Genomic DNA, 72,089 nt, shown 5'->3' on the forward strand with positions numbered 1-72,089 from the left:
TATATATATATATATATATATATATATATATATATATATATATATATGAAGTATTTTATATAAATTACGTGCTATGTGTGCATATTATCTTAATACTTGCTATCTATGTTGGATGAACATTTTTATACATGTTTTCAATGATTTAAAATGCATATGTATTTTATATCTGCGAAAATGTTGAGGTAAAACATGGGTAGATGTAATAGGTGATGTGTGATAAAATGATGAGAGACCTCAATGTTGATGTTGTTGATTCTGTCATCTAGTGGAGTATGGATGACGACCACGGACTCTTCTAGACAGTCCAGTGGAACACTAGCAGGCTCGCAACCTATATGTGCTGTGAACGATGTGTTGACCGGTGTACTCCATCCCCCACATGGTTGCCTTTAGGACATTTATTGCCGAGAAATCCCCTTAGCAGTAGTGTCCATCCCGATGATGATCCTTAGGCTAGGTCCCTTATGATAGGTGTTTAGGGACATAAAGTGAGGATAACGGGAACGGGTAATCAGGTTATTGTTGATTGATGAAATTAATAACCTTATTTATTGTGGGTTGAAAACCCTATGTGCTCACCAGGCTCCCCAACCTGACCCACTCAGTTTCTTGTATTACAAGTAGTGGCGCAGGAGCATAGATGTGATGTTTTGGATGAGGGATTACGGATATAGGCCTGTAGATATGAAATAATGTAGTAAGGCTTATATTGTACTGTTTATGCTTTTGATCTGTATCAAGTCTTTTAATGAAATACATTTCCTTCGAAATACCTTGTCGAATTAATATTCCCTTTCAGGTATTAACAGATAAAATTAAATCTGTAAATCGAAATCCATTGTCCAAATCATAGAATCCTAATTCAGTAACAGATGGTAACGGTTCAGGTTGAACATAAAGGTTTGATGTAGGCAAAACCAAGAGATAATTTGTAGAGAAGTTTCACAAATAGATCCAGAAATCGAAGGTAAACGGAATGCTTGGAATAAAAGAGGAGAATTAGTGTTAGAGAGTACCTGACACTGAAAGATGTAGCCCCCGCAAAACGATGATGATGGTTGTGGAGGAAAAATAGAGAATAGAAGAGAGGCCAAGATGTACACCTCAATGGGTTGACATTAATAGCGTGAAAAAAGGCGGAGGTGGAGGCGGAGGCGTGATTGGTGCATCTTTTGGAAACCGGAGGCATAGGTCGTCGGCATCAAAGATGACCAAAATTGATTGGATTTTTTCGGAGGCTTCGGCCTCGCGAAAGCACCATTTGCAAAATTTAGGGATTAAAATTATGGCCAAAAATCGTCTATAGCGAAACAAACCTTTTGCAAACATAAATCTATGAAGGTCCGCAAAATGAGGATGGCGGAGAAGAAACTTGGTTGATTTGAGGTTGCAACCAACATCGATAGTGGGTAGTAAGAAACTGAAAATTACTTGTGTTGTATCTATTGATTTTTATTTGAGCAATTGCATTGAATTCCAGAACCATCGTAAGAAGAAAAGAGAGTGGAGAAAAGAGAGAACCTTAATCTCACACAAATTCTATTAAATATGAATCCCACAGGGAGACGCGACGTTGAATGTATCTGGAATCGAAGCAAGACTCGTCGGCAGTGGATGTGGCCGGAGTTTAAGTAGACTTACATGAAATTAGGGCTCAACATCTTCGCGGTGGAGAAGGAGAAGCCGATGAGGTGAAATGGGTATGAGAAACACACGATTGAGCTAATGCGTATGCCGGTGCCTGCATCTTCATTCGTAAAGTCTCTAAAATCAAGGCCATCGCCGACGATAGGTAACCGGTGGAGGTGGAATCAAAATTTCTATGTTAAGGCAGTGAGAGGAGCGAAAGAAAATCGAGAACATAGTAGAAGATATCGGATGAGAGAGACATATGGGGAAGATAAAGATTTTATGTCGATGCTTTTAGAGAGAGACGGTGGGTTTTGGAGCCGATGGAAGCTTCTTGATGTGTAGAAAGATGGAGCGGTGGACATGTGCTAACCTGTGTATGTTTTTTATTGGAAGTAGAAACGGTGGGCGGAGACGTGTACACAAACTTTGTAGAGAATAGCATTTACTACCCAGAAGAGAAAGTAAACCAAAATATGAGATAGCAGCATAAATAAACCAAGGACGAATTATGCCAAAAAAAACTCATAGTTCAATATTCCTAATTTGAGACAATATATATATATATATATATATATATATATATATATATATATATATATATATATATATATCAATCTTTGACTCTTCTTTATAACATAAGCAGATATTCATATATTCTATTAATAATCATGTTCCTTATGAATTGTAACAACAGTTTTTATGATGGTTTCGATAGTTTCTTCAGATGGTTTTTGTTTTGCGTTGTCTAACAGGGTTGGAGCCGATCTTACCCTATCTCTTATTCACCGTTTCCCTTCTCCTCCAATAGGACCCTCCACTGCCATTGACTGTCGCCCTTCTCCTCCAATAGTACTCTCTACCGCCATTGACTATGTCTCTAAATATATTCCTCATGCTTATCGAATTTCATCACTTGATAACTCCTCCACTCTATTCCCGTTGTTGCATTCCAATCAAACGATGAGGTCGAATTCTACTACTCCTTCTCAATATTTATGTTTCTTCCAATTTCATTCTATTTTGAGTTTTAATTATTTGGTTTCAAGAAATAGGTAATAGTCGATCTGAACCCTAGAAATTGGTTTGCTCACCATATGGTTGAATCAGTCGAATCACCATCGCTTCTTCCACTTTATTTCTTCACGCCTATAAGTATACACACCATGTGTATGTCATGATCATGGGCGTTGTTCCTTTGGGTTTGCGACTTCCAGTTTCCTTCTGTTGTCGTCGTTCATTACTGATTTGGGTATGTGTTTGCGACTATTGATTTTGGTCATTATTGTTTTGGTTTACAATTTTGCACCCCAAGTGTTCACTATTTTGGCTCCTTATCTTGGATACTTTCTAGGTTCTGTGCTCTGGTTTGATCATAGTTAGGGGAAAATTATGAAAGAAGTTCTACTGCCATAATGACCGTCCCTAAGTCTAGCACGTGAAAGTTAAATACAAAGGTAGTGGTCTTATAATTTCAGTATTGTTGTTTCTATTTTGATTGATATCTTGGCACATTAGTTTTTTATTTTCTTTCGGTGGTTGACATGAATAGAAGTTCACGCCTAATGATTCACTCACCTATTACTGTTATGAAAATGATTTTAGTCACTTTGAAGACCAAGGACTCAACACTTTTCCATCTGCAGTCTTCTACAATTAACAACTTTTTACAACTTTGCAAGATTCAGATGGTGTATATATAGTTTTTATTCTCTATACTATACTAAAAAATCAGTTGTATGTTACCATATACTTGATTGGATATGGCATGTTTTTTTCTATATTTCTTTGATTGTAATACATGACATGGAAGAATGGACTGGTGACAAACGGTTAAGAATAAGATATCATCAAAAAAATTCATAGACACATATGACAATGGTATATTTGAACATGTATGTGTTTCTTAAAATCTGTTTTTGTAACAATTTTAACTTATTTTATCATTTATTAATTTTTATTTTTTAAGATAGAAGGAAATTGTGGTGGCAAGAGGAGAAGCTTCACGCATGTAGTTTTATAGAATCATCCAAAAATATGATCCCAAAAATTTTCTATTTAATATTAGATAAAATAGTTACTTTCCATATCCTCCAAACATTTGAAATAAACTAGTGTATCAATTGTCATAAATCAGAGTAAAACATCATAACAAAATCCCAATGGTGTGTGCGATGTAGTCATCCCGAGCTCTTCCTTCTGGAACCAAAATTACCTGAAACATAAACTGAAAACTGTAAGCACGAAACCCAGTGAGTTTTCCCAAAATACCACATACCAATCATATAATAACAAATAGTGGGCCCTGCCCGTCATCGGGCCCCGTCAGGCTTCGGACCCTGCCAGGCATCGAGATGAGCTCGGTAAAACGGGCCCGCCCAACATACAATATCATATATCAAATAAACACATACACATGCAATAATCACAGAGATACATAACATACAGATATCCATGGGGCCCAACCCGGTATCGGGCTTTGACCCAGAAAAACATATAAACACAACACATGCAAGAGTCACGAAGACAGTGAGCATACTAACAAGATAATGTAAACATGGGCCGGCCTTGGTGCCTTCGACCCACTAAACCCGATATGAAAACTCACCTTGCAAAGCTGAATGACACGGATGATCCCCAACTGTTGGTCCTACGATTCCCCGATCTATCAATTGATAATTAAAGCAAATTAAGTATGGGATCCGAATCACTTAACCACAAGCTCTCACTAGGGTAAACGACCCTTTTACCCCTAACATACCCTTGCCCAAAAGAAATTCTAGATCATAAACAATGGCCCAAAAGAGATAATTAATCTCACAGGGCCCAACATATGCCCCAATTTCCAGTTGGGCCCAATCCCTTCACATGGCCCTAGCCCAAGGCCCAAAAACGTTTTCATAACCCAAAGAGTCGATTCCAAATCACCCTCTAAGGCCCAAAGCACAAGCCTAAGGAAAACAGCCCAAACTGAGGGTCAAAAGACGCCAGCCCAAACCACTGAGTACGCGGGGCGTACTTAGCTATATGCTTAACGTACAAGCAATCCAATTAGGCCGAAATCAAGAGGGAAGCCCACATTGAACCTAGGGGACTGGAATTGGAACTATAAGATAATTGAATTTTAGGTTGTGGATCCCTTAGAAAGGGATGGCCGAAATCAAGGGGGAAGCCCACATTGAATTCGTCTAAGCCTTGCTTCTAGAAGGATCCTGGAGATTGCTTAAGGTCTAAGCAATCCAATTAGGGTTTTGACTGAAATCGTAGCAGCTCACCTATATAAAGGACCCTAGGCTTTACAATTTCGGCTACCACTTGAACCCTAGAGATTATAGAGCCAATTTTGAGCCTCCTTCCCCTCTCTCTCCAAGATCATCCAACTTGCTTCGGTGTTTGTGATTCATTAGAATCATCGCATTTGAGGTGCTAGGTTCTCAAAGCTCAAGATCTTCAAGCTACAATTGAAAGGTAATTTCCTAACCTTGGTATAGTTATGATTTTTTAGATTTTTGTATGCTAGAATTAGGGTTTACAAGCTTTGGGTGATTTGTATGTACAATTAGATAAACCCAGATCCAAAGCTTTAGGGTTTGCATGTGCACCCTAGGATTGATGTAATTCTCAAAACCCATCAGAAAGGTACTGTGAATCTGACTGAGCTCTGCTGGAAGATCCAAACGATAAGAAACCTAGCCCACCCGAGCCAAAACCCTGAACGGAACGATGTACCGGAGGCCCAGCTTGCCCCGCTTCCTGAAGCGGATGACACCTTTCCAAGGTGACACCTTCAGGAGAACCAAATCCCCCACCTGAAACTCCAAGTTTGACCGATGCTTGTTGGCATAACTTTTCAATCAACTCTGAGCTATCTGGAGCCTGCTCCGTACCTGCTGGATCATCTTAGTAGTCTTGAGTACCACTTCGGTACTCCCTATGACTCGCTGACTGACCTCGCCCCAACAAATCGAGGTCCTACGTTTCCTCCCGTAGAGCATCTTAAAGGGAGGTCGGTCTATGAAAGCATGATAGCTATTGATATACGAAAATTCCGCTAACAGAAGATACGTATCTTAACTCCCACCAAAATCCAATACACAAGCACGTAGCATATCCTCCAGACTCTGGATCGCCCGATCACTCTGTCCATCAGTCTGAGGATGAAAAGCTATATAGAAGTGAAGACGAGTGCTCATATCGTCGTGAAACTGCTTCCAAAATCTTGAAGTAAAGTGAACATCTCGATCTGACACAACCGAAAATGGCACCCCAAGACGTGCTACACCCTCGCGGATGTAAATCTCGGCTAGCTTCTCAGCTGATATACTCTCCTGAATCGGGATGAAATGCGCATTCTTGATCAAACGATCCACCATGACCCAAATAGAATCCAATCCACATGCGGTCCTGGGAAGCTTTGTGATGAAATCCATGGTGATGTCTTCCTATTTCCACACGGGAATCTCCAGCGGCTGCATTTTGCCATGAGGCCGCTGATGTTCGGCCTTGACTTTCCTGCAGGTCAAGCACCACTCCACGAACTGTGCTATATCCCGCTTCAGGTAGGGCCACCAATAATTAGGGCAAGGATCCCGATACATCTTCGTCGCCCCGGGATGAATGGAGAATCTCGACGTGTGAGCCTCCTCCATCAGGAATTGGTGCACACCTCCTCAATAAGGAATCCATACCCTATGATGCAGGGTCAACAATCCATGAGAATCATAATCAAAGGAAGCAACCTGACCTACAATCCGCTCACACTTCTGGCGCTCTTCCTTCATACCCTCGATATGAGCCTCCTAAATCCGTTCCAGCAACGTAGTAATCATTGCCAACCTCAAACATATATCCCTAACCGGAGTCGGGACCACATTACGGCTTAGGGAATCGACCACCACACTGTCCTTCCCGTGGTGGTAGACGATATCACGATCATAATCCTTCACCACTTCCAACCACTGACATTGTCTCATATTCAGATTCGGCTAGTCCATCAAATACCTCAGGCTCTTGTGGTCTGTGTATATGGTACAACGAACCCCACAGAAGTAGTGCTGCTAAATCTTAAGGGAGAAAACAATGGCCCCCAACTCCAAATCGTGCGTCAGGTAGTTCACCTCATGAGGCTTCAGTTGCCTAGAAGCTTACGCGATCACGCGACCCCGCTGCATCAGAACTGCACCCATACCCAAGATCAAAGCATCACAGTAGACTACAAAATCATCAACAACATTCGGTAAGGTCAGGATTGGTGCCTCAGACAATCATTATCTAAGAGTCTCGAAAGTTGCCTGCTGCTCAGTCCCCCGTCGAAAGTTCACCAACTTCTTGGTCAGTCGAGTCAGAGGAACAACAATCTTGGAGAAATCCTGAATGAATCTGCGATAACAACCTGCCAAACCAATAAAACTCCGAATCTCAAATGGAGACCTTGGAACCTCGCACTGCATCACAGCCTCTATCTTGGCCGGATCGACCAAAATACCCTTCTGGTTGACAAGGTGTCCCAGAAACTACACCTCGCGCAACCAGAGCTCACACTTGGAGAACTTTGCGAAAAGTATCTCCTTCCTCAATGTCTCGAGCACCTCTCTCACATGTTGCTCGTGTTGCTCCTGAGTCTTGGAATACACCAAGATATCATCGATAAAGTCTATCACTAACTGGTCCATCATCGGTCTGCACACGCAGTTCATGAGATCCATGAACGCGGCAGGAGCATTAGTAAGCCCAAATGGAATCACTATGAACTCGTAATGACCATAGTGAGTCTGAAAGGTTGTCTTATGTACATCGTCATCCCTGAATCGCATCTGTTGGTAACCCGATCGCAGATCAATCTTGGAGAACCAAGATGCAACCTGTAGGAGATCAAATAAATCGTCGATCCTCGGGAGGGGATAACGGTTCTTCACCGTTACCTTAGTCAGCTCTCGGTAATCTATACACATCCGATGTGACCCATCCTTCTTTACAAACAGAATTGGGGCTCCTCTCTGCGAATTGCTTGGCCTGATAAATCCTTTATCTTACAGCTCTTGCAGCTGTGTAGAAAACTCTTGCATCTCAGGAAGAGCCAACCGGTATGGTGCCTTCGCAATTGGAGCCACACCGGGGACTAGGTCAATCCTCAACTCCACTTGCCTCTCTGGAGGTACCCATGAAAATCCTTACAAAACATATCCGGATACTCTCGCATGATCAGAACATAATGCACGTTCGACTACCCATATCCCGGGTATTCATAACATAGGCGACATACCATGCACAACCCTGCTGAAGGTAGCACCTCACCCTCGCTGCTTAACACAATGTCGACCTGCATTGCGGCCTCTCGCCCTGAATCACCAATCTTCCCCCCACTTGGGGTCCGAATCGGAACTAGCTGATGCTCACAACCGATCACCGCCCCATTGGGGCTCAACCAGTCCATCCCCATGATGACCTTATTCGCTCGTAGGGGAATAAGGACTAAATCCACAAAATACTGCTCATCGAACAACTGGAGTGTACACCTCCGATGAACCCTCGCAACCCAAATGGTCCTATCAATCGTAATCTGTACATCAAGAGGACAATCCAGCTTCCACGAATCCCCAACAAATCGCTTGCCAAGCGCGAGTGATACAAAAGATCAGGTAGCCCCTTAATCGAATAATAACAAAGCATATATACCGTTCACAAGGAACGATCCTATAATAAAACACATAAACATAAGCGACAAAACAATATAAATAAAGAGATAAGGAAAAGATACATAACCGTCATAACTTCGGGAGCAGCACGCGCCTCCTCTGCACTGCTCTTCGCCGCTGGCACATCTACCCGGCCCTGTCGGACGTCAGTAGTCCTCAACATCGTTGGAGTGGGTGCTGACACCGGTCCTGCTGCAACTAAACTCGTACAATGAGCCTTCTTGTGGTCTCTTTGAATGCACTGAAAGCAAACCAGATCATATATCGGAGTGTCGGGGGTGGTAGCAGTACAATCTCCGCTGATATGACTAGTTTGGTTGCACATGAAGCAGCCAGAACCCACCCCTTTGTACGTCCCCTCGTGCGTCTTTCCGCACTTGCGACAGCGGCTACGGCCCTGCTAGCCTCTATGTCTAAAATCAGATACCTTGGGCCTCTTGCCTAACCCCTCAAAACTCACAGCAGAATTTGGTTTCCTCTTCCTCTCTGACTCCAAATCAGTCTTGCTTTCTCTAGCCCTCGCTATCATGTCTTCCAGCGTCTTGAAGCTGGATCGTCTTACAAACTGCCGAATATCGCTGCTCAACATCTCATGGTACCAGGCCTTTTTCATCTCCTTGCCTGCCACATACTGCGAAACCAGAATTGCCTTCTCCCTAAACATAGTGGTGATCTCAGTCACCTCGAATCAATAGCATCGCCTACCACATGATGCCCTACCTACTCCCACCAATCACGAGCCCTATCCTTCAGGAGGCAGGATGCTAGTCTGACTTTGTCCCCCTTGGGACAACGACTGGTACGGAAAGTGTTGGCAACATCCACCAACCACATGTTGCTCGCAATGGGGTCGCTAGCCCCATGATAGTCTGGATCTCCACAAGCCTAAAACCCCCTGAAGGTCAGAGAGCGTGTCCCAATCAAAACCACAATCTCAGAGCGAATAGCGCTCAATCTCTCATCAAGAAGCTCCATAATACCCTCCTTGACCGTGCCAAAAATCACTGGAGTCTGATCAAGGATATTGCGTGTAATCTCAGTCGAGATAAACTCCCTCGTCTGGTCGTCAAGCTGCCCGACTCTAGAACCCGAGCCTGGTCCTTCCCCGACACCAGAACTGCCCACTGGCCTACCTTGCAATACCACCATACTAAAAATAGACCATAAACCTATCAGAATAAGCATCAATGCATATCGGGGAAATCATAACTACACAAGCTCCCTGGTTCATTACAACCCTCCTTGAATTGAGTATAGATCCTCTGCTTCGAGTAGTACGGGCCCATACTACCTTCCACATCTATCCGTACTTTCCTCAAGAATTGCCTTCACTCAACCAACTTACTCAATAACCAACAGATCCCTCGCAACTAGGGCTCTCAGCACTAAATCGCATCCTAGGTTCTCCAAGGGTGGACTCCACACCACTCTCCGCCATTAGCTGCAGAAGGAACTCATGCTAGCCACCTCTAACTAGCTCACAAATACAATTACATATTATAAAAACTAGATAATTCTTAGAATGAGAGGTCTCTCCCTACAACGGTTGGACTCAGACAAGAGATATGCAATAGAGCTAAACCTAATTGTTATGTATAAAACTTGAATGATCGAATAGATTCAAACAGGTAAAGAACCAAAAACACAGAAAGAATATCAAGTTATATTGAATGATTAATAAGCACAACCATATAAGACCTCAATGAAGAACTGCTACTATAAAGGTTGTGTAGGGTTTACAAGATTGACGATTACAAGATATGGCGAATGCATGCACTTTACATAGTAAAACCCTAATATTAAATAACGGGTGGACAGGCCCAACCCGCTATACAAGATCGTACTAATTACTTCATAAATAATGATACAACATATATGACCTAAAAATCTCCCTATTTGCATCAATTGAGGCATGAGACCTTCACCGTCGAGTTCGCTTCTGAACTTCAAAAAGCTTAGAATGATGCTCAGCAAATCCTTGTGAACCTCGATATACCAAAGGATCCTATCGAAGAAACACTTCTTATCCCCTTTACGATTCCCTTTTCTTTTATCCATAAACTTCAAAATGTACTGAAGGCAAGAAATAATGTAAAGATGCTTATCAGCAAGATAGAAACAAACTTTTTGAAAACCAGCATTTGTTTACTCTTTCATTTGAAAACCCATGCACCAGCCTTCCTTTCGTATCTTCCCCAACTTCATTTTGTCAAAATCTTTTAGAGCTTCCTTGGGAAACACAGTCGGCCTCTTTCCCATAACAGTTGCAATCTCAACATCCATTTTTCCAACCTCTTGAATTTACGAAACTAACATTGTTTGAGATGTGAAACAATGGGTTCATACTTTTGTACATCCTTGAGTAACATATTGATCAGCAAAATCCAATTGTATGGGTTCAGGCAAGGTAGATCAGCAAGTGTAAATTCGCATACCCGACTCATAGAACCTCTAGTAACCGTTAATCGAGCATTTGGGAAGCTATCGGTTTCAATCGGACCTGAAACCTTCACAACTGTTATCTTTCTTGCACTCTAGGTTTCATACTGAGGCTTCATATGCTTTAAGTAGAAGGAGAAGAGCATATGGTCAACACCATTGTCAGTCATAGGAACATTCACAACTTCGATGAAGCTACGAAACTTGAAGACACTCTGTGTTATTGGAAGATCAAGTTGTGAATCTTGTGTGTTCTGCAAGCCGAAAGATACAAGAGGCTCTAACCAATATTGGCTTGGATTGTCGGCAACCTCATTCACAATTCGCTCCAAAGTCCACAATGGAAATAAAAGTTTCTTGCTTTCCAAAGTGACTTTAGCTTCTCGTTCAACTTTCTCTTTCTCTTCTGCTTCTCTTACAATGCGATTATGTTCATCGATCTTAGCTTCACGAGCCTTCCTTCATTTCAGCTCATGCTCATCAGGCTAATCTTCTTCACTATCATCGATACGCTTCTCTTTACCTTTCGAACCTGAAGCTTCATTATCCTTCGATTCGTTTTCTTACTTTCCCTTTACAATTGTCTTTATAGTTGTATCGGCTGGTTTTGGGGTATCTTTCATAGATTGCCTCACAGTGTCTCCCCATTGTCTCAGAAGTGTGTCAGACTCCGAAATACCCTCAATCTTGTAGAGCATCGAGAACACAGGCCTAAGCTTTTCAGCCAAATGCTTCCTGAAAGTAATTGTGATTAGAGAATCACGAGTCTCAATGATGTCTGAGAGTAAGGTGTTCACGTCTACAACACAACTCATCACCACCGCCTTTTCGGATAAGGGTGTAGTAATCTGATGTTCAGCATGTGCGAGCTTGACAGACAGAACCTTCACTTTTTCTATTTTGACTATGTGCGTATCCATGATTGAGTTTTCAATGGCCAAGTCTTCATGAAGCTTGTATATCTTGGAAGAGATGGAGGTGTGAAGCTCTAAATTGTCTGATTGGATGCTAGTGCGAACCTTTTCTAGAGCATCCTTCTCTGTCTGAAGAGTATAACCAAGACGGGTTATTACTGCATTCGCTTTCGCAGTATTTGTTTCAAAAGAAGTCTGGAATTTACTCATAAAGGATTGAGCATCATTGATTAGTTTATCATCTTTTTTGGTCGTTTCCTTGCATACAGAAGCTGAAGCCTCAACAACTTGATTCGTTTTGTCAAGGTTCGCGGAGTGTTCCTTCGTCATCATTTCAAAGAAGGCCTTGACAGTTTCTTGAGAGTAGTCACCATGAGACGATGTTTTTGTGGACTCAATTAAGGAATCCAACTTTTCAATCAGTGCCTTTAACTGCCCTTTGTTAACCGGGGCTTCATCATCACTCTCTGTCCGAAAGATGAATGGGCTGTAGGTAAACCCTCCAAAATCGTCTTCATCATCACCATAAATAGTATCTGTTTCATCTTGGCGTAGAGGTGAGATGGGTGATGAAGAATGACCAAAACTGAAATCTGAAGCACCAGCCCCCGCATCAGATGCGTTGAGAGAAACTAGAGGTTCACTAGTGGTTGTGGTTATAGTTGTTGTCGAATTTGTAGAGAGTGGATTAGATTGTGCAAAAGTAACTTGGGGTTGTGAAACGCCCATAGGAGGACATGGTGTGATGGTAATAGGAGTGGTAGTGGTAATAGGAGATTAAGGAGGAGAAAAACTTTGGAAAAAGTCATCAAAAATTGACACAAATGTTGTCATTTGAAAAGTTACCTCCGGGTTCGTTGTTGCAAGCTCCGAAACTTGAGGGGTGAGATGTAGCAGTACTATCAACATGTTCGTGGTGAACATTGTCATGAACCTGAATATCCGAAAATGTGTTGGACTATGAATCTGATGGGTTTTGAGAAAAAGAACAATCATATGTGCATGTACAAAAACCTAAAGCTTTGGATCTAGTTTTCTCTATTGTACATGAAAATTTATCCAAAGCTTGTAAACCCTAATGTAGCACACTATAAAAATCAAAATCTACAACTAAAACAAGTTTAGATGATTACCTTTGATAGTAGCAAGAATCTTCATCTTCAAGAGCTTACTATCACAATTGTAATACCTCTAATGGATTACAAACACCAAGGCAAGAAGATGATCAAGAAGAGAGGGAATGGAGGCTTGATTTCAGTTCTTATAACTCTATGGTTTCTTCTGGTAGCCAAAATATGAAGCCCTAGGGGTCCAAAATAGTTAAGCAGCTAGGGTTTCAGTCAATACCCTAATTTGATAGCTTAGGCCCTAAGCAACTCCAAGAGCCTTCTGGAATAGGGCCCTTGGACGATTTCAAGGTGGGCTTCCACCCTAATTTCGTCCACTCCCTTAGTCCACAAGATCCACAGCCCAAAATCAATCATCTTATAATTGACAATTCCAGTCCCCTTTATTTAATTAATCTCTTTCAACCACAAAATTAATTCTTGACCAATATTAATTAAACAATATGATTTCTCTTTTAATATATTATTCATATAATATATTAATAAACCATAATATCCTCTCTCTTTTAATATATTAAGGACTTAGACACTAATCCAACAGTCTCCCACTTGGATATGTCTAACAACTATAAATGCAAGTATGACTTCAGGATCCTATTAGCAATCATAGCTCTCAAAATCCACTGTCGAACACTGATCTTATCAGTAACCTTTCCTTTATATAAGGGATCATATAGTCCTCCGTTGAAGATATCGTACGGACAATTACATGGAACATAGTCATACTAATTATCCCACAGTTTGTTTCTCAATCTCTGATTAATCTGACATAGAACTTAATTGAACACATCAACTCAGTCCTGACCGGGACCGACACATAAGTCAAACCAAATCATCGAGGGGCCCTTATATCGCTTTTACCCTCTTAGGATAAAAGGAACAGATAAACTTCGACTTATATGCATTTACTATTCACGCATCAAATCATGCACAACGATATGTTTTATAACATCAAGTTCCTGATGCATTTACACAATATCAATGCACAACCAACTCGCAAACAACAAACCATATATCTAGGTTTAAAGACTATATGATATTATCGTCTTGCGATCACTCGTGATAAATTCCATGAAGTGATGCCATCAAGCATGGGTTTAATCCAATGCTCAAATCTTATTTCATAAGCACTCATGAACGTTGCTTCAAACTTTTGCTATATCTAATACACTTTAGACAGTCTACAAACCAATTCACGACAGTCTTCTTTCATACCTACTTCCAAAGTATGAGCGACTGTGGACCACTCGAATAATCTTATTATTCAGGAAGTTAAAACGTGGCAAAGTGAAACAATATGTAAATAATTAACACAACACAATAACTTTTCTTATAAATAATACTCCCTTATTTGATCGTCAAATGTTAATTACAATTTATCTATTACACGTTTCGAAGCTATCTAATCTAAACTAATATCGTCCTTCAGCCCAATGCTCCTAGCATGCTGCAAGTGTTTAACCTTATTCAGTCCCTTCGTAAGGGGATCTACTAGGTTATCCCCTGACGATACACTCTTTACCACGAGGATTCCCTCTTCTACCCGATGTCTAATAAATTGATATTTCTTGTCGATATGTTGGGATCTGCCATGATCCCTCAGTTCCTTGGTCAAGGAAACCGCTCCTTTATTACTGCAAAAAATATCTATAGGGTCCTTTATGGCTGACACAACTCCAAGGTCTCCGGTGAAGTTCTTCAACCATACCACCTCCTTTGATGCTTCGCTCGCTACTATGTACTTTGATTCGCACGTTGAATCAGTTACGATCTCTTTCTTGGAACTTTTCCAAGTCACTGCTCCTCCATTTAGGGTAAAGACCTAGCCCGACTGAGAGCGGTAATTGTCCTGTTCGGTCTGAAAACTGGCGTCACTATACCCTCGCACCGTCAAGTCATTACTCCCACCGAGGACAAGAAACCATTCTTTGGTCCTCTGAATAAACTTAGAAATATTCTTGATTGCGGTCCAATGTGCTCTGCCAGGGTTCCCTTTATATCTGCTAACCACGCTCAAAGTGAAGGCCACATTAGGGCGAGTACAAGTCATAACATACATGATCGATCCAACTGTGTAAGTGTAAGGTACTCAGCTAATGTCTACTATCTCGAGTTCGGTGCTCGGGCTTTGAGTCTTAGTCAACTTGGCATTGCTTTGAATCGGTAACTCCCCTTTCTTGGGGTTCTCTAAACTAAAACGTCTTAGTACCTTGTCCAAGTAAGTATTCTTACTAATTCCTATTAGTATTTTACTCATTTTTCTCACTATCCTTATTCCCAGAATATAGGCAACCTCTCCGAGGTCCTTCATAGTGAAGCACTTCCCAATCCAGGGCTTAACTTTCTGCAGGGTTGGGATGTCGTTTCCTATGAGTAGTATGTCATCAACATACAATACGAGGAAGCTAACTATACCCCCACTGTCTTTGACATATACACATGAATCATCCTCGCTTCTCAGGAAGCCAAACTCTTTGACTTTCTCATTGAAACAAAGATTCCATCTGCGAGATGCTTGTTTCAATCCATAAATAGATTTCTCAAGCTTACACACTCTATTAGGATGCTTCGCATCGACAAAATCCTCCGGTTGACTCATGTAAACATCCTCAGCCAACTTACCATTAAGGAAAGCAGTTTTGACAACCATCTGCCATATTTCATAATAATGAAACGCAATTATGGCTAGCATATCCCTGATAGACTTTATCTTCGCAACTGGTGAGACGGTCTCATCATAGTCAACTCCGGGAGTTTGAGTAAATCCCTTCGCAACCAATCGTGCTTTAAAAGTGTGTACCTTCCCATCCATGTCGGTCTTCTTCTTGAAGATCCATTTGCACCCGACCGTCTTACGACCTGGCACATTGTCAACCAAATCCCAAACTTGGTTGTCATACACGGATTGAATCTCGATGTCCATTGCTTCTTTCCATTTAGAAGACTCTAGGCTTGTCATGGATTCCTTATAGTTATTAGGTTCATCCAAATTTATTAGTGTACTATCACTAATAAACGTATCACCCTCACTTGTTATATGAAAACCATACAACACAGGCGGAACACTAACTCTACTGGAATGTCTAAGAGGTAAGGACTCGTCATTCGGTTCAACAGGAGTTTCCTCTTCAGGTTGAGCACCAGTGTTTGAGGTTCCTTCATCATTCGATTCTTGAAGCTCTTCAAGATCGATTTGCCACCCACTGTCCCCTTGTTTTATGAGTTCTCACTCTCAAAAAACCCCTCTCCTCGCAACGAAGACAACATTGTCACTCGGTCTATAGAAGAGATATCCAAATGACTTCTGCAAATAGCCAATAAAAATACAACACTCACTACGAGGTTCGAGCTTGTCGTGAGTCTCTCGTCTTTTGAAAGCCTCACAATCCCAAACCTTGATGTGTGCCAACGAGGGAGCTTTCCCAGTCCACATCTCGTGAGGTAGTTTGGAAACCTTCTTGGTAGGGACTAGGTTAAGGATATGGGCAGCAGTCTCTAAGACATAACCCCAAAATGGGATAGGTAGCGAAGCACGACTCATCATGGAACGAACCATGTTCAGCAAGGTTCGATTACGCCTCTCAGCCTCACCGTTCAACTGCGGTGTCCTAGGTGGCATCAAATGCGAAACGACTTTGCATTCCTTGAGGTAGTCGTGGAATTCAAGACTAAGTACTCTCCACCTCGCTCAGATCGAAACATCTTGATTTTCCTGCCCAGCTGATTCTCCACTTCTTGCTTAAACTCTTTGAACTTTTCAAAGGTTTCTGACTTGTGATTGATTAAGTAGATATATCCATATATGTTATAATCATCGGTAAAAGTCACATAGAAGCGGCTTGCATCCCTTGTGGTGGATCTAAATGGCCCACACACATCGATGTGTATGTGATCCAATAAACCCTCACCCCTTTCACAAGTACCAGTGAAGGGTGACTTCGTCATCTTTCCAAGTAAACAAGACTCGCACAATGTCATCGTCCCTAAGGTCGAATGACTCTAACACTCCATCCTTTAGGAGTTTGGCTATGCGTTTCTTGTTGACATGTCCAAGACGACAATGCCACAAGCATGATTTGTCCAAACTATTGGAGGAATCGATATGCAACACATCATTTCTTAAGTTGACTATAACCATCACAGTTTTAAATATTCCATTACAAGGCAATGCTTCAAAAATAGAAAACACCATAAAGAAAAGCATTAATAGAACCTCTTTCATTATCAAACGAAAATCTAAATCCTTGTCTATACAAACCTGAAAAGAAATGATGTTTCTTGCCATTTCTGACGAATAGCAACAATTATTCAACAGTAGTCTTAACCCACTACTATGCACTAAAGAGTAAACTCCAATCTTGGTGATAGGCGAACATCTTCTGTTCCCCATGATCAAGTTTATCTTCCCATTCTCCACATCTCTATTTCTTCATAGACCCTGCAAATCAGAACAAATGAGAAAACCACATCCTATATCAAGAACCCAAGAAATAGCATGCGATGAGTTATTAGATTTAATAGTATAAATACCTGCGAATGATGGCTTAATCTTCCCATCCTTGATATCCTGCATACATTTCGGGCATATTCATTTTCAATGCCCCTTCTCATGGCAGTAGTAGCACTCTACATCCTTTGGATTGGATGTGGGTGCAACGGGACCAACCTTGGTTCCACTAGAAAAGATGTCATCATGGGACTTTCCCTTATGGTGGCTCTTGGAAGGAGCCTTTCTTTTCTTACCCTTTCGCTACCCAATAGCAAAGACAAGGGCAGCTGTAGCGGATGTTGATGCAATCGATTTGTCCTTGAGGTTGCTCTTAGCAGTCCTCAACAAGCCATGAAGCTTGCTCAAGCTGACCTCCTCTTTGTTCATGTGGTAGGTCATGCGAAACTGGTTGAAACATGGTGACAAGGAGTGAAGAATGATATCAATCGCCAACTCTTCATCGAAGTTAACATTTAACTTCAGCAGACGATTGCCATATCTCTGCATCTTCTGCAGATGAGCAGTGACAGACTCTCCGTCCCTTATCTTGGTCGTGATCATCGAGGTGATAATCTTGTACCTCTCTTGCCTGGCACTTTGGTGCTACCTGTCCAGTAAATCCTGGTGCATCTCATAGGGATAGTAGTCCTCGTAGGACTTTTGGAGTTCTGCAGTAATAGTCGCTAGCATGATGCAATGGACGTTCATAGCATCTTGCTCGTGGGCCTCAAAGGCAGCTATCTCCTCAGGAGTGGTAGTGTTGACATTCACCACCTTTAGCTCCTTGTCGACGATATACTCCTTGTCCTCGTAGCGGGTAACCATTCGAATATTGCAGATCCAATCATTGAAATTGGTCCCATCGAAAATCACCCTCCCACACAAATTCATGAGTGAGAACGAGCCGGAAGAGGTTGATCCCGAAGCGTTGTTGTTGTTCGAGTTAGACATCTGAAAAAGAAAAGAGACAAAGTTCAATTAGATAAGAATCCCCAATTAAACACCCAAATGAGAAATTAGGGCTAGGATCCAACAACATTATTTGCAATTTAGAAGAGCGATGTCGTAATATAAACAACAAATAATTTTAAGGTAAGTGAATGACGATTCACTAATTTCCACCATGAAAAACAAAAGAAAATTAAGTTATAAGTGTATTGAAAATTCCTAGATCTTTTGAGATTCATTGAACTTTTCAATGGCATGTTTAAATCTCAATATACCCTTCAAGTTTGTGACTGGGATACCGAGGATCACAAAAAATGTTTGAATAACCATGCAAATGTACATGGTGCCCCCAATGTTACAGTTACCTAATCAATATGCCGGTTAGCTACACACGCTCCATTGATCTATGACAAACATCAAGTCACCCTTTGCTACCGTCGCTAGACCCAAATTAGTGTGTCGGTTAACCACACACGCTCCACTAATGTCTTGGCAAGGGTACAAGGTGTAATTTCATGGAATAGCATCAAATTTACATTTTTCCTAAAGTAACTAAGATTAGGAATTTTATAAAAAATATTTAGTTACTTTATTAATCATTATACTTTTAATGAGGAATTAGTAGCCTATCCTACCCGTTTAGCTAACGACCCTCCACCAATCAAGGAAGCAGTGAGTGAGAGTGGACACCTATTAAACTATCATTTTATAGGCAACAACCTTATACCCCCCTTATAGATTGCCTTCATGAATGAGGCCTACTAACGATAAGACTAGCATTTATCTTATACATATATAATAATAATTATTATTATAATATTGTAATAGTATAAGGGTTGAATTTTAAACTTGTAAAATTCTAGGGTTTGGAATTTAATTGTTTCAAAATTAAACTTTTAATAAAAAATTTAAATTCCAAAACTTGAGGGGAAGTTTTGAAACATTTCAAAACTATCAAGATCAAAATTAAAATAATATAATTAAACAATAAAATGGTAATTATCTAATTTTGACATAATCAAATTTCATGCAAGATAATTGATCAAATAATTCAAAAAATCAGGGTTTATCAAATAAAGCAGTAATTATCTGATTAAATGATAAATATCTTTTATTTTGACTAAGATAATCACATGGAATCAATACAAATTTGATTTTATTAATTAAAAACATTTTTGGTAATCATCCCAAGTCAAAATAAACCAAAATCCCGAAAATTCATCTGTCTGACTGCCCGAATCGCCAAGTCCCTTACAGAACTCGCCGAGTTCATCTTGGGACTTGACGAGCCTGTCAGGCAGAAGGCATAAAAAAAATTTCAAGCAATAAATAAACACACAATGCATCAAATACAATAGAAACCAAGCAATGCTCTGATACCACTGATGGGTTTTGAGCAAAAGAACATTCCTATGTGCACATGCAAAACCCTAGAGCTTTGGATCCAGGTTTCTCTATTATACATGAAAATTTATACAAAGCTTGTAAACCCTAATCTAGCATACTATAAAAATCAACATCTACAACTAAAAGAAGTTTAGATGATTACCTTTGATAGTAGCAAGAATCTTCAACTTCAAGAGCTTAGTATCACAAATGTAATACCTCTAATGGCTTACAAATAGCAAGGCAAGAAGATGATCAAGAAGAGAGGGAATGGAGGCTTGATTTCGGCTCCTATAACTCTAGGGTTTCTTCTGGTAGCTGAAATATGAAGCCCTAGGGGTCCTTAAATAGCTGAGCTGCTAGGGTTTCAGTCAAAACCCTAATTGGATAGCTTAGGCCCTAATCAACTCCAAGAACCATTTGGAATAGGGCCCTTGGACAATTTCAAGGTGGGATTCCACCCTAATTTCGTCCAGTCCTTTAATCTACAAGATCCACAACCAAAAATCAATTATCTTATAATTGACAATTCCAGACCCCTTTACTTAATTAATCTCTTTTAGCCACAAAATTAATTCTTGAACAACATTAATTAAACAATATGATTTCTCTTTTAATGTATTATTCATATAGTATATTAATAAACCATTATTTCCTCTCACTTCATAAATCATCATGTCAAGTTGCTTTGGTGAAGGCAACCCAAAAGGACCATGCAACAACCGGGTCAAGTACATACCAAATATAGTTAAGGACTTAGACACTAATCCAACAAAATCTTCATGGTCACTAGGCGTGGGAGTACGAGGCTTACGAGCCACTCGCTTTACCTTCTTCTTAGGAGTTTGGGCTTGTTCAGATGGACAAACATTCACAACTCTTTTCTTTCCTCCCTTATTTGGTTTGTCAGCCTCTTCAAATACCTTTTGTACTGCATCGGTCATTGGGCGAAGACCAAAGGCTGGTAGACTGCGATAGGCTGGCAGTTGTGTCGTGTAGTCAAAAGGGTACTCTGGACCAGTTGAGCCCAAAGTACAATCCCATATTCAAGATTGATTCCTGAAAAGATGTCGTATATTATTTTCATGAATAGCTTGCTTGCACAATCGGAGCCGGTTACCCTCTCAGAAAAGCTTTTGAAGATGAGGGTAAACAACCCATTCCATATCGGTGGTAGATTTGGCTTTTAATGAACTTTGAGACAGCAGTCAAAACCACCTTGTATCCCATTTAGTAAAACATCTCGAAGATTGCAGAGTTGGAGACAGTCTTAGGGTCGACTAGGTTATGACCTTGAAGAAGCCCTAACAGGCTACAGAACCGCGATTTCGAGATGTAGGTTTTCTTGTTAGCGATTTCATAGGTAATATGTTCCTCCCCTTTTTGGAAGCTTGCAGTAGAATACGCCTTAGACAGATGAACAAAGGGTACAATTTCATATTTCGTCAGTGCGATGACCAGTGGGGAATAGTGGAGACACTCGACGAGAGGTTGAAGAAAACCATCGTACTTGGCTGGATCAAGGTCCATAATGAGATTATGGTTTGCCTTGATGTTGAGAAGTGAGGATTGAGCCATTTGATATACGATGGAATGAGTTTCTGATGAAGCCGCCATGGATGCTTGATAAAGATGATGATGAACAGTGGAGAGAATAATCGTCGGGGGAGTTTTTGATTACTTTTGAAAGTGGTAATGAATAATGAATCGTCAAAATCCTTTTATACCTTATAATAAGAGAGAGAAATTCGGCGGTTCGTTGCATCAAACACTGAAAACTCGCCTAAAAAAGCGTGAGTGACAGTTGTGTCGTGTGTCAGGCGGCGGGACTGTAGCGTCAGCTTCAAATTTTCATGCGCCCAAATCTTATCCTTTTAATTATTTCATTTTAGTTACGCCCTTTTGCAACCGATTTAGTTACACCCTTTTGTAATTAGTTGCTATCAGTTGTTCTGCGAAACTAAAAGTAATCATAAGTACCACAAACCAGACTTTGGAAAATCACAAGGATCTTCGTGCGATAGTGTGCCAAAGATAAAGAAGTAAATCAACATTATTCTATGGGATTCTAGAGATGTCTGTTAAGACATGAAGCAGATGGATCCCGGGCAATGATCTCTTCCTTCGGAGTCAAGAGAGACTCTAAAGTGTCTGTGTGGTGTCCCAATGAATTACAATAATCTTTTTGTTGAGAAACAGTGAAAGGCTTCTTTTCATTAAGCTTAAAGGGTGGCTTCATCTTCAACGAAACTACGAAACTTGACATATGTCCGAACGTTTGGATAAAGTACTTGTCTGACCATTGTAGTTATAAGAACATGTATGCTTTGGAATTATTTGAAGTGACTTGGAAAAGTATAGAAATCTCAAAAAAAAAAAAAAAAAAAAAAAAAAAAAAAAAAAAAACTAGATCTATTAGGAAGAAACGGCTTAGGACTAGAACATTTCATTAAGATCACACAAAAAGAAAAAGAGATTTCATGGTACTGACCACGAAGGTGGACATTCGTTAATTCCTTGGTAAATAAGCTAGAACATTTAAATTATTCACCGTCAATTCGTAATTATGTGTTGGATTCTGGTTTTCACTCAATTCATGGTGATAACGAATTTAAGATCATAAACACGAAATTTGTGTAACCATAAACCTCAGTGGTAATATCTAAGAGTCTCAAGGGTTACATTCATGAATTCGAAAGTGATGGAAAAGTAGTAAGAGGTGGTTCCAAAGAAAAATGTACCTCTATTATGCAAAAATGACCAAGCAGTTAACTCTTAACTCGATACGAGAAGAGTAAGGTAGTTCATGACTTATGTGAATGAACAACCCAATTGGGAAGAAACGATTGGTGTTATCGATTCATTATGGGTTCACGTAGAGTCTTTGAGATTTCGGACTACATGCAACAGCATGCTTCTAGGGACACTTAACTAGTGCATAGATTAGGAAATTTATACCTGCCCCATCATTCATAATTGAGATCACCAAGATATGTGCCTTCAAACTAGCTCAATTAACTAATATTTTTGGTATTTTGAATATTTTAATAAAAGAAATATGTAATGACAATAAAGAAAATATTTTTGTATTTTTAATTTTCTGAAAAAGAAATAAAAACATAAAGAAATAAAACATTTTTGGATTTTCAATTCTTTGAAAAAGAAATTAAAGGAGAAATAAATAAATAATTTTCGATTTTCTATTTTCTGAAAAAGAAATAAAAACAGAAATAAATGAATAGCAACAAAGAAAATGTACAAAGGATGCCTTGTGTAGTAGCTTGAATAACTTGGCCTCAAAAAAGCTTAGCACCCTAAGTGGATGCCTCAAATGGAATCACAAAACACCAACAACAATTAGGATGAGTATAGAGAGGTTATGGAGACTCTAAAATCGGTTCTTACTCTTCAAATTACAAGTGGTAGCCAATTTTGGACTTAAAAATACATATATATGTGTAGAATATCAAGGATCATGTGTAACCCTAATCCATACACATTAGCCCATGATCCATCCATTTGATTAGGATAAATACTTCATGGATTAACCCATAAGCCCATCACAAATCAAACCATGGACCTTTAGCCCAATTCATATGTAACATTTTAATTAGTCTCTTTTGATCACTAAATTAATTCTTGTCAATACTAATTAAATAATATGAGTCCTTAATTAATATATTATACTTATAATATATTAATAAATCATAATTAACCTCTTACTCAAATATCCCTCCTAACATATTGCTTTGATGAATGCAACCCAAATGGACCATCCTACTATCGGTTCAAGTACATACCAATTATAGTTATGGGATTAGACACTTAATTCAACAGATGGGAGTTCAGGAAACTCCCAAACGCCAGTCAACATCACCTTCGCCATGCTTAGTAAGCAATGAGAATCGGTAGGTGTGATCCGAACTCCTGATGGGATATAGGATTCGGCTCGAGAGGTACGACGTTGTGATAGTTCGAGTGCGGTGAGGCCATGAGTGGTATTCATGGTGGGATTGATGTAGTTTTAGGCTGTGATGGGATTGTAACATTCATCGGTATGAGGTAGAATATTTATGTGATGGTCACAAGCACGTAAATGGGGGATCAGCTCGTGCTTTGGGCACACCGACCAGGGATATCGAGATACTATTCTCAGTTTTGGGAGGAAGGATCTTCGGAGTCCGCGGGCGAGCCCGGACGATTATAGGAATTTGGGAGAGAACTAGTAGAGACCATGGAGTCAAGGGTTGGATCTTGTGTTGCAGGATCATTTGGATAATTAGAATGTGACACGGTAGGGTTTAGGCTAGGTAGCCTTGATATTGATCTCTTAGGGACCTTGTGGTTGAACCAAGTAAGATTCTAGTAGTCTTTAGGATTAGCTTAAGGGTAGTTATTTATGGTCAAGTAAGGGACATTAGGAGATGTGGTGCATTAAGCAAATGCAGATTCAGGGATCTCGGAGTACGAGTGGAATATTGATATGGTTTTGAGTAAGATTCTGAAACGGAGTTTGTGCGCGTTCGGTGTGAGATTTTTGTTCCAGTGGAACAAGGATTAAGATATCTACACGCTGAGGGCATAAATCGCAAGGTTCAAGGATAATGGATGGATCTAGTTGATGACAGTCCGAGTTATTTTGATGTGTCTTTGGTTGGTTTTATCCGTGAAAGAGCCACAACGTGTTTGAAGTGAGGAAAAGATGGGTTGTTCGAGACCGAGGATGAGATGAGACTGCAGTGGATCATGTAGCATTCATTTTGTTAGCAGAAGTTTTAATGACAAGGTGTGCTAAGCAAGTCCTGCCAGTCGGTTTTCTTTTCGGGAGACGCGTAGGACTATTGTGTGTTTTTAGCGAAGAAATCAGTTTGGTGTTCGATGTTTCGAGTGGTTTTCAGATAAGGTGGTATCAAAGATGTCTTGGCTACTTCTAAAAAGCAAAAAGTGGTAGTATGAAGAGTCGAAGTGGGTTCAGTGACTTAGGGTTCGTGTGAGGACTTGCTTTTATTCGGGGTATACGCTAAGTTGTTTTATAGTTGGATTAAATAACCTCAGAGTGGCTGATTAGACCCTGTTGTGTAGCTCTCGTCCGTCTCTAACCGTTGCAGGGATGAATCTCCTACTCGAAGGATTATTTGAGCCTCCTGACAAGTTGAGAGTTCTGTAGCCTCATTTGACCTGTGATTTTGTCCTTTTGTAAGCCTCAAGGTATTATGGGTAGAAAGTATTTTATTTAGGTTGGTTTTCTTATGGAATAAGTTCAAAGAAGGTTTAGTGTGGGCGGTTTTCGGGAAGCTAGGTCAATTTGAAGTTTCGAGTTCAGAAGGATAGAGGTGGTTTTATGCAAGAGGGTTTAAGGTTCGTTCCTTTTCAGGTTGATAAGTCCTTTTAGGGTTGATATCAGTTGCCATGGGAAGCCTATATTTATTCTGGATTGTGGAGGTATTGACCAGATCGTCAGATGTGTTGGGGAAGGTAAGGACGGATTTGAAGGAAGAAATCTAATTCAAGTGGGGGAGAGTTGTAACACTCCAAATCTGGTAGTTACTTTTTATACCCTTGAAATGAAAATTGTGGCATAATGGTCCCTTCGCACGTTGGGCTTACTCTTGGTGTACGCATAGCGTACTAAGGATGCATGACTGCAGAGGGTCAGCACGTACGCTGGGCGTACCAAAGGGTACGCGGGGCATACATGACGAATATGCAAAACCCTAATTATCTGACTTGACAATTATTTAAGCATCCTTAACTCATTATGACTAAACCGTAACCAGCCTCTAGAGCCTCATTTTGTCCCTTTACCTCAGTTTTACTTTAAGAGTGTGATTTTGGAGAATAGAAAACTTTTGGGGGCATTTTGGAGCTTATTCAAGAAGACGAAGTTAGTAAGAAAGCTTGGGGTGGCACTGGGCATCAACATACTGCATCTAGTTCACCTTGATGAACTTTTGGAGGTATAAAGTCTTAATCTTGCCAATACATGCAAGATTCATGAAGATTCACAGAGATAACCACCATACTAACTACATAATGTAAACATGCACCGACCTTGGTGCCTTCGACCCACTAAACCCGGTAAGGAAACTCACCTTGCAAAGCTGAATGATACGGATGCTCCCCGACTGCTGGTCCTACGATTCCTCGAGCTATCAATTGACAATTAAAGCTAATTAAGTTCGGGATCTAAATCACTTAACCACAAGCTCTCACTGGGATAAAAGACCCTTTTACCCCTAACATACCCTTGCCAAACAGAAACTTTAGATCATAACTAATGGCCCAAAAGAGATAATTAATCTCACAAGGCCGAAAATATGGCCCAATTTCCAATTGGGCCCAATCCCTTCTCATGGCCCTAACCCAAGGCCGAAAAATATTTTCCTAACCCAAAGAGTCGATTCCAGATGGCCCACTCAGGCCCAAAGTACAAGCCTAAGGAAAATAGCCCAAACCGATGCCCAAAAGACGCCAACCCAAACCACTGAGTATCATGGGCGTAATCAGCTGTACGCTTAGCGTACAGGATGCATGGTGTATACGTTGCGTATATAGGCTTGTACGCCCAGTGTACTCTCCTATTAAGCCAAAATCCCAAAAAGAGCTTAATCACTTAAGATCTGGAGCTCCAAACATAGATCTGAGTCCATTGAAGGGTCTTAACCCATAAAGTCGAATACTTGGCGGCTTGCATGCCCCCATATGGGCCCAAACTAAAAAATATTACAACCTAATTCCTTAAAATGGATAAAACTCATGCATGGATGCAACAAGACTTCCAAGATGGCAACTTTCTGACATAGGGACTCCCATAACACCAAGGGTGGCAACCCTAAGCTTAGCAAACGATTTTAAACCATAAAGCTTCATTATTTGGACCAAATAGATTCAAAGCTCTACTCAAGAGATCTAAGTATTCGTAAGGCAAGTTCAAGACTTCATACCTTGAAAGGGTCTGAAATGAAGCAACAATCCCAGATCTACACCTTCTCCTTTGAGCCACAACCTTGCTTCAACCTTTACTTCCTTGGAGAAGGGATCAAAACACAAAGAATGTTCTCAAGACGCCTTCCAAACACAAGAACACACAATATATGAATTAGGGTTTCGTGGGAGCTGCTTAAAGGTGAGATGGAGGTTGGTCTTTAAGGCATAATGTTCTTTATATGGTGCTCAACCTTAAAATTTAGGGTTTGGGGACTGCACGCCTACGCTGCGTGTACGTGTGTGGCATACACGATCATCACATACTAGTACACTGCACGTACATAATAAGGATCTAAAGGATCCATGCCCAAGTAAAAAAAAATAATTAACCCACTATAAATAATACCTTGGAGAAATATCGAGCATTACATTTTTTTTTCAATGACACCCCGTGTGTATTGACTTTCTGTTGACTTGAATTTAACTTTTATTTAATGTGCTATTAACTTTTTTTTTCCGATTAGAAATATTATGTTCTCAGTTTGTTCTATCCAGGTGGAACTTTTTGGTTATGTTACCTTAGTAGCCTCCTACTTCCTTTTCAAATTTGGCTTAGTGAAATCTAACACAGTTAAATTAACTTTTCTTGAATTTTTAGTGCCAAAAGAGTTAAGGACCCATCAGGGAGTGACAAAGTGCAATATATGTATTGAATATCAATATGAGGCATCTATTTTCCAAAAAAAAAAAAACAAACAAACAAACAAATATAGAGTTGTTAGATTTCTTTATGTCTGTTTAAAAATATGATCAACTGTGTAAATATTTCTAACTACAGTTTTGCATACGAATATCTTGATTTATTAAAATATAGATGATTTTGACTGTCATACGTCTATGTGGTTTCACTAATAGTTCCTGTCAAAAAGTCGATAAAATTTGTATAAAATTAGCTTATTATTTTAGATATTTTGTACTTTTAACAATTTTTATTCTTACTTAATAAAATGACTTTTTGTACTTTAGGTTTGGTACTGCACCTGGCTCGAAAGGTTCTGATGCCACAAAGGAAGTGAAGGACCTGAAAAAGAAGCTTGCAACATAGAGGTTGTTATGACCATATCATCAAATAATAATAATTCACCATAAATTAATAAAAAGATATTATTTTGACATATAATCATATCATTATATTCTTTGTTATTAGATTTATGATCACATAAATAACACTCATCGAAGAAGATGACAAGAAGTTCAGACTTTGTAGGTTTTGGATCCTCTTCAAGTGTTGATCCTCTTGTTTTCAAGAACAAAAAATAAGACAAGGGCACTCATGAAATTTACTTTATCAATAATACTTTTTTAATTTCCATTTTGTATTTGAACATGTATGTCTTTCTAAATGTCCGTTTGAACAACTCTTTTGTTGATATTGGATTTACAATACTTCCGCTTGTACCGCTAAAGTTGGTATAATGTCTCTAAATTTCTGACATATTGTAAGTTTCAGTTATAACCGGGCGGTTCAACTAATTTGACATATGGTAAGTTTCCATATATAAACAATTGTGGTCAAACACAATTCTTTTAGTTTTAGAAAATATGAAAACATTAGATAGATTATTAGGCTATTCCAACAAACAAAAACTGACTCGTGGTTCATCACAAGCTCACTCACTGGTTTACATTAAAAGATAAAATAGAGAAATAGATGTATTCAAACAATTTTATTCAACTGATTTTTTAAATAGTATTGATAATTTAACTTTACATTAAAGTTTTATATACAAAATAGGGATAATGACTTGAAAGGGTAACGAACTTTCGACTTTTTTCACATTTAGTCATTAAACTTTTTTTCGTTATCTATTTGTCATTGAACTATTGAAACTGTTCACATTTTACCCTTATGACCGGCTGTTACCGGTCATAAGGGTAAAATGTGAACAGTTTCAATAGTTTAGTGGTAAATAGATAACGAAAAAAAGTTTAGTGACTAAATATGAACAAAATCGAAAGTTCGTTTCCCTCTAAAAAGTTCAATGACTAAATGTGAATAAACTTCCTCTTGTATTATGTTTTAGCAAATTATTTATTTTTGTTAAATTGTAGCAACATTTGTTGATGAAGAAATCTATGAAATAAAAAAAAAAACAAAAAAAAAAAAACAAAACCCTGAAAATATATTTAAAAAAAAAACAAAAAACCGAAACCAAAATAAAAAACCAATGGTTTGACATTTTCCAAAATAAAAAATCAAAATTTTCAATCTGATTTTGGTTTTACAAAAAAATGAATCATTCTCACTGATGTGAATTATGACCATTGGTTTGGCATGCAGAATTTGTGACATCCCATGAATACATAGTTACAACATCGTCTGAACTCGTAATTCATAGTAAGGGGTTAGAGTATCATTACATAAATACGTAGTTACAACATCGCCTGAACTCGTAATTCATCACTTACAAGTTATGGGCCTGCTGGTGTTTCCATTGGGTTGTCTAGAATAGTCTGTGGTCGCCATCTATACTCTGGCAGATGACTACATCGCCACATTGTCGGTTAAGGTTATGGTATCTCCTTTCATCCTACATCACCTATTCATCATCATCTATTTACCTACTTATCATCACCTATCTCTCATCATTTTATTTCATCACACACCAACTATTTCATCTACCCATTGAAATAAATAATTTCCTTCCAAAAAGTTCAATGACTAAATTTGAACAAACTTCCTCCTGTATTATGTTTTAGCAAATTATTTATTTTTGTTAAATCGTAGCAACATTTGTTGATGAAGAAATCTATGAAATAAAAAAAAAAAAAAAAAAAAAAACAAAACCCTGAAAATATATTTAAAAAAAAAAAAACAAAAAACCGAAACCGAAATAAAAAACCAATAGTTTGACATTTTCCAAAATAAAAAATCAAAATTTTCAATCTGATTTTGGTTTTACAAAAAAATTAAACATTCTCATTGATGTAATTTATGACCATTGGTTTGGCATGTGGAATTTGTGACATCCCATGAATACGTAGTTACAACATCGTCTAAACTCGTAATTCATAGTAAGGGGTTAGAGTATCATCGCATGAATACGTAGTTACAACATCGTCTGAACTCGTAATTCATCACCTACAAGTTATGGGCCTGCTGGTGTTTCCACTAGGTTGTCTAGAATAGCCCGTGGTCGCCATCTATATTCTGGTAGATGACTACACTGCCACATTGTCGGTTAAGGTTATGGTATCACCTTTCATCCTACATCACCTATTCATCATAATCTATTTACCTAATTATCATCACCTTTCTATCATCACCTATTTCTCATCATTTTATTTCATCACACACCAACTATTTCATCTACCCATTGAAATAAATAATTTTTTTATTTCATAGATTTCTTCATCAACAAATGTTGCTACAATTAAACAAAAATAAATAATTTGCTAAAACATAATATAATAGGAAGTTTGTTCACATGTAGCCATTGAAATTTTTAGAGGAAAACAAACTTTTGATTTTGTTCACATTTAGTCACTAAACTTTTTTTCGTTATCTATTTGTCACTAAACTATTGAAACTGTTCACATTATGCCTTATGACTGCTAACAGCCGGTCATAAGGGTAAAATATGAACAATTTCAATAGCTCAATGCCAAATAGATAACGAAATAAAGTTTAGTGACTAAATGTGAAAAAAATCAAAAATTCGTTACCCTTTTAAGTCATTGTCCTTGCAAAATAAATATTCACATTTATGACATTAGTTATAACCATTCGATTTATTCGAAATGGGCCTGTTAAGTAGAAGGGGGGCTTGGGCCACGTGATGACATACGAACTTCAAAGCCTTAATTAATGATTCCGTATCTCTATGACATGACTCCATCTCCAGTTTCACTGGATTCCCATGACCATCATTACACTCCAACTGATGTCATTAATGACCCTCCATTATTATTTATTAATCATATTATTTTACAAACAAATAAAGATGCAGATTGGACATTCCATAAACAACAAAACATTATTTCTGTCTTTATTAAGCAAAAAACACATCCAGCCAAAACACATTCACGTGTTTTTTGTTTGAAAATTTTCTTTTTCCCCATCTCATTTTAGACTCCACATGTCCCTCTATCCATTCTATCCTGCATCATCTTCAACCACATATACTATATATATACACCACTTACACACACACACACTCCGTATCATCGTCGTCATCATCATGGAACCAAGAACCATCATCTTCATTCTGTTAGTGACAACCTCCATGTTTATGCAACTTGAAGGTTCAAGACATAGTATACCTCACATCAGTGTGATGGGCATGGTCTACTGTGATGTCTGTTCCAACAACTCTTTCAACAACAATCACAGCTACTTCTTGTCAGGTTTTTGTCCAACCTTCTCCTTCGTTAATAATAATCTTCAATTAGATTGTAATTTCATTTTACAGAGACTGATTGATTTAATTCTATATAATTGATTGCAGGGGCAGAGGTTAGGATCGACTGCAAGTTCAATGCAGTTTCACCAAGAACAGCTGAACAGATATCAGTCTCTGTAAACAAGACTACCAATCGCTATGGTGTGTACAGACTGGATATACCTTCTGTGGATGGGATCTACTGCGCTAGTGAATCTGCTGTTATGAACACGTGTAGGGCCAGTTTGATTGCAAGTAGTTCACCACAATGCAACGTGCCTGGTTTCATAACCACTTCTGATGAGTTTTCTCTTAAATCCCAACATGCAAATCTTTGTATCTACAGTATGTTTGCTTTGAGTTTTAGACCATTTAAAAAAGATCTTACCATTTGTGGAAACTAATCCATGTAATATTTATTAGTAATCTGATAATTACTTGGTTATTACATGATTTTGGCATTGTTTTTTCGGTTTTGAAAAGGAACAAGAGTTGTGAGGACAATTTAGTGGGGCCCAAACCAGATCCACCTGGAAGCGGAACTGGAAATGTGCTCTGCGGATCCCTTGTATTATTTTCATTGAAAGTTTAGCCGCACAATGTACCAAAATTCTTACTTCTTAATTAGCTGTTACTTATGATCATTATTCATTGACAACTATGGTGTACATCTTTTTAATTATCCTCTAAACGGCTGTGGTGGTTCAGTGGTTTCTTCTTTGTTGAAATATGTGGTTGCTTTGTTCTACAAACTTAACATTTCCATTATATTTCGTGTTAGATTGTTTTTGTATGTATTTGTTTTGGTGATATCTTCTGAATGTATTAATGAAAGAAATGTTGAGTCTGGGTGAACACTGTAATATCTTATAAGTAATGGACATGGACTATTGCTCGCCTTTTACGAAAGTTGGAGATGAAGGACGCGCGTATCTTTTGACCTATGGGTTATTAGATGATCCAGCTATATATTTGAAGAAGGTGTGGAGACGGGTCATTCAGTAGATTATCACAGCTCATTTCACACACACAGTTCCTCTCGTCTCTCTCACTTGATACAAATATATTTAGGGCTTTCTGTTATGGTTTCGATAGTCTTTGTGTTCTTCTTTAATCAATTTACTTTGAGAGTTGGAATGGTTGCACTACTAAAAACATGACCTTCAGCGACCGAATCAGCTACGGATTCATTCCATAGCTAATTACTGACGGCTCATCGAGAGATCAGCGACGGAAAGTATAAATATATTGACCAAAATACTTATTGAATTTTAGAGAAGTATTACTGATGGATCAACAACAGAATGGTGAGCATTTATCAACAAAAAATAGTTATTCGCTAATCCGTCGCAAATTAAAACTTTTTAGCTAGGGAACAACGGCGGATCGTTGAAAATCAATGGCCTTTTTTTCTTGGCCCTCGCCAATCACTCGTAGAATTCAGAAGCCTCATTTTTTTATTTCCTGCCTTTCTTTGTTTTTTCCTTCCCTCGTTTTATTTTCATTCCCGCATTTCTTTTCATTCCCACTGAATTTTTCCCAAAGCCCTAAACGATTTCCTCACAAAGACCTAATCGACCCTCTGTCTACTCAAATCCCTCCTCCGCCCAAGAAATCACCTCCACCACCATCCACCTGCAATGCACCTCTTTGAAGTATACTTAAGCCTCTCAAAAGAAAACCTCATAGATCACATCCTTATTGGATTTCCTCTCGGTCTATCTCCCTTCGTCTATGACTCGTCGTTTTCCTGCCAATGACGTTCGTTATGGTTGTTCATCCTCTGTTGCTTCGGATCGTAAACTCAAGCAAATCTAAATTAGTCTTCATTAGCTTGCAATTCTGGTTTCTAGTATCATGTAAGTTGCATTTACATAGAGCTCTCTTACTTTTCTTTTATTTCTGGCTCATATCACCACTCGTTTTTCTAAGCCCTACCTTCCTCAACTCTTTAATTTTGGTTTTCGTAGGGCTTTCGAGTTGATTATCATCTTAACTCCAATTTCTGTTTTCTAGATTATATAAATTAGCATACAATTTTTTTTCTACATTTGAACCGATATGAAATTGGTACCGAGTGTAGGCACTTAACAAGAGGTTCAATTTTGAACGACAACAATCATGAGTTTCAGAATGTCTCGAACCTATTGCTATTGCTGGTATGTATTTTCTTTCCAATACTCTTATCTTCTATATTCCTATCTTCTTTGTAGGATCCATGTTTGACTTTTAGGTGAAGAATATAGCTATTGAGTCAGAAACACAGAACACACATATGAACAAGTGCTATAAGATGGACATTGTGATACATGTTCATAATTTATCAATATTCCTTCACAAAATTTTGAATTTTCAATGGCTTATTGCTGAAATTTTTGGAAATACAGTTATAATTTTTTTTGAACATGTTTAGGAAAAACCAACATTGAATACTTATTACCTGAAGAAGTCCTTTTTCATGTTTATTATTATTGAATTATTGAATCCATAAATCCCTACATCCAAAGCAGTTTTGTTTTGTATGATAATTTTGTAGTTATACCAACATTCACCTTCAAGTAAGTATATATTTTTTTCTAAAATAAATTTACTCTTCAAGATTTGCAGTTATACCAACAATCATATGGTTGTTATGAGAATTGGACTAGCATTATGAACTTTTAAACAATGCAAGGTTTGTTGGTCACTCCCTACATACAACCTCATAGAACTTTTAGGACTAGAATTATGAACTTTTAAACATCTCCAAGAACTCATTCAAGATTTGTTAAAGGAATGGTAGGATCCTAATAGAGGCAATGTCTTTGGTGGCATGATCAAGTAAGTAATACCTCTTTCATTTTGTTTTTTGTTTTTCATCTTGTTTATTACTTAGTAGTCGTTGATATTTAGTTGTGATTGAAAAAAAACAGGGAGCTACTGATATCATTTAGAAGAGCAACTGATTAAAACCACAGTGTAACATCTTCGATAGGTATGGAACATTTGAACTTGTTATTCATGAGTTGATTATGTTTATAAAGAAATATTCTGATTGGTTTATTGATGATACATGGATGGTGTCAATGAAGGGCAGTTTTATCAAGTTCTTTTTATGAGAAATCCATAAGGCTTGTGCATCATTTGTGCTGCATCCATTGGACCCAACACAGTCAAATCTTTCTTTAATCCAAAGTCTACTGCCAAATTTCATGTAAGTTCTTTCTCATTTTTTTGGCATAAAAGAGAACTCCGTTTTTTTTTTTTTTTTTTTTTTTTTTTTTTTTTTTTTTTGTAAAAGATCGTTTACTTGACTAGTCAATGACTCTATTTACATGTAGATTTTGGTCAGAAAATATCAAGACTCGCTCCTCGAAATGATCGATGCCTGGTACTTTTATTGTTTTATGAAATAAACTTTAGATAATATGTGCAATTGTGTTGATAAAGAAGGGCATTTCTATAATTTCCTTCCTAATTAAAAAATGTTGTATTCAATTTTATAAATACTAAAATGCTATTAATTTGGTGTAATAGATGTTCTGTAATGATCAACAAAAATGTTCAAAGAATCAAATGCCAGGAGAGAAGACATTTTCCAAAGAATCTTGTATGCGAAGACGGTATTTTCTTTTACTAACATATATTACCATTTACTTTTTGGTCGGAATGGGAATTCAATTCCATTCCAGTCCAACATTTGGTTTCAAATGAGTAGACAGTAATCTCCTTTCCATAAACTAGAAAAAGTCTGCTTTCAACAAATGCTTCCAGCAAAGACCCTGATGTACCAAAAACTAGGAGGACAACACGTTCGCCTAATTCAATGAGTTAATAGGAATCGGAATTCAATTCCATTCCAATCCTTCTTTTGGATGAAAGATATGAAACAATGGAAAAGATGTCCGGAAATGCAAAATATGAGAGGAAATTAAGAATTGTTATACATTATACTTTGAAGTCATATAGCAATCAATGTTTAACTTTGGTATTTCAATGTTAATGTTTGGTTTTGGATTCTATATTTATTTGATGTTTTTAGTATTTAAATGTTAATATTTGATTTGGGATTGTATAATTATTTTTTGTTTTAGATTTGTAATACAAATAAAAATTAAAAAAAAAATTGATATTACTCATTTGCAAGGGATCAGCGACGGAAAAGAAAAAAAATCAGCGACGGATTAATTGTATTGAGTTTTGTCGCTAAAGTCCTAAAAATTTGTATTAAGTGACGAATTTGCAATGGATGATCCGTCGCTAAGTTCGTCGCAAGGAAAAATAATCTATCGCTAGCTTATTAGCCACACCTTAAATGGCTACAGAGTATGTTTGTTGCTAATCCGTCGCAAATGTCCTTTAGCGACGGAATAGCGACGGATTCGTCCGTCTCTAAAACCCCTGTTTCTAGTAGTGTTGAGAGTAGTATTAGGATTGTTGTAGTGAGGTTTTCCTGTAAGTTGCATGTAAAAGAACTGGTTTATAAATAAGATTGAACTGTTCATATTATAAGTATGTGAGCTTATAACTTTTTTACATTCTTGCAAATCATTTAACAAAAACTAACTCTTCGATTGAAATTTACTCAGTACATGAAGTCTGAATAAGTGTTTAGCTCATCCTGCTGATCAAACGTTGAATATCTTAAAAGATAAATTACAATTTGGAACTCGAAATCAATGCCCTCTAGATGTGGCTATGTCTTTGCTTTTTCAAACTAATTAAATACAATATTAAAGAAAGAAGAAAAACAATAAAAAATTTCTTCTTTAGTTCTTAAAAGATAAACTCACGTAGCCCTCCTGAAATCATCCATAATAATAATAAAAAAAGTTATAACATTTTACAGTCGTGTTGTCTTTGGTGAGAACATTAAGAACTTTGGAGTAGTGATCGTGACGTATTGGTGTGTCTTAGTGGATAAAATTGGAAACTTTATCCACCAAGACCTTGTAGAGATTCAAATATGAGCTTTAGAGCTCTTAGGATTGGGAGTTAAGAGCTTAATATATGAAGCTGTCCTTGTTCAATTTACATGGCGTGACGACTTGCTTGCCACGACGTGGAGACTGGCTTGGGCTCGACTATGTTGTCTAGATTCTTCCACGGTGTGGTAGCATGTCTGTTACGACATGAAAAATGGATTTTGATCAGGATTAAATTGAATGACCACGACGTGGCCATTGGTTTGCCACAATGTAGAAGGCAGTTGGAGTTGATTTTGACCGTTGACTTTTAGTCAAATGACTACTTTTAGAAGGTAGACTAAGAGTTTACATTGTATGATTCAATAGGATATGTGTAACATCCGATTTTCTACTGTGTGAGCCTATTAGTTATTGACTACATTTGTTAGGTTAGACTTTTTACTATACTATGTAGGATGCTAGCTGTCATTGTGAGTCTTGCATTATGTTGGGTGGAACCAATTATGTATGATGGGCGGCTCCCGAAATGTATGCTAGGTGAGGCCCGTTTGTATTGAATAGGCGGGGATTGTATGGTTATGTGGTATTTTGGGGAAATAACTAAGCTTTATTCTTAAAGTTTTGTGGTTTAAATGTTTCAGGTACTTCTGGCTCCAAAAAGAAGGGCTCGACTTGATTACACAACATCCCCTAGAGTTTATTTCACACTATCTGTTTGATTCACTCTAATGTTTGAGAATAATTTATTTATTGATTGGTTTTGAAACAAATGACTGAATTCTTTTTAGATGTTCTAAAAATGAAAATTTTAGTAGTATTTTGGGACGTTACAAGTTGGTATCAGAGCCTTGGTTTGAGAAATTCGTCACACCTTTCAGGTGTGTCTAAACTCAAACTGAGAAATTGATAAATCTTTTTTGAAAGAAATTTTTTTTTCCTAAAAAGGTTTTTACAAATAAGGGTATGATGTATGCAATCAGTCGAGTTCAAGTAAGTGATTCCCAAAATACCCATACATGAGTGTTATGTTTTAAAATGCTATTTTGTGAGTTGCATGTTAATATAGGGCTAAGGCTCTGCTAAAGGTTGCATGATAAAATTATTGATAAGGAGATGCTTTTATATGTCAGTTATGTATATATAAGCTTTAGAGTTTATGCTAATACTGGCAATTGTTTGATGAATGCACTAAGGCAGTACATAGTTAAGACTAAATAGCCTTAGAGTGTTTGATTCAGTCGAATTGCATGTTCTTGTTTGATGTAGGCCTTATGGTAGAGAAATTTATTCAAACATCTATTTTATTGTAATTATGTGCGACCTACATTCATTGGGTGATCGTCAGTGTCAAGACAGGCTCTTTCAGGAAGCATGGAGAAGGGAATCTGAGGAGGGTGTAAGAAGTCTCTTAGTATGATTGTATGTGTTGTTTAGAATGAGGACACACGAGTATAGTCATAGAATAGTGACTTAGGAGATTCATGATGATTCTTGAGGAAAGTATGGATATGTATGCAAGGTAGTATGTGCTCGTACTACTAAAAGCACATTATCCATACTCAAATCAAGGAAAGTTTTGGAAATACTATCGATCTTTTAAACAGAGGAGCTTTATGAGTATGTGTTCAACCTTTTTTTTTATTTTTCAGTATGGTGATGACTTATCATGGAGACGGTTCTGGTCCAGGTTCAGGTTCAGGCTGTCGTGCTGAACCAGTTGATGCTTGTCTGTGGGAGTTTATCACGCTAATATTATACGAGGTGTCCTTGAGGTGAACTCTATTATCTTCGGGTCGATCAAGGATTGGATTATTTAGCTACCGGAGGAGCAATTCGGGGTCTTTCGTGAAGATTTGGCTGCCAACCAGTCTTGGACCCGAACTCTCACTTTTCGAGACTTTAAAGCTTGTGGGCCCCTGACTTCTTCGGAAAGAAGGACCCCATTCCCAGTAGACGATGGATTGTGGACATGGAGAGTGCTCAGTGGATGAGCTTTTTCCCTGAGGAGGAGAAAGTGAGGTTTGATGCTTGTATTTGAATGACAGAGCTCATGACTGGTAGGAGGAGGTTAGCCTTTCTCTAAAAGCGCATGTTTTTGAGGCCATGACTAGGCATGATTTTGTTTCTAGATTCAAAGTAGAGTTTGCACCTACTATTAAGGTGCAACAGTTGGTGAGGGAGTTCTAGGACCTTCTCCATGCGACAAAGACTGTGGCGGAGATTACCCCCAAGTTCAGGGAGAGGGTTCTATTAGTTCTGCAGTATGTGGCTGATGGGGAGATAAAGAAGACGAGATATCATGCCATGCTGAGGAATGATATCATAAAGTTTGTTAGCATGTCAGGATGTTGGACTCTAGAGGACATGATTGATAGAGCCCGAGAGCAGGAGATTGAGTTAGAGCTTTGGTCGAAGCAGAAGCCATCTGAGGGTCAGAAGTTGAGGGTGCATCAGAGAATCCCAAGGGTTTTTATTCTCAATTGATAGGCCAAGATGGACGGGCCCATTGTGCCAAGTGTGGGAGGCTGTATGAGGGGAGCTGTCATGAGAAGGGAGGGAGTTGCTTCAATTTCGGCCAGGTGGGTCATTATAGCAGGTATTAAACTTAGGGAGCACTTATATGTTTCCATTGCAATTAGACTCGCCAAAAGCCGTTGATTGCCTGAGATTATCTGGAGGAGCGACGAGGGGACCGCTCCAGCTATGTTGAGGATTACTGATTGCCAAGAGTGAAAGGCAGAGGCTCATGTGGTGAAGAGCATAGTATTTCAGTTGACGGACAAGGAGGCCTGAGTTGTACTAGACGTTGTTACTAGTATTTATCTCTATCATGTATTTTTGTTGCTTTAATTATTTTATACTTATGTTTTATTTGATTGTGAATTAGGATGTTTTTAGTTAATGATAAGACTGCTCATGTTCTTTTTGATTCGAGTGTCACTCGATCTTTTGTCTCTTGCGCTTAACAAGAAGTTTGGTGACGCTCTGGGAGCATTGGATTACCCGCAAGAGGAAGAGATTGTTGATGACCGTACTGTGAGTGCTACGAGAGTTCATTGGGGTTACTTTCTTGAGTTATTCTGCGAGAAGTATCTGCTGGTATAGTTCCTATTGTTCTATAAGGGACAAAGCTTATCGTAGGCATGGATTGGCTGAGTATGAATGAGGCTATGATTGATTGTGAGCATGAATTGGTGACAGTTCGAACCCTATGTGGGGGAGAACTGGTTATTCATGACGAGAGAACTCAACGAGGACTGACTATTTGCTCAGCTTCTAGGGTTAGGAGGTATCTACATCAGGGATGCTCGAGAGTTTTTGCTTATATTATGGATTCACGGGTGGTGGAGATGAAGACTGTGGATGGTGTAACGCATGTAGATCCGGGCTAGTCAATTTTGGGACAATAAGCATCAAAAGTGACTTTTTGATAAAATATTATTTAGAATGAATAATCTTAACTAGGTTGTAGTGGTCGTGACAAAGATTCCGTATATATAAAGAATGTCGAAATCCGAGTTATAACGAATAAGTTATGACCTGTTGAAGTTTCATGACAGAACCCGTACGAAACTGTGTGACGTAAAGAGTGAATTTACAATAGTGTGATATTTTGCCTTTGTAATCTAAACGAAAGTCATAAAATACGTTAAACCGAGAGCGTGCATAAAAAGAACGTTTAAATCTGACTTCATATGAGGAAGTTATGATTTTTCAAAGTTCCGACTTAGCGCTATGCAACCCAAAGTTCGAATATGAGATCAAGTGATTTCTAGTTGAAAAATTCTAAACAAGAATCAAAGATCTCGTTAATAGTAGTGCAACGGTAAGAAGACAGATGAAATCGGACGTCGGATGGAGGAGTTATGAATTTTTAACGGACTTTTCATGTCCCGGTCTGTTAAATATATAATAATAAATATAAAGTCAAAATTAGACAACGGAGTATGGAATGGGCACAGAGTCCTTGGTGATAAGCCACTTTCCTTGATGCTTCCGAAAGCCATCCCGAACGACCAGATTAGAATCATCAAACCCTGGTGATGGTGGCTGACCACTCCCCAAACCATTTTCAACCGTAACCGAGATGATATTGGACACTTTGAACCCGAAGTGAAAGATGACCTACACTAGCTACTAATAGCTCCTGGTATGCAATTGGCATATGACAATTCCAAAATACGATCCAAATACAAGCAGAGAGACAAATCATACATAAAATCGCCTGAGTCCAGGGTAACAACTTCCCTAATTCACATAGGAATGAAAATAGCCATAGATACGTACCTGCAAAATTCCTTGTTGTAATCCAGATCTTCCGCATCTGTCACTGCAAGGCACTACCCTCTCACCCATCTGTAAACGTCATAGTCGTTGGGGCAGGCGCACTCCCTGCTCCTCCCCTCATCGTCAGGCAGTCGGTCCTCTTGTGGCCCACCTGATTGCAGTTAAAACATAATGGGCTTGCTCCCTGTGGGCAGTCCCTGCTGACGTGACCATCACTGCCACACTTGTAGCAGCCGGAACCCCTAGAACGACACACTCCCTCGTGCGGTTTCCCGCACGTGCTGCACTGACTTCGGCCCTGCCGACCCACTAATCGCTAATCTGAAGTCTTGGGTCTCTTCCCGGGACCCTCCAAAGTGAATGTCTGATCTGACTTCCTCTTTGCAATGTGCTCCAGATCGATCTCCTTTTCCCTAGCTCTGGCAATCATAGAGTCCAGGGTCGGGCATGCCGAGAAGCTAACATGCTTTCGAATCTCCTCTCTCAACATGTCATGATAGCGGGTCCTCTGCATCTCATCATCCCCTGCATACTGAGGAACTAATAGGGCCCTCTCCCGAAACTTGGCGGTAATCTCCGCCACCGACTCTGTCGTCTGTCTCATGTCTATGAATTATGTGGCCAGCTGCTGAAGCTCCACTGCCGGCGCAAACTCCGCCCTAAACCTGGTCACGAAGTCTGACCAGGTCATAGCCTCGATGACTGAGGCTCCCAATGAGTCTCCAACTGACTCCCACCAATCTCTAGCTCTGTCTCTCAAACATTCCGCCGCAAAGCGGACCTTCGACCCATCCGGGCAGAAACTCGTCAACTGTGCAGACTCAATGTCTGCGATCCATCTCCTGGCAGCAATGGGGTTCTTCACCCCGTGAAAATCTGGCGCACCACACCCTCTGAAGTCCTTGAAGGAGAGCATGCGCGTACTTGCCTGGACAGACGCCAAATCACTCCTGAAAGCTCGGAGGTGATCCTCCATCAACTCAATGATCCCCTCCTTGATCGACCCGAAAATGACCGGGGTCGCCTCAAGGATGCCTCTCGTAATCTCAGATGTGATGAACTCGCGTAACCCATCATCAAATGGTTCAGATCCCGCGCCCGAACCTGATCCTAAACCAGATCCTGACTCGCCCACTGGTCTCTCTCGCAACGTTACCATGCTGAAAATATAACACAACCACTATCAGAATACTGATCACTGCTGCGAGGTCAAACACACACACTACCAGGTTCCCGGTCTTGTCTCGGCCCTTCCCAAATCGAGTACGGATCCTCTGCTTTTAGTAGTACGGGCCCATACTACCTTCCACATCTATCCGTACTTTCCTCAGGAACTGCTTCGACTCCACCAGGTCCCTTTCTACTACTTCTGCTTCCAGCACTACCTCATCCTAGGCTGACCCTAGGGAAACCTCTGACTCAACTCAAACCAGTCCTCAGCTGCTGAAGGCTTCCTCGCGATGCCAATTAGCCATCACCTGGATACCATCACATGTAACGAGGCTCAGATAATCCTTCGAGTAAAAGACTCGTCCCTACAACGGTTAGACTCAGACGAGAGCTGCGCAATAGGGCCAAATCTATCACTCTGAGATTATTCAACCCTGATCACATGTGACGTGGCGTATCCACTTAATGGGTAACTCCCATCACTCAAAATCCCACAATGCACAAAGCAAGCAGCATTCAGACAAGGGGAAAAATCTAACCACACCATACTCAAGCAATCATACACACATAGCAAAAATCTGAACTAGCATGCAACACAAACTCATAACTCAGGCATAACCTAAACAGGCTATCCTACTACTGTCTAATCAGCACTATCATGCAGCTCAAACACATTTAATAGGCACATAAGGCATCATTCCTAGATCCTTAGTCCTAATCTAGCATGCTGTTCTATCAACTGATAATCATAACATAAACTTGTATGGGTATTTTTGGGGTACTTACTTGAGCTCGGCTGATTGCATGCACCACACCTCTTTTCCCTTTTCAAAGTTCTTCTTTTTTTTTCTGAATTCTTTTTGCTTTTCTAAAACCGTTTTCTTTCTCAAAAACTCTCTTTTTACAAAACTGTCTTTTCATTTGAAAACTTTTATACCAATTCCTCAGTTTGAGTTCAGACACACCCGAGAGCATGTCCGAATCCCTCAAACCAAGGCTCTGATACCAACTTGTAACGTCCCAAAATTCAAGACTAAATTTTTTTTTTAATAAAATATTAATTAACGTAAAATCGTCATTTCAAAACATAAACATAGTATTAGTTTTCAAAACACATGTTCATTATCAGAGTGAAACATTCCCAGGCTGACTAATCTATGGTGTGTGCCATGCGATCATCCCGAGCTCCATCGTCCACTACCGGTAGTACCTGAAACCAAAACTGAAAACCGTAAGCACGAAGCTTAGTGAGTTCCCCAGATACCACATACCATACAAACCATTCATAGCCAAGAACCATACATAACTGACTTATCCATAATCAAGTAAGGTGCTATGTGCCAAACATAGTCTTGCCATTATGCCACGGGCCGCACGTGGTCTTCCAGGTCAAGCCTGGGCCGCTCCCTGGGTCTTACAGACAAGTGCCAAGGGCCACCCCTGGTCTTACAGACATGTGCCAAGGGCCACCCCCTGGTCTTTTATGCAAGTATCACAAATACAACTATACATACTACTCTACTTAGCTAAACAACATATAGTGTGCCAGAAGCCACCTCCTGGTCTTTCATACATAATAGCATACAATGCGCCAGGAGCCACCTCTTGGTCTTTCATACGTAATAGCATACAATGCGCTAGGAGCCACCTCCCAGTCTTTCATACATATTGCCTAGGGCTAACCCCCGGGTCTTCCTATTATCCATAATAACATACTGTGTGCCAGGAGCCGCCCCCTGGTCTTTCATGCATATTACCTAGGGCTAACCCCCGGGTCTTCCTACCGTACATAATAACATACTGTGTGCCAAGATCCGCCCCCTGGTCTTTCATGCATATTCTAAATGCGCCGGCATTGGTTCCTTAGACCCATACAAACAGTGAGGAGACTCACCTCGCACTGCCGAACTCTGCTGATAATCCTCTGGCTGCTGACCGACGACTCTCTGAGCTCCTGCTCCACTCGCTCCCTGAGCTACCAATGTCAAAGCAACACTGAGTCTAACTGACCCCCGAAAGACAACCAAGTCAACTCGGGTCAAGGTCAAAGTCCTGGTCAAAGTCAACCTTCCAGGTCAACCCTACTCGTCGAGTCACCCTATTGACTCGCCGAGTTCATATGCTCAAAGTCCTTCTCTTAGCGACTCGACTCGCCGAGTCAGTCCATGACTCGCCGAGTCTACCGATTACCGAGTCCTGACCTGTCCAACTCACCGAGTCTCCATTCGACTCACTGTTTCGAGTCTCAACTCGAAGGGTTTGGGTTTTCGCGACCTGACTCACCGAGTCCAAGAACAGACTCGCCGAGTACAAGGCAATCTTCATCCAACTCGCCGAGTTGTTCTTCCAACTAGCGAGTACATGCCCAACTTCATCCAACTCGACGAGCTGTTCATCCCACTCGTCGAGTTCCTCCTCATCTTCAAGCCACTTGCCGAGTCCACTCAAAGGACTCGCCGAGTCCATCCGGTCCTTCATACATGCAGAGGACTTTTGAGTCATGCAGGGGATCAAATCTGTAGATCTACCCTTCCCAAGCCTATTCCGCACGTAAAGATGCAAACTTTACGTGTAGAGAAGGAGATCTAAGCAAAATACACCATAAACTAGGGTTTAAGGCAAGAAGGCTCCATAATCAGCTCAAGGGCAGATACTTTATGGGACACTAGACCAAAACAAGCATGGATCTGAGGTAGCAACCTTAGATCTAGACTTCTAGCTCGAAATGGTTACTCTCATGCCAAGAATGCCTAACACACACATAGATCTAGGTGCAAGGGAGTCCAAGGACTAGCTTATTACCTCCAAAAGCTCAGAAATGTCTTCCCAATCCCGGATCTACAGCCCCCTTTTTGTACTCTCAAGATTCTTCTTCTTTCTCCAAGCTTAATGCACTCTTCAAGGCAATAATTGGCTAAATCAATAGATATGACGGCTAGGGTTTGGTATCTAGGGCTAAAGAGGCAGTAAGGAACCCTAGGAAGAAGATTAAGACGTTTATATAGGCTCCAAGTCCCGAATTTAGGGTTTTCCACGCACAGACCAGACTCGCCGAGTCACCTTGGCCGACTCGCCGAGTCGGTCACTTACTCCTCGGCCCGGATCCGGCTCAGACTCGCCAAGTCCCTCCTTGGACTCACCGAGTCGACCCCTAAACTTAGGGTTTTCTTTCCTTTCTTGGTCTTCAAAACTTTGGGTGTTACAATATATATATATATATATATATATATATATATATATATATATATATATAACTGATTAATAATTTATTTAAAATAACTGATTAATAATTTTGAGTTATTACTATGAAAGTTTAATTAAATTTATAACCGTGGTTCCACGGGTTATAAACTAGTATATATATATATATATATATATATATATATATATATATATATATATATATATGTATATATGTTATAACATTGTGGGATTGAAATCCCTATGTACTCACCAGGTTTTCAAAATGTGACCCACTCAGTTTTCTTTGTATCACAGGTAGTGGCACAAGAGCATAATTTGGTTGACATGACGAGAGATTTTGGATTATAGATCAGTAGTTATAAATAATTGTTGTATGGTCTATTTTATACTTTTTATGCTTTTGGTCTGTATCGAAACATGACATCCCGAGATTTTGATATTTAATGAAATACATTTCTTTACAGAAATGTTTTGATAAATTCTTATCACGTTTTGTTTTGGTAACAAATTCCGCAACAGTTTTCTTTAAACGATTACTCTAATTTTAAAACAAATCATAAACAAATCGGTCTTTTTTGGCCGTGAAATTTGGGGATGTCACAGTTGGTATCAGAGCATTAGTTTAAGAGAACTAGGAATTTGTAGGATTTCTAGACTTAAACTTAGAATGCTAAGTGATGATCGTGAGATGAGTTTCTACCATATTTTAGTCACGGGTACTAGTATATTTTAGGAATGATGCCTAAAATGCTTTTATGTGCTAAATGCTATATGTTTGCCATTTATGGAATTGTTTGTTCGGATCTATGGTGTGTTGCTGACCGGATCTGGAAACCTTATGTGTTTAGGATTCTAAGCGTACGCCTACGATGTTAGAACTAGCATGTAAACGTTTCAGAGTGATAAGGATGATTTGAATATCTTTCATGAATGAGGATCTAAGTTCACTTGATTCAAGCCATGACGGTTGAACAAAGGGAGGAAATGAGACAATTATTGTTGAACAACAGGAGTGAACCTTCAATACCTGTTGAACAACTGGAATTGAATAATAGTCAGTCAGAGGAGGGAAATTCTAGTAGATATGTTGGTCAGACTGAACCGCTGGTTGATAGGAGGAATAATCAAGAGGAAGGAGTTTAGAGAAATGGATGCAACTACAAAGATTTTATGACTTGCAAGCCATCAACTTTCACTGGAAAAGAAGATCCCATCGGAGTAATGGATTGGATCTCGGAAATGGAATTAGCCTTTATGACATGTAGTTGCAAAGGCAAGTTACAAACCATATTTGCAGTGCGTAAGTTCAGAGGTGGCGATGTTCGTTAGTGGAATACTCTAGGGAAGAACCTAAGCCCTAACAAGCCACTACAACTGACTTGGGCAGAGTTCTTGGTGCAATTCAAGTGCAAGTTCTGCTCAACCCAAAATCTGCTAGAGTTGGAGAACAAATTTCTGATATTGAAGAAAGACAGCATGTTAGTTGATGAATACACTAATGCCTTCACAGACAAGATGGAGTTTGCTTTGCGCATCGTCCCAGATGAGCTGAAAAAAGTTGAGCGGTACACAAAGGGACTCCCATGGGAGTATGCGGTGCTAGTGCGTCAGGCACTTACTTGTTGGGTTTTGAGCATTCTAACACTCCTAAGTGTACATACAACCCTAAATACCTTGGATCTATGTTTTCTCTATTATACATGCAAATATGAACTTTCCAAGGTATTCATCCTAACTAGCATAATAACATTGATTCATATGAATATAACAAGTTAGAGTTACATACCTCTTTGATGTAGAATGTCTTCATGAAGCTTGAGTGCCTAGTGCCCCAAGTTTGACACCTCAAATGGTTCACACAACACCAAATACACTTGGAATAGATTAGAGAGAAATCCACACTTCATAAAAATCGGCTAGCCCTTTCACATATTCTCTAGTCGCCAATTTTTGTCAACAATAAGATGCTTATATAGTTAGTGACAATTAGGGTAAACCCTAATTGTCATGGCTTTCCATTTCCTTGGATCCATGGGTTCATATATACCATGGAGCATCTTATGGGTTTTAGCCCAACTTGATAATCCATGGAGTCTTAGCCCACTATACAAGTATGGATGATTTACACAATCAACCCATATATTTAATTAGTCTTCTTTTGATCACTTAATTAATCCTAGATTAATTCTTGATCAATACTAATTAAATAATCTTATTAATATATTAGGACTTATAATATATTAACAAACCTTAAGTGTTATTTCTCTCATTATAGTCTATCCAAATGCATGATGCCATGCAACCCAAATGGACCATGTCGGGTCGGGTCAAGTCTTACCAATTATATTTATGGACTTAGACATTAATCCAATAGTCTCCCACTTGGATAAGTCTAAAACTATTATTGCAAGTATGACTTCAAGAACCGACTGGCAATCGTGACTCTCAAAAGCTTCTGTCGAACTTTGACCTTGCCGATGATCTCTGAACTTTGTCAATGACTTGTCCATTAGATAAGGGATCATATATTCCTCCATTCTAGATACCATATGGAGTGAGACATGGATTATAATCATTCTCTCTGTCCATTTGTTGTTTCCCGATTTTCGAATTACCAACGCATTTTCGTGCAATCAATGTATAACCAACTCATAGTAACAACTCATATCTCTAGGTTTGAAGAATATAAGATATTATCATCTCATGATCACTCATGATAAAATCCATGAAGTGATTCCAATGAGCGCGGGTTGAATCCAATACTCAGAACTTATGAGCACTCATGAGTGTTGTAGCACCACCTTGTCCAAAATCTAGGACCTCTACAAGCCCAACCCATGACAGTCTTGATTCATATCTACTTCCAACATATGACCGAATGTGGATGGTTTGAATAACTTAGTCATTCAGAATAATGACCTAGTTATTCTGGAAGTCAAAACATGCAAAGTGAAACACAATAATAATCGAATCCAATATGGTCTCAGAACTTATGAATATAAATAAAACACCTTTTATTTATCACCATATGATTACACATTATTCATTGCATACTATTTCAACTATCAACTTTATACTTGAATTAAAACACTAGTTGTTCCATGCTCCAAGCATGTACAATATGTTTTTCTAAACACTAGTCATGCCACACACCAAGTATGCATACTATGTTTGTCTATGATCCTTGCTTTGTGAAATAGATCAATTGAACATAACTGCAATGATTCTCATTTCATAGTCCCAATTCCTTACTGAAAATGAAAGAATTCCAAATTCATGCCATTTACTGAACTGTTAGATTTTAAACTTATATGCATTGATCCTCTTGTAATGATTATGCACAAAGTCACAAGGACTTGACAACAAACATTACAGAGCATTCCAAAGGAGATCAACTCCTTGGAAACATCCTTCTTTCATTAATTTTCCTAATCCTACATAGATTGAATAATTTCTATCTTTGAAACATTTCCATATTCCATTTTGACTATCACTTATGAACAAGAGTTGCCACTTTACAGATTATGTCAATATGGTCCTTCCAGAATTAACACTATACTTCCAACAACTGTCCTTGAGCAACCAATCTTTGGTAAACCTTATATTGTCCTCAACAATTGCTTAATCCTTTTAGTCATATCCAATTCTAGACCTTTTCCCTTCTTAATGCCCCAGGCATTTGGAAAATTTTAGAAAGGACGAATATAGCACATGTAATCGATCCTATATCCGAAGCATATGGGACACGATTCATGATGTCTCAAATGAAGACTAAACCAGTCTTTTGCTATAATATTTCCATTTCAATTTGCCAAGTTCTCATAATTCAGATTATGAAAAGGGATGTCGTAAACATAATCGAATTTTAGAACACAAATAATGGACCTATATATAGAATTTTCTTATGTTGAGCCATTCCAATATGAAATTCATATATATATATATATATATATATATATATATATATATATATATATATATATATATATATATCTTGACTAAATACAATTAAAACCTCAATCTAAGTTTTTAGATTTGAGATGAAGTATAATTTCCTCTCCCTTAATTATAGCAAAACAACTTTTTCCTAATTGAAACCTTTTTGTTTTCTATAATTAGCATTGCTAACTTGCAACCTTTATCATAATTATCATTCTCCCACTAACATGATGATTATTAGCATAACACTTATGCTCCCATTAGCTTTGACATGTACTCAGAAATCAGCTGAACTTCTAGAAAAAACAATACTTTATTGACTTTCTTACCAAAGTTCAGATTTCTGATACTAGATTGCTTTGATAAAACTTTATCAATATCATACACCTTATCTTACATAGCTCATAGGTGTGTCTAAACAATGTTAAGAACTATGAAAAGGGATGCCGTAATCATAGTCTCGATTGTTTAGACCTTTGCCACTTCTCACAAGTCCTTGTTAGTGTGCTGGTTAACCATACATGCCCCACTAACGACCTTGAGAATGCAAATATCACAATTTCTATCTAGCTAAAATCTACTTAGTGAAAGTGTTTCCTCACCATAATTTTCATGAATCGGAGAGAAACCTTATGACACTTAGATTTAATAGTGTATGTGTTCTTATCCATGTGAATTGTCAAAACCATAGTCACAAGAAAAGGATAATGACAAATTCAAACTCATATAGACTGAACTCAATCTTAATTTCTTGCCATCTGGTAGCTCAAGGGCCTGCCATTGCTTCCAAGTTGTTGTGCAACCAATTGAGAACTCTATGAACTCATATGTAAAGCCAAATTTAATTGGAATGGGCACATAATATGTCAACATGATAGGTTATAATCCTCAATTCATGTGCTAGTGAAGAACTTCAGGTTTTATTCTTGATTAGTTCTTGAGACTTTCAAGACCTTTAAGACTCCCGCTGTCCTCTTGACATATAAGACTCTCTTGTCAAATATTCAGGAGATAGTGTGGATTCTAATCAAGACAAACACTTCATACAATTGGCCTTAGTTGGTCTTTGTTTTATCCAAAACATCACAACTTACCAATTTCAAATGTACAAGAGTAGAAAACTTTTACTCTTACATTTGACAAGTGTTTTAAACCTTCTCTAAGACATGTCACTCAATTTACAATCTTGGAGTATGACTCTAAGACTTGTATTGGAACGAAGTATGACTCATCTTCTTGATTTAACCATTCCAACAATTCAAGATCCCTCTTCTTAGTCAAAAGAATGCACTAAGATTTCCTTAGAGACTAATTATGATATGGGTTCTTAATCATTAAGTTGATCACAAAAACTGATACTAAAGTACTCCCCCATCTTTCTAGATTTGAGAAACTTTTATCCTTCAGCCTAATTTGACTCTTCTTATTCGCTCTGCCATACATTGGATCCTTTTTCCAATGCTTCAGAATTATACTTAAGCCTGTAAGTATAACCATATTTACTAAACTTTAGTAAATAATGACGAATAATATTAACGATCTTTTGTGGTGGACTTAACCAGTGCACAAGAATGTGTACTCGATCCCTTAGTCCTTTACTTGACTCACACATCCATGTGAACAAGCAGTTAGTCTTAATTTTTCCAATGCTTCAAAGTTCTCATCCATCATGCTATACAACTTGCATGATTCCAAGTTTCTATCCAACTGAAACTTGGGTGATGAGAATCTTTCCTTATTTGGTAAATTTAGACACTACCACAAATGAAAGAATCAAATTGATATTTCCACTCTTGCTCTTAATGGAATTTTATAAGCAACAAAAATTTTCACAAATGCCATTGTGAGGATATTTTAAAATAAATAAAATCAAAGTTTTTCCTTTTCTTTTAAAACTTTGTGGAAAAACTATCCTTATAGTGCAAAAGCACATGAAAACTTTATTGTTATCTATTCCTAAGCAATATATCATAACTCCTAAGAAGTAGCTCAAGAACCCGATCTTCAAACTATGTGATAGAAATCCATCTACGCGATCAGATTCAACATATTCTTTCTTTAAGTTTCTTCACTTTTCTTTGATTTTTAAAACATCAACATGTGACCCAGTCACATCATTTATCAAGAATCTCATAATTAAAACTTAGCTGAGTTAGATAGTGGAGTTTACCTGAAGTAGAGTCAAACTTATTGACTTTAACATCCTTAGGTAAATTTGGCAGCTTCGCAACCAATGTGTAACACCGTAAATTTCAAAATAATTTTTCGCATAATATAAAAACATTTTCATTTAATTTTCATAAAAACATCCATGTTTGAAACTCTAATCCATGACATATAAAGAATCCCAAGATCACATAACATAAAAATCCCGTGTGTGTGTACTGATCAAGCCGGCGCCTTCCCACGGTCATCACTAGTACCTGAAACAAATAACACCAACATTGTAAGTACAAAGCTTAGTGAGTTCCCCAAAATACCACACATAACACATATTAGCCACTCGAGGCTATAACTCTGTGGGTCCGTAGACCCTACTCTGTGAACCCTCTGGTTCTAATCTCTGTGAACCTTCCGGTTCCAACTCTATAAACATGCATAGCATAAATCACATAGAAATAATGCAGTACAACACATAACATACATATATCATACAAATACTCTGTCACATAACTCTGATTACCTACTCAAGGTAAAGTATAGTGAGAAGACTCACCTCGTGTATCTCGATAACTCGCAAATCCTGGAAATCACTCGCGCTCGATCCCCCGAGCTATAATCCTCATATAACACAATATATCTCTAATTAACACTTTCACAACTAAGGTTGACTACCTCTATCAAGTCAACACTGGTCAACTCTGGTCAACGATCAACTTGACCGGACTCGGCGAGTGCACTAGAGCGACTCGATGAGTCTATACGTGTTCACTGACTCCCTAGGATCCTCTCTTGACACGTCGAGTACTTCCCTAACTCGACGAGTTCCACCTGGCATGAATCGCGGGGCCACCACGACTCAACTCGCCGAGTCTCAAGAACAACTCGGCGAGTTCCAGCTTGACTCAGTCCACCCGTCAACCCTCTCTGACTCTCCCTGACTCACTAAGTCAACCCCTTAACTCGGCAAGACCACTTGTTGAGTGGTTATGGAAAATCTTCATGCTACTCGCCGAGTCTGTTCTTTGGACTCGGCGAGTCTATGCCATGCATAAACTTAAACTCACTCTTGAGGTCAGATCCGTTCCTATAACTCATAGATCCAGTCCTTCCCAGCACATACATCACGTAAAGTTACTATCTTGGTGCTCATGCAAAGGTTCGAAGGCCTTATTTGATGATATGGTCTCTAGAATGCTATTCTAAGCTCATGGCCTCCATTAACACTCATAAAGCTTGAGGGAAAAGAGTCTCTCGACCTCTTTGGGTCCAGATCTAAAGCACCAACACGAGAAGAGGCCAATTACTCGATGGATCATTCCAAAAAGAAACCCTAACTCTAAGATTTACACCAAGGACTGAGAAAAGAACGAATGGTTACCTCAAATGAAGTCTCTGAGCTCATGAATCACTAGATTAGCACCCTCTTTGGTCTCCTCTTGCCTTGATCCTCTTCTATATGCAAAACACCCACAAATAGTCAAGGATCTTCCTCTTCTATCTCACAAAATGCTCAAAGACTCTTTAGGGTTCTCTCTGGGGTTGGTGGCCGCAAATGACGGCCATAAGCCCCTTTAAATAGGTCTCATACCCTGGAAATTAGGGTTTCATTAAACAATGTGGACTCGCCGAGTCCACCTTTTGGACTCGCCGAGTCCGGACGCGAACCCGTGCCCAAACCGCGATCATACTCGGCGAGTTTGAGCTCCAACTCGCCGAGTCTCCTCACAAATCACCAAATTTATAAGAATAAATAATACATGGGAATCCGGGCTGTTACACAATACCCCATTCCTTTGACAATGGACCCTTGATAATGGGATTATCTCAAACTTAGCTCTCTCTTTACCATTTGGTCAACCGAGTTGACTGTGTTTGATCCATTTCCACTGGGAAGAGAGAGCTTTACTAGATATCCAATGTCATCATTGTCAATGTCCATAAAGTATTAGGAAGTTGATCTTAGCAAATAGATAAGATCATTAAGGGGATTGTCATAGTCTGTTTCATAGGAGTCCCAAAGGAACTGCACTATGTGTCTTAGAAAGTAGTTGAGCCACCAAGTTTCTCAAGACTTTGACACCCAGCTCTCCCGGCTTGTCAGTATGTGACTACATCTCCAAGATGTGATCACACACAGACCTTTGCTTGCCAATAGGGCTTGAGTGACCTTAAACTTTTCAAGAACTTGTGGGTTAGGGAGAATAATTGGAGGAGGTGAAAGAAGTATGATTTCCATGGGACATCATCTTCATTTAAGAAAGTTTGTTGCAAGAGATTTGGGAAGATCATAAATGTCTAAACCAGACATGTTTTGGGAGATATTCAAGATAGTTGATTTAAAGTCCTTAATATGACACCCAATATGAAATATTAAGGCTCGGACCCAACAAACTAGTTTATAACTTAGAAGAGGGATGCTGTAATCCAAGCTATAAAATATTTGAAGGTAGGTGAATGGCGATTCACCAATTTCCACCAAGATAAATGAAATTTATTATTAGGTTTTAATTGGATTTGAAACTCCTAGTTCTTTTGAGATTCATCGAACTTTTCAATGGCATGTTTCGATCTCGAGAGTTCCCTTCAGGTTTTGTGACTGGGATGCCGAGGATCACAAAACAAGGTGTGAAATAACCATGCAAATATACTTGGTACCCTTAATATTTACCCCTTAATCGATGTGCCGATTAACCACACGCGCTCCACCGATACTATGATAAACGTTAAGTTACCATTTGCCTACCTTGTTAAATACGAGTTAGTGTGCCGATTAACCACACACGCTCCACTAACCGACTTAAACAAAGTGAAAAGTGTAATTTAATGGATTAACACCTTATTCACATTTTCCTAAGTAACTAAGATTGGGTATTTATAAAAGGTTTAGTTACTTAGTATTTATCATTAATACTTTTAATGAAGGGAGAATTCTAGTCCTTATCCTACCTGTTCGACTAACGAACCTCCACCGGTCAAGGAAGCGGTGGGTGAGAGTGGACACCCATTAAACTGCCATTTTATAGGCAGTAACCTTATACCCCCTTATAGACTGGCTTTGTGAATGAGAAAACTAAAGGTAAGACTGACTTTACTATTATACATATATATAAATATTATTAACTTATAATATTATAAAGTATAAGGATTGAATTTGAACTTTTAAAATTCTAAGGGCTAACTTGGAATTAATTTATTCATAAGTGAAAACTTTTCAAATTCCAAAACTTGAGGGCATGTTTTGAAACTATTCAAAACTAATTATGTTGGAAAATAGCACATTATTGTGGCCTTAGGACTATTTTGTAATACTTAGTACATGTTATGTACCTTTATATTATGTACCATAATGTTTGCCATAATGACATATCAGGTCCTTGGAATTAAATATTTATAGTATGATGGATATGATAATTTTCAATAACTTGAGGGACTATAATTGTGTGGTTTCAATATCTTTTCCATAAGGTGCAAATGATGCAATATATGAACGATCAGGAGGATAATTGAAGGGTCTTTTCAGGTATGCTCTTCCTCATCAGAAAATCATCAAGGCACCATTACAGAAAGATAAGGAATCATAAAGCAGTCATCTTCAACATCAATCATATATCTTCAAGTAAGTATTCCCCAATTGATTTAGGGTTATTTATGTTTATGGATAAGTTGATCCTGGATTATGTCCTCAAATTTACATGTGGTATCAAAGCGAGGTTTAATACATGTTCTTTGTCCTAATCTCATTTGGTTGTTTGATTCATGAAAATCCATGTTTCACTCGAATAAACATTGTCGAAACCTAAATTATTATTCTCTAATTTACGAAATTCAAATGTTATAAAATAATATTTGTGGTTTGACGGTCGATGAAAAAAATAATTCAATTTAGGATTGATGTGTGCTTCATGTTGTCTGCGATCAACACAAAACTATCAGTGTCATGTTTAAATTGATTATTTCTGAATTCATTTTCTTTATTCACGTTTCGTAACTGTTCAAGGACCATATTGGTAATATGGAAGTCAATCGCTTCTGTTGAATCGATTAGCTTGTTATTTCTATTCGAAGGATTTTAAGGAAAGTATAAAACCCCATTGAACGTGAATGACTCCACTATTTCTTTCCTTTTATTTTGATGATGACATCCTTTGTTTTAATACACTGCCTTAAAATTTAATGCCTTGTAAAGCCACTACATCCAAGATTAATATAAAATACTTTCAAATGGTTTTATGAGAACCAATGAGTTTTCTAAGCTCCATGTGTTTGGTGAATATCAAACAAATATAGGATATGAAAGTTATGCAATATGTCATCAATTTGATCTTTTTTCACTTTGTTAATTGTTTCCCAAACACATCACTAAAAGGAAATATGATAAACAACATGATGACAATAAAATTCAGTATGTTGCAAATTATCTCATTGCTGTAAAAGATTCTACTCTTCCCAGTTTAACTGTTGTGAGTATGTACTAAAATGAGATGTGAATTCTCAAACTTATCACCAATGATATGACTAGATAATTAATGACCTCTCATTTCATACTTATTATTTTTTAAATTGCTTATCAAATTTGATAATCTGGTTAGCCTTCATTCTTGTTTTCAAAGGTTTATCAAATTGACTAATCGTTTGGTTTGATAAAATTTAATTTCTTTTAATGTTAAATGATTCATAAGTTTATCAAATTATCTAACTGTTTTAGTTTAATACACTTTAATTCCTTTTAATGACAATACGTTTGGTGAGATCTTGTGTGGATAGAAATGTCCATTTTTTATTTAGCCACCAATTTTATCTATGACGATACTTGTTAGATATTGTGGTGGATATATAAATCAAAACATTCCATGTGTATTGATCATGATATTAAATTATCTGATATATTACTTTTGATTTAGTTAAATATCAGACACACCATCAGCGGGATCTAGTTAAATTTAATTATGATCTCTTATAGATGACAAAATTAAGTTTTATCACTTCAAACTTGTACCCATCAAAGTCTTAATCAAAGTAAAGATTGATATTTGGTATGATATGCTTGCATGGGACATTCATTTGAATGTTTCTTAAAATTTTCTTCTTAACACATATATGAACATTGCTATACGCCATTAATAATTATATTATGGCATTTCTATATAATTTCATTTAAACATATTTTTAAAATCCAAAATATAAACATGTATCCATTTTGGATGCATAACTTAGTTTCATTCTCATTAAATTTTATCATAATTTGTGATAAGTGGTGACTCAGATATTAAACTTAAGTGACTGGACCAAAGAAAGGTTGTTTAAGTTTGACATTAGAGTTTATCAACACCACATTAAGCAATTGTTTAAATTGTTATTCAAGGAACCCAAAGGCTAATTGAATAATGACTTAAGCGATGAATTTTTAGCATAACATGCATAAGTATTGTATTTCTGCCCAAAGGTGATTGCAATATTTATGTAGCATAGTGAAATATTTAGGATGCTATAATATTCAATTATTGGTCTAGCCAAAGCAAAATTCATAATTGAATAAGGTGTCTACATAACCTATTATTTTGGTGTTAATAATAGGTATACTGATATGTTTTATTCCGTTATCCCATGAAATCACTTTAATATCACTTAAACCAATGTCACAACTTAAATAAGTGATAAGGATATTTCTAATAAGGTCCAAAATACAGGTACAATCAAGCCTCAAAGAAACTTTGTTGCATATATTGCCATTGCAAAGGACGTACCTAACAAAATTTATGTAAAAGGAAATAATGGTTTGCAGGGAAAAGTGAATCGTATGCATTTATGATTTATAAGCCCCATGATCTTAATATCAGTATAAATACATTATGGGTTGTTGTTTAAGTCTTAATGACACTCTTTATGTATCGAGCAATTTTCCCACATTCATTTTTTTTAAATATGGTTATTGTTTAAGTCTTAATGACACTCTTTATGTATCGAGTATAACTTGAAACTAATTATTTGAATATAAGTTAGCGAATGTTGGCTATACTCTTACGATTGGATACAATAATGTAATTGTTAGCTTGAATTCCTATATTGCTGGCTATGGTCGTTTCAGGGAATACGTCTATAAATTATAACTAAACAACCATTTTTATCGTTTAATGTTAACGAAAACTTAAATTGAGAAGTTGAAAACTTTATCCATGTTGTGACATTAAGGCTTGGGCCACATATCACAATATAGGATGATATGTGTCGAAAAATATGAAGTTATATTCAAAATTGACCTCTCGATATTTAATAAATGAATTACATGCATCCAAAGGAATAAATAAGGACCTACAAGATTTTCAGATTTACAAAAACATATCAATATTAACATATGTAGGTCATTTCCAACAAAGGTATATGGTCATAAATCATATATAACTTTTATTTATTATTATTCTTGATGCTTGCATCCGTACTTTATGAATGGAAAATCTTAATCACTTAAAATTGTTAAAAAGCTTAAGGTCGAAATTGAAAAACAACATGTCCATATCTTATAAGTATTGAGATTAGATATAAGTGTCATATATTATGGTAGGCATACAGACATTGATAAAGGACGTTGATCTTTCTTTGAATTTTGTATAGATCATGTCGTAGTTAACAAATACACCATGTTCTTTATAAGAGGAAGATAAACTTAAATGGACATGGTGGAATGTATGTTGATGTTATAATCCGTCACATAGTACCTGAATTCTAAAAATGAAGTTTTCCAAATTTCTTGAGAATGTCCAAATCAGTGGGAGCAGTTTATTGAGAGATTTTGACCTCCAAGAATCCAATGAAGATGCACCTATATTTCAAGTGTGCATTACACTTAGCAGTTCATTTGGAGATTCAAGTCAATATATTTTCTCTCATTAGAAAGACTCTTCAAATGTAAGGGAAAACAAAACAACATAAAAATGGTCCCACTTAATTCATTGACATTGACAATCATGAAACTCAATAGCATATAAGACATTTTTATGATGTAGGAGATCCATATTTTTTTACATGAGCTCGATCTTCACATAGGGAAGGAAATGAATCTGTCACGAAGAGTGATGCCATAACTTGTGATCAATCAACTAAGCGCAATAAATCTTTGATTGAAGACCTTAATTTAATGTAAACGAATGATGTTTGGGAACATGCCAAATTACCAAAAGGCTTTTAAACCCATATGATGCAAGTAGCTCTTTAAGACTAAATTGGACGCCAATAATGAACATTAAATGCCATAAAGTTCTTTTGGTCACTAAAAGGTATTCACAAAATAGGGTATTTATTACCAAGAAACATTCTCACATGTTTCTCGAATTGACTTCCTTAGGATCATAATAGCTCTAGTATTTCATTTGGATTTAGAGATACATCAAATAGATGTCAAACAATTTTCGTAACTAAGAGTTACACAATGATGTTTACATAACTCACACAAACAATTAAATTTATAAGAGTTAAGAATCTCTGATGTGTAAAATCAAGGAATCAATATACATGTTGAATCAAGCTTCATGTCGATGGTATCTAATGTTCGACAAGGTGATGAACAATAATGACTTCATTAAGAACCATGTAGATCGATGTATATACCTCACCATTAGTGGGAGAGACTTTATCATACTCATACAATATGGAGATGACATTATCTTGCTGAGTCATAACAATGATATGTTGCAAAAATCGAAACAGTTATTGTCATATCACCCTGATATGAAGGATCTCGGTGAAGCTTAATATGCAATAGGCATATAAATACATTGAGGAATCCAAAGGGCTTTAGAATTATCCCTAAATACATATATTGAGTGTGTAGTAAGTCGATATAAATTGCAACAATACTTACCTTCAGTTCCTTCCACAGTTAAGGTCCTAATTTTGTTGACATGCTTAGTCGTTATCATTAAATCATGGTCTAAATCAATGGGAATATGCCGATAAAGTTTTATAATATTTTCATGGGACTAATAACGACAAACTTGTTTAGTGAAATAAGTAATAACATATAAGTGATATGTTTCTTGGCTATGTCTTTACAAGATGCAAAGATAACTAGTCATTAGTAGGATATTAGTCGGCCAATATCATAGGAGAGTTGTAAATAAACTTTGACGACTAAATCAACTATGATGGATGAATTTGGTTTCATAGAAACATTCCATGAAATTTTGTTGATGAATTAAATCGCATGACTCATGATCATAAACTCCATTTATAAGCCATTAGCAGAAACCTTATTGCCATAATGATGCCTCTATAAGTTTTCCATTAGCAATAATTATACTGGAATAAGGCTTAACCTTGATACAAACTATTTGTTCGTTTAAGAGCAAGTGGGGGAAATAATATTTGTATCGAACACATTGACACTAATAATATATTAGCGGATCCGGTAATGAAAGGTCTACACCTATTATTATGTTATTCTAGCATAGTGCTTTAATGGAACTTTTAATTTTAATTTCATTTATTCAAGTACTTGATTATTATTCCTCCATAATATGCAATTTGCCTATATTAATTACTTGTGCACAATTACTTTCTATATAGACAAATATAATGCATGACCACTTAACACTAAAGTCGTTTGGCTTAAATAAATCGTAATTTTCATATGAAGTACCATTGTATGATCGGTGGGGGGTCCCGTGTCTAAAATGGATTCGTAAGGCTGTACTTTTCTACTTTTGATAGTAATATGAATCATGATGAATTTATCTTGGCCAAATAATGAAACATGTATACAAATAGTCACTCGGCCAATTGGGAGAATGTTGGAAAATAGCACATTATTGTGGCCTTAGGACTATTTTGTAATACTTAGTACATGTTATGTACCTTTATATTATGTACCATAATGACGTATCAGGTCCTTGGAATTAAATATTTATAGTTTGACGGATATGATAATTTTCCATAACTTAAGGGACTATAATTGTGTGGTTTCAATATCTTTTCCATAAGGTGCAAATGATGCAATATATGAACGATCAGGAGGATAATTGAAGGGTCTTTTCAGTTATGCTCTTCCTCCTTATAAACACCATGATCGTGCATTCTCATCTCTCCATCAGAAAATCATCAAGGCACCATTACGGAAAGATAAGGAATCATAAAGCAGTCATCTTCAACATCAATCATATATCTTAAAGTAAGTATTCCCCAATTGATTTAGGGTTATCTATGTTTATGGATAAATTGATCTTGTATTATGTCCTCAAATTAAAAATTAATTCCATAACTTATGTGTTTAATGTAGTTTTAATTAAAAGACTCTTCAAGTTCCATAACTTGAGGACAAGTTATGGAAGACTTTAAACTAATAAAAGAATGTAACTTTTCTTTATTTTTGTAACTTATGGAATTAATTAAGGTTACACATTTTATTACTTAATGAAGTGACTCTTGAACCACCATAACTTGAGGACAAGACTCTTCATTTTTGTAACCATTTCCAACTTTTATGAGTTTTATGAAACTTAAATGTGACTTTGCATATAACTTGAGGACAAGTTACAAAAAAAACATTTTAGAATCAACTATTAGATTAAAATGGATTGAAAACACATAATCAATTAACTTTTCTATTAATCTAAGCAACTCATAAGAACAAGATAATTCAAATCAAACTTTTTCATGTAATTAGCCTAATCACTAAACTAATACAAAACATGAATCTATTGACAATTATCGTTGAAATTAGATTAGTATGAACATTACCACATCAAAAACAAGTTTATAAGTTCAAAAACAGTTTAGGGTAATGTTCCTAGTCCATTTCTAGTCAAAAAAAACTCGAAAATACGTTGTCTGGGGCTCCTACTCGTCGAGTGTATCAACCTACTCGACGAGTAGGATGATTTTCTTCATGCACTCGGCAAGTTCATCAGTGGAGTCGGCGAGTCCAGTGCCCAGAAAGCCAGAAAATTGATTTTTTTTAGCATTTTTCAGCAATTTGCATCAAGTATAATTGAAAACAAGCCTAGTCTCTGATACCACTGTTGGGTTTTGAGCATTCTAACACTCCTAAGTGTACATGCAACCGTAAATACCTTGGATCTATGTTTTCTCTATTATACATGCAAAAATGAACTTTCCAAGGTATTCATCCTAACTAGCATAATAGCAATGATTCATATGAATATAACAAGTTAGAATTACATACCTCTTTGTTGTAGAATGTCTTCATGAAGCTTGAGTGCCTAGTGCCCCAAGTATGACACCTTAATTGGTTCACACAACACCAAATACACTTGGAATAGATTAGAGAGAAATCCACACTTCATAAAAATCGGCTAGCCCTTTCATATATTCTCTAGTCGCCGATTTTTGTCAACAATAAGATGCTTATATAGTTAATGACAATTAGGGTAAACCCTAATTGTCATGGCTTTCCATTTCCTTGGATCCATGGGTTCAAATATACCATGGAGCATCTTATGGGTTTTAGCCCAACTTGATAATCCATGGAGTCTTAGCCCACTATACAAGTATGGATGATTTACACAATCAATCCATATATTTAATTAGTCTTCTTTTGATCACATAATTAATCCTAGATTAATTCTTGATCAATACTAATTAAATAATCTTATTAATATATTAGGACTTATAATATATTAACAAACCTTAAGTGTTATTTCTCTCATTATAGTCTATCTAAATGAATGATGCCATTCAACCCAAATGGACCATGTCGGGTCGAGTCAAGTCTTACCAATTATAGTTATGGACTTAGACATTAATCCAACATTACTCTGGAGGCAGCTATTTGGGCTGCCAAGTCTTTTGAAGATATGATTAAGGGAAGAACCACTAGCAAGGTTGAAGTTGGCGAGAAAAGAAAGTTTGAAGGATCCTCAAGGTCCGATGAGAAGAGATAATTTTCGAAGTCTGGTTCAAAGAAGTTCGAAGAAGAAGCACAATGGTGTGAAAAGTGAAAGAGGAAGCACATTGGGAGATGCTCTAAAGAAATGACCTGCTTCAGATGTGGGAAGACTGGTCATTATGCCACCAAATGCACAAACAAAAGACAAGCCTGCTTTAAGTGTGGTGAAGAAGGACACTTCAAGCAAAACTGCCCAAGAAGGGAAGAGATTACAAAGCCAAATGTGCTGCCAAAGCCAAAGGCAAGAGCATTTGAAATGATCCTTGATGAAGCAGATGACAATGCAAGGACTCAAGGATGAGGATTTTATATCCAAAAATCAAGTTATGAAGTAGCAGTATGAATAGTAACTTATGGTGTAGCCTATTAGAGGCATAGTATAGGGTGAACTTGAACTTTTGTGTAATAGTTTCAAGAAAATAATATAAACCCTAGTTTTTTTATCTGGTGTGTTAGATGATTGTGTGATTTTCTTGTGAGGTGACTTGGATTAATTGCGGGACAATACTTGAGACGAGAATGAGTAGGTGTGAATGGTAGTAGAGGCCTATACTACCGGAAGCACATGACTCACGCTTGGATCAGAGAAAGTCACAAGGTTACCAAGAAGCTAGCGATTGGTCTCGTTTTATTCAAGTATGTTATTACCATCGTTTCGGTAATGACTAATGAGATGATTGTTATTTCGACCCTATGGTCATATCAAATTGAGTCCGACTACGATGAGTTTGTTACGTGGTTCATAGAACCATGTTCGATGTAACATCTAACTTAAGTCAGAAGATTGAAATCAAGGCGATCGATGGCATCGCGCTCATTGTTAAGGAAGCTTGTAGCTAGAAATTCTACATGAAAAAATGTGATTATATCACATTAGAATATGAAGGAAGGTTTATTCCATTCTGGAATTTGACTCTAAGAAACATGAGTCTAAGCATTGTTACATACGATGAGAGATCATTAGAGCATGACCAATCGATCTGTTACAATTGATAAAGGAAAGTACTTATCCTAAGAAGAAAAAGGAGTCCTCAATAAGGATTTATTTTGTAACTCGTAGGTTATGATTGAAAGTCCAACATAGTACGAAGGGCAGGTAGAAGATTGAGCATTGCCTCCGGTCAAGAAGCCCAAGAGTTAGATACTCGTTCGAAGAAACATATATATTACGGTTATTACTTAGGATAGAAAGATAACGTATGGAATCATTATACAAGTCCTATTTTCGTTGACGATTTCGGGACGTAATCATCCTAAGGGGGGGGGGGGATAATTGTAACGCCTGTAGATCCGGGCTAGTCAATTTAGGGACGATAAGAATCAAAAGTGATTTTTTGAGAAAATATTAATTAGAATGAATAATCTTAACTAGGTCGTAGTGGTCGTGACAATGATTCCGGATTTATAAAGAATGCCGAAATCCGAGTTATAACGCCTGTCGAAGTTTTGTGACAAAACCGGTATGAAACTGCGTGAAATAAATAATGAATTTACGATAGTGCGATATTTAGCCTTAATAATCTAACCGAAAGTCGTAGAATACGTTAAACCGAGAGCGTACATAAAAAGAATGTCTAAATTTGACTTCGTATGAGGAAGTTATGATTTTTAGAAGTTTCGACTTAGTGATATACAACCCAAAGTTTGAATATGAGATCGAGCAATTTCTAGCCGAAACAATCTAATCGAGAATCGAAGATCTCGTTAAGAATAGTGCAATGGTAAAAAGACAGACGAAATCGGACGTCGGATGGAGGAGTTATGAATTTTTAACGGACTTTTCCTGTCCCGGTCTGTTAAAAATATAATAAAAAAAATTCAAAATTAGCCGACGGAGTCTAAATGAAAGTTGTAGAGCATAGTCTCACCTACGGGTGGATATAAAGAACATTAAAAACAGAGCTCGTATGCAAAAGATACGAATTTTTGAAGTTTGGAATTACAGAGTATGCCCAGCGTATAGGAGTACGCCTAGCGTACTCATGGTTCATGGTCTGGGTTGGGCCATGTCGCCCTAATCCTCCACTCGAGTGCCCCGAGTCCGTAAGCAGTGACGCATTCGGTCTGATGTGCTTAGTACGCCCAGCTTACTCGATGTATGCCCATCGTACTACTTGTAGAGGGAGTACGCCAGTGTACTCTGAAGTTACGCCCAACGTAATCGCATGCATCAACGCCTATAAATAGAACTCTAGGGCTGCCGAGTTTTGTTGCTCATTTCTTTCCACTCACTTCTTATTCTCTCATTTTACGTGCAAAATATACCCCCGAAGTGCCGGTATCATCCCGAAACCCAAAGCAAGTCCCGAAGCCCCGAAGAACCCGAGAAATAGAGTTGTGAAGTCAAAACTCTGCCCGCGAGAAGCCCATTTTTTGGAAGATATCCCGGTTTCATCGAAGATTATTATTTTTAAGAGTCGTAGTGCTGTCCGATCAATGTCTTATCATGTGAGCGCATATTCCCTTTCATAAACATGATTTTAATACAAATATTGTTTGAATGTATTAAGTATATGTTTTGTGTGAGTTATTTGATGATTTTGGAATTATGTGTTAAAGAACATACCTGATTTTTTTATGATAACTTAGGTTAAAGAGTAAACCTAAGGTTTGCTATAATGGTTATGGGGTAGTATCTCTTTATGAGTACGAGAGAGATATATACGAAGAATAGAACTTTAAAATATGTCATTGATCCGGAAGCATGGATTAGACATAGTTATTCTCCTCTAGTCCGAGAGTATGGATTGGACTTAGTTAATTGTCATTAATCCGGGAGTATGGATTAAGACATAGTCGGTTGTCCTTAGTCCGGGAGTATGGACAGGACATAGAATCTGTCATTAGTCCGGGAGTATGGATTAAGACATGGACCAATTGTCCCTTATCCGGGAGTATGGAATGGGCACAATTATGGAGTCGACAACATGGATTAGATCCGGGAGTAAGAGTTAGAATTTGAGGTCCAAGGGTATGGATAGTCTCGTTGAGAGGATTGACGGTGTGGGGTAAGAGTTGGTTATATATATATATATATATATATATATATATATGTATATATATATATATATATATATATATAGAGAGAGAGAGAGAGAGAGAGAGAGAGACACGCACACACACACACACACATATATATATATATATATGTTTTAACATTGTGGGATTGAAATCCCTATGTACTCACCAGGTTTTTCAAACCTGACCCACTCAGTTTTCTTTGTATCATAGGTAGTGGCACAAGAGCATAAGTTGGTTGACATGACGAGAGATTTTGGATTATAGATCAGTAGTTATAAATAACTGTTGTAAGGTCTCTTTTATACTGTTTATGCTTTTGGTCTGTATCGGAACATGACATCCCGAGATTTTATTATTTAATGAAAATACATTTCTTTAAAGAAATGTTTTGATAAATTCTTATCATGTATTGTTTTGGGAACAAATTCTGCGACAGTTTACTTTAAACAATTACTCTGATTTTAAAACAAAGCATAAACAAATCGGTCTTTTCTGACTGTGAAATTTGAGGATGTTACAGATGGTGTTCCCACCGTTTAAGATTTCCCCGATGTTTTTCTAAGGATTTGCCAGGATTGCTTTAACGCTCGCGTTTATCGCTAGACATAGTTAAGAATCTATATGTATTTCGTTCAACGATTGAATCATATATGAATAAATAAAAGTAAATTATTCATATATATATATATATATATATATATATATATATATATATATATATATATATATATATATATATATAGGGTTAGGATCAAATGTGAACTCCAAATATTGTATGAATGTATGACTAATTTCTGTCTATTGGATTAAAAGAAATGAAGGATTGAGATATGAGAGTACATGTTATTAACATGTGGTAGCATTTACTATATAAGTGCATTTAATTATATGTAATAATGGTTAAAAAGTATATATGGAAGGTGAGTCTTCATGGGATATCAATTTAAATTTTTATTTTTATTTTTATTTATGTACTATAATTGTTTTTTACATAGTACTCAAAAAATATGAAGCATATTTCATTCTTTAAAAGTTATGTTTTCTTTTTTCACCACCTATAATATTTTTTTTCTTGATCAAGAGAATAATTAAGAATTAACTGTTGTGCCTTATTTTATGTTATTTTTATGTTTGTGAATTACAATCTTGTAACAATTCTCACGATTGATACAACATTTAGAAACTACTTTTTTAAAGTAAATTTTCTTATATATCATGAAAATTGTTAAGAATCTTTTTATTAATTAAAACTCCATGCTTGATGATAAGAATGGTTATGAATGACATTCTTGTAAGAGATACTTGTAGAATAAGATATTAATTAGATGTCATAATTGACCTTCTTGGAGAATAGTTTAACATTCTTGCAGAATAAGACATTAATTCAAAAATAACATTTCGATCCCCGTCTTCAAACCTCACTTCAATTCTCTTTCAAAAATAACATATACACCTACCTCTCTCTCTCTCTCTCTCTATATATATATATATATATATATATATATGTGTGTGTGTGTGTGTGTGTGTGTGAGTGTTTATGTGAATTTTATAGATATTAGGTGTATATGATATATGTGTGTAAACTCACATCGAAACATAAGAAATAAAGATAGAACATAAATTTAGAATAAGAGATTATTTAGGATAAATTATCTAAAAAAAAGTTGTAGTAGTCGAAAAAGCAAAGTCGTGCATATAAACAATGCCAACATCTAACTTCGTGAGAGGAAGTTATCATTTTTTGATGTTTCAACGTAGAAGTGTGCGACATAAAAACCAAAACTGAAATCGATCGATTGTTAGGAAAAACAATATAAATGAGAACGGATATCGTATAAGAAAGATATGATTTTTACACGAACCTTGCCAGTCTAAGACTGTTAAAAATATAGCTTAAAAACTAAAATGAGAAGTAGCCGACGGAGTCTAAACAAAAGTTGTAGTACTCGTCAATAGCTACGCGTGGATATCAAGAACGGCGAAAAGGAATATCGTATGAAGAAGATATGAAATTTAAAATTAATTAAAGTTTATGTACGCCTGTGGTTTAGGGTAATCTGTATGTTTGGTCCTTAACAATTTTTTTTTAACTTTGACCGTCCTTATTTTATATTTTTATTGCAGGTTTGGTCCCTACCACTATTTAAAAGACTATTTTTCCATTTTTATTACTTTTTTATATTTTTTGTTATATTACATTTAATTATTATAAAAGAAAAGGGACCAACACCTTTTGTCTCTTCCCATTTATCCTTTATCTTCATCTCTAGTAAGTTAAAAGTTAAAACCCACCAGACATCATTTGCACCTCTCGTGTTTTCATTTATGCCTCATTAGAAAAAAAAGATGTCCGGAATCGCCATTGATTCTCGTCCTTCCACCTATGTCCGATATTGACCAACACCCACCGATTGATTTGAGGACGAGAAATCAATTTTCAGATCTCCTTTTGCACCCTTGCTAAAGAAGAAGAAGTGCTTCGTTGGAAATTAGGAGTTCAAGATACACCTGCAATCTATTTCCAGATCTTTGTCCTCCTGTAAATGAAGTCATGGTAGCCGACGATGGTGGATAAGAAAGCAGTCGCTATGCCTATCAGAATACCTTCTTCCCTCTCTTTCTTCTTTCTCTCGCTGGTCACCACTGAACCATCGACTTGAAGTATCAAAATTGATGCAATCAATCTTTATGATGCTTTTGAAAACATGTTTTATAAATAGCTCCAACATTGGTTTGTTTTAGTAATGGATTTAAGTTTTTATTTCATTTCATTTGGTTTTGGTTTCAAGGATATTAGATTTCATTGTGGATGACTTTGATTTTGGTTTAAGTTGGATTTTAGGTTTGATTTAGGATAACTTTGGTTTTGGATCTCAGAAATCAATTTAGTTTCGTTGGCAATCCATTTTCCATCGAAGAAATGGTGGAATGGGGATAGAATGGGACGATGATGAAGGTAGATAGGAGTAAGAAATGGTGGGATGGGTAGGTAGAAGGTTTCCGGAGAGTATCATAGCTTTCTGGGGGATCAATCGATTTCATCAAGTTTCGATCTTCCTCCATCAATCTCTTCCTAGTCGATTTCTGTTTTTCTTTTCAATTCATGGAATGTGTTTGGGTTTGGTGGAGGTTTGTTGGAGAAGACATTATTTTGATTTTGGCTTCGTATTTGTAGGTGATTCGTCGGAGAAGAGTTATGGGTCGCCGAAGAAGATGACGTTTTGGGTTGTTTACCGAAGAAGAAGAGGGTGAGGGTGAGTTGGAGGTGGAGTAGTAATTAGGTGGTGGGACCCATCAAAATTTAACATTTAGTTAATACTGTTTTTAATTATTTTATAACTTAAAAAATATAAAAGAAATCAGTTAAGGGTAAATCAGTCTTTTTAGAACGGATAGGGACCAAACGTGCAACAAAAATATAAAATAGGGACCGTCCGAGTTAAAAAAAATTATTAAGAACCAAACACGCAGGTTACCCTAAACCACAGGGACCATCCGTGTAATTTACCCTTAAAATTAATTAAAGTTTATGTGCGCCCTGACAAGAGGTGCGACGCGCCTGTTTCACCTCCAGATTTTCGTCACGAGTCACCACCCAGAGTAGGCCACACCACCCTTTTTTGACCAAGGGTGCCATGTGCGTCCCTTACCAGCCTATATATATATATATATATATATATATATATATATATATATATATATATATATATATATATATATATGCATTTTTCAGCTCATTTCTCCACCCCTGTCATCCAGAATATCTCTAGAGCTCTCTCAAACCTTTAACCCTATACTCCTTATGTCACACCCCAAAACCACGAACGACGGAAACGTTCAGGAGTGGAGGACGTCATGTACAGTATCACAACAGTGTAATATAATAAACAAGCAAAAACATCATCCATTGCATTATAAGTAAAGTTTTAATACATGTGTGTTCTTTCATTGTAGTAAGACACCAAAAATATACAATCAAAATAAAAGACGAGACTTGTCTGCTCCGTGTTCTCAAAACCTGGCCATCGTACCTGTCTACTGTTGACCTGAGAATACAAGTTATTTTGAAAGAGAGTATCAGCTTTAAAGCTGGTGAATTCATAAGTATTTAAGTGTCATTGTCTTGCCTTAAAGAGTTGTTTTAAAAGTCATGCGAACCTTTAAATGAAAATGTTGATATAAGTATGAAAAGCCCTTGAAAATCCCTTATTTTCTATTAGTTTGAGATGTAGTCTTCTACCAAGACCCGAATGTTTTGTAAGTAAAATGGTAGTTTTTCCTTCAATTGATTAGTACTAAAGTACTTAATCTAACTCATCGTTTATGTGAAAGTATCACAAAATAAAGTAAACAGGAAAATGCACTACTGTAAGTGTTGTCACTGGGTACTAGGACTAACACAACATCACATTAAGCGAAATATGTAACCTAATGAACATCTGAAGATTGTCCAGAAAAAGTAATAATGTAAGTGTCATCGCTGGGTACTAGGAGTAACACAACATCGCAATAAGCGAAAAGTATAACCTTATGAACAATCGAAGATTGTCCACTTGTCCTCTGTAGCAGCAGCAGGTGGCTGGAGGGGTTAGCCCCGGTTATCGATCTACCTAGTATAAGTAGTAACCTTAGACCTCCATAGATGGTCATCGACCACTGGTGCTAATCAGTGGGGTTCGGAATGGTAAGTCCCGCTGAGATATCCCATTGAACCGGGATAGGAAAGATAATTTACACAGAAAGTACTAATAAATCATCCTCGTAGTTCTAAGTACAAGTATCCAGGTAAGTGAATACATGATAATGCACCTATGTAAAAGTGTTCGTGTATGGTATTCATGTATGTGTGTTCATGTAACAGCTGAGTATATGTAAACATATTCATGTATCAGGTAAGCATTTGTATATGTACTCATGTATCAGGTAATGTACTAGTATAGACTCATGAATGAACTGACTCTTGTGTGATTCCTTGTAATAGGAATAATGTTTGATATCTTCAAATTATCCCTATGATAATTTACTGAATGGTAATTAGTTGTTCAAGTAGGTTTATACACTCTTACTACTCAAGGGTGTGAGAAACTAAATGAAAGATGTAAACTATAACATCAATACATATATAAGAATATAAGTGTATATGCATAGTTTAGTTCAAGAATGTAAAATGGTTTTGTAAGACATCTTATGGGTTTTGAACAATAATTAACAATGACTTGATTTCATTTTAATAAACATTTCAAAAGTAAAACATTTGATAACAAAGTATTTTTAAGATTTAAAACCATTTCATGCATCACATTTTGTAGTATGTGAAATCTGTTAAATGACAAACACAGTTATAAAATACATATCAATGATTTAATAACATGTTTGTTTCTACTTGTATTCCCCCCCTTTTAAAGCATTTAAAATCATTTAAAAACATAGATTAGGGGTATGAACTCACCTGTAGTTAGTGGTTCGGATGAACTGGACGGTGTAGGATTGCTAGGTGTCAAGTGAGGACTTGTACACACACTACGATCCTAATGAACATATAATCATACATATATGCACTAAATTAGTCTCAAATTACTAATTGATAATGTTAAGACATCCTAGACATAATAAACACTTTATATAAGTGTTTTAAGCCCTAAGGATTGCATCTAAGCTATTGTGGGACAAGGCACTTGTGTTTAGGGTTCCCAAGGACCCGATATATGAGTTTACTCCCCATATACCATCACACATGGAGTTGACGGTTGTAAACTCTTAAGTTTACGGCCGTAAACTCCCAACCATGGGTGTATTGTGTGTTTTGAAGTTCCAAATGATTCCTAGAATTATTCCAACTTGGTGGTTAAATTCTTGGAAGGGTTTAAGGCATAGAAACACTCTATTTAGGAGTTTACGGCCCTAAGGCCATTTCCCTAAGAGTTTGCGGCCGTAAACTCTTAAGTATGGGTGCTTTTGATGCTTTCAAGTCTCTTGCACATGTGGTATAGGTTCTAGACTTTTATTCCAAGCATATAAAGGCCTTAGGCACACTTTGGTGCCTTTTTTTGATGTTCATGGCCCAAGAACCTTATTAGGGCCGTTAACTCACTTAAAGGGGTGATTTTGATGTGTTTAAGGCCCTTGATTTAATGGGAACAAGTCTAGGTAAAAGTCTAAGGCCTTAGGTGCCTTAAAAGCACCATTTTGAGCATGAATTTGGAGTTTACGGCCTAAGATACTCTTGGGCCGTGAACTCCCAAACTTGGGTGATTCTTGGTTGTTTTCTTGTCCCTAATACGCATACAAATGAGTCTAAGGCAGTAGCATAACACAAGGGTCGGTCTAGGCTTTGTTTCGGGAGTTTACTGCCTAAGAACACCTTGGGGAGTAAACTCCTAAATCTAGTGATTTAGCCATCTAAATCATGTTATAACTACATAAAAAGCTTTCTAACACTATTAGAAAGAGTTACTCACGTTTTGGTATAAAAACCCGAAGATCCGTGAGAGAGAAAATGGCTTTTCTCTAGTTGGAAATGCGAATAATGAATGAATTTGGTTCAGAATTCTATTTATAGTCCTGAGATATTTTTGGCAGAAAATATTTTTATTCCTGAAATGATCTCTAATATAATAGAGTGTTGGAATAACAGTGTTGCACAAAACCCTAGTGCACCCACTCTCCTGATATTTCCTGAAGTGTAAACCCTGAATTACTCAAACTTACACGAAAAAGTCTGAAAATTAACTATGACTGCTATAACTTCTATTGAAGTGATATAGTTTGTACAGAATTGAAATTTCGGGTTGTCACACCTTAGGTCCCGTCAACTTTAGCGAAGCCCTGCGGCATCAGTAAGCTAGAGAATTAGAAAATTTCAAGTTAGAGTTATGCCCGCGCATTACCAGTTCTCGTTATAAAAATGTTTAAGTTAAGCTACACTTGTTCTATAAACGTAAACTAGTTGATACAGACTTGTGAGATCTTTAGCTTCACCCTCCCCACTAGAGTACACAACTAAGTCCTAAATTATAACCAGAGTCTCCTGTGAGGAGAGGGTGACACTTGTGTATAGATCTATACAGGATTGACAACCCCGCACCTCAGTTGTTCTCTACAGTTAGACAGGCCAGTCTAGGGTGACAAATGTCTTCCGGTTCCGACGCCTAAAGAACGTCGTAGTAGGCCAACTAGTTGTTAGCATGGTTATGATAACTCACATTAGAGTATTAACAGAACATATTGGTTTATGGGCTAGAATACACTTAAATAGTTTCAAAAAAAGATAAATCTTACTAAACTTATTTTCCAATACCGCATCACCTACATTTTAGTCTTGGGTTGGAGACCTACAACAAGGTTAACATACACCCAAGTAGTTTTATTTACAGCTAAAGATACTACTTTACAACACGATATTACTTACATTTTTGGTCTTAGGGTTTAAGACTATAGTTCATATTTACAGAAATATTGGATTTTCGGGAAACATATATTGTAAATTTTACAAGGAAAAGATACAA

The 72,089-nt window shown here is 37.4% G+C and overlaps 1 protein-coding gene across 2 annotated transcripts; it reads left to right on the forward strand.

Moving 5' to 3' along the window:
- The first annotated feature begins 30,716 nt into the window (after nucleotides 1-30,716).
- Nucleotides 30,717-31,709, forward strand: LOC145097981 (uncharacterized). 2 transcript variants are annotated; one of them, XM_079035669.1, is made up of 3 exons: nucleotides 30,717-30,961; nucleotides 31,063-31,341; nucleotides 31,480-31,709. In XM_079035669.1, exons 1-3 carry the CDS (start codon nucleotides 30,796-30,798, stop codon nucleotides 31,503-31,505), a joined length of 471 nt encoding a protein of 156 aa, XP_078891795.1. In that variant the 5' UTR covers nucleotides 30,717-30,795; the 3' UTR covers nucleotides 31,506-31,709. The 2 variants fall into 2 exon arrangements, with proteins under 2 accessions (XP_078891795.1, XP_078891794.1); XM_079035668.1 differs by having other exon boundaries at nucleotides 30,718-30,961; nucleotides 31,063-31,709.
- The last annotated feature ends 40,380 nt before the right edge of the window (nucleotides 31,710-72,089 follow it).

The sequence above is a fragment of the Lactuca serriola genome, chromosome 4 (genome assembly GCF_051521515.1).
Source record: "Lactuca serriola cultivar US96UC23 chromosome 4, Lser_US96UC23_V15, whole genome shotgun sequence".
Taxonomy (NCBI): Eukaryota; Viridiplantae; Streptophyta; class Magnoliopsida; order Asterales; family Asteraceae; genus Lactuca; species Lactuca serriola.

What these genes read in the sequence shown, in the direction of transcription:
- LOC145097981 (XM_079035668.1), top strand. Translation starts at nt 30,796, where the DNA reads ATGGAACCAAGAACCATCATCTTCATTCTGTTAGTGACAACCTCCATG. An exon ending in TCACAGCTACTTCTTGTCAG is followed by an intron (nt 30,962 to 31,062) that starts GTTTTTGTCCAA and finishes AATTGATTGCAG; the next exon opens with GGGCAGAGGTTAGGATCGAC.